This window comes from Phragmites australis, chromosome 12 (genome assembly GCF_958298935.1).
Source record: "Phragmites australis chromosome 12, lpPhrAust1.1, whole genome shotgun sequence".
NCBI lineage: Eukaryota > Viridiplantae > Streptophyta > Magnoliopsida > Poales > Poaceae > Phragmites > Phragmites australis.
In genome coordinates, this window is record NC_084932.1 from 28,339,990 (window position 1) to 28,396,154 (window position 56,165).

The 56,165-nt window shown below is 44.4% G+C and overlaps 1 protein-coding gene and 1 pseudogene across 1 annotated transcript; both read left to right on the forward strand.

Annotated features, from left to right (window-relative positions):
* Positions 1–24,303: 24,303 nt before the first annotated feature.
* LOC133886169 (probable glucan endo-1,3-beta-glucosidase A6) lies at positions 24,304–26,827 on the forward strand (annotated as a pseudogene).
* A 14,369-nt stretch (positions 26,828–41,196) lies between these two features.
* Positions 41,197–42,772, forward strand: LOC133887071 (agmatine coumaroyltransferase-2-like). Its single transcript, XM_062326981.1, has one exon. It carries the CDS (start codon positions 41,334–41,336, stop codon positions 42,663–42,665), a length of 1,332 nt encoding a protein of 443 aa, XP_062182965.1. The 5' UTR covers positions 41,197–41,333; the 3' UTR covers positions 42,666–42,772.
* Positions 42,773–56,165: the final 13,393 nt, after the last annotated feature.

The following is a 56,165-nucleotide window of genomic DNA, read 5'->3' on the forward strand; positions in this document are numbered from 1 at the left end:
ATCCACAAAATAGAGGATGAAAAATGACCGAAATTTCAACGAAATTTCACGAATTTCGGTCTTTTCGCCGATGAATGAAAAATTTTGTTTACGAATTTCGGTCTTTTCACCGATGAACGAAAAAAATGTAAAACAAAATTAAAATCCCTGGTTTGCATGCCCAATCTAACGTAGAGCAACAATTTCACAACTTATTGAACTACAGAATCATCGATGGACCGATCCATCACATGCTGTCACATGGGGTTGCAAGTTGCATACCTTGGATAAAAGGCGACACCTTAATTATCTTCACGTCTTCTTGCAAGTTGTATTTTGTTAATAAATCAGTCCATCGTCTAAAGATCCGCACAAAATTTATCTAGGCTGGTAACGCTAGTATTGAAAATCATAGGAGTTAGATGCTTGTGCAGTGTGTTTCTAAAGAAACTGAAGATGCAGCGATTGAGAAAGAGAGGTATTCGGACGTCTCCAGGATTTTACCACGAGGTTTTGGCTCATGTTTGAAATCCTCCAAGAGCGGAGAAAATAGTAAAGTTTGCATATATGTTTCTAGGATAATTCTATCGCACAAAATGCAGCATAGAAAAACTATATGGGATTCCTATGCTTCTCGCGAATCAATGGATCTGCACTGACACGACTACTTTCTTAATCAGGTACAGGTAACGGTATATTTTTTTTAACAACACAATTATTATGTCTCGAAAAACACACTTAGGTCTAATTAATTAGGTTAATTACACAACTGCCGCTTATACAAAGTGATTTGGTTTGCTACCAGCCAGCTGTACCCAAAATTGACTTTGTTTTGCACGTCATGTACTAAACTAACTGAACAGCAGTATAATTTCTACTTAAAGAAAAGATGGAACAATTGCATCCGGCAAATAATTTATGTTGGCATGATCAGCTAAATCCCTCTCAAACAGTTGCAACCTGGCCCTCGTCAATGAAAGGAGCCAAATCCTAACAAATTAAATCTAGCTGTAGAATTAAGTAACTTAATCACAGCTGGTCGAGAATTTAAATTGATCACATTTGCAGTAGCTGTTGAATGAATGAATCTGCACAATCTTAATCAGCTACAGACAATTGATTGGCTGGCAGATGTCAGGTCTGGAAGCCTGGTTCGAGGTCCTAACAAATGAACTAATTTTGGCGTGGACTTGACCAACTCAAATACGTTCGCTGAAAAATCAACGGGGAACTACTTGTGCTTCAAATAATTGGAGAAATAACTCAGTGCCTTGGGCGGGCAAGAAACCGGCATGAGGAATCGCACGCCGTGCTCAGCTAATCGAGGGGCGCTGGATGTTAGGAACAAGCACGAGATACAGAATCGATTCTCTATCTCCTGCTGATCGGAGCGAAGCACTTGAACGCCAGTTTGTGATTGGAGCGATGAGCTAAGGACGACTGTACATACGGCTGCAATTTCAGGAAAGCGTAATCACCCACTGAAAGCTCACGCTCCTTCAACCATGAACTCAGATCAGATACTTGACAGGGAGTAGCTCCATCGACACCCAAATGGTGAGGAGAGTGACCATATAACACCTCGAAAGGGGACTTGTTCAGAGTAGAATGGAAACTCGTATCGTACCAGTACTCAGCTTGAGAGATCCTTGACTCTATTTACTGGGACAAGCGTTGATGAAACACCTCAAATAAGTTTCGACACACTGATTAAGGCGTTCGGTTTGGCCATCCGTCTGCAGATGGTAGGCGGAGCTCATGCAAAGGATAGCAAGGAACTAAAATAGCTATGGGGGGTTACAATTGCCCGTTGCTTTGACATCTCTGACTAGCCAGCCTAGATCTCTGTTCTGAATTTGCAGCTTTGTCTCCACCTACGGGGGTACATTGGATATATGGGTTTTGCAGCAATTAGTTGGGCATTTAGTTAGCGGCTGAAATAGTCTCCTACAATGCATTGTTTCATTTTGTTGTTTCATAAGCAACACGTACAAGAGAGTAAATATGTTAAAAAAAGTGCTCAGATGGTTTCATCTATATGAAACCCTTTTTTTCTCTCTCTTCGTACTTCTTTGCCACATTACCAAAAATACTGACATGACGCTCTATTTAATGAGAATAAAACTCCCATTAAAAATAGTCTAATTAGACATCGATTCCTTAATATGAGAGTCGTGCCGATGCAATTTGCCCTGTAATTTTCATCGACCTACTCTGGATGGTCAAGTCCAGTATTCTACAGAAACAGAGGGAAAATTAGCTGCCGTTGGTCCTCACATGTTGGCTGTGCAGATGTGCAAACAAGCGTCTAAACAATGCGACAAGCTTCACATACTTAGATCACGGCTAACGGTTTCTTTTTGGGACGAAAATCCTATTGTGAAGGGATTTTTGTTCTCTTTAGCATTTCAACGGTTTCCCTTCACGATTCCCGTCACGAAGAGATTCTCAAAATCATTCCTTTTATAACGGGATTCTCTTTCCTTTCCCTTTGCGATTTCTCTCGAATGTAAGTTGTTGGACATGAGAGAAAATAAAGTTAATGGGAATAAAGAAGGGAATCAGGAATGAAACGAAATGAAAGAAATATTATTAGAGATGAACTTAGCGCTCGAGCGGGAGGAGATAGATGGATAGGACTGGCAGAGCACCCTAGGGCAGCTAGGCCCATAGCAACTCCACTTCCAGCTGTCCATTAATTTGGGTGTTTCTCATCGTCTTGCTCGTGTTTCCTAGGACGAGCAAACCCCGCAGTCATGGCTACGACCATAACAGGTCATTTTCCAGCTATCCATTAATTTTGATGTTACCGTCGTGTTTCTCGTGTTCCACAATAGTGGTTCCATATGGCTGGCTAACGATGGATTGGCTAGGAGTATTAATTTGGATGTTCCCCAAGCGTGTTGCTCGTGTTTAACTACAGGACAAGGAGAAATCCAATTAGCACAATTTCGCGAGCTTAACTATTGAGGATCGAGACCGGTATGCATGTACATGAACCAGACTTGTCAGCTGGCTAGCTTTTTCACATGATCGATCTAACTTGGAGCAATAATTTCATAAAACTACAATATTAACATCTAACTACCCAGAGAAGTATTCTATTACGATACTGTCAAAACAAATCTACCAAGGGCCTGTGTGCAAATGCAGCTGGAAGCTATGACGACCAAGAAAAGACCAAAAACGCTATAATGGCAGCGACCACCGAACACCAACCATATCTATTGGTGGTACTACTTGTGTCCAATTTCCATGCCTGTCAACTTCTCGCAAGATGAAATTAAACCCTCAACCAACCTAATGATCCGTCATCAGCAGCTCAATCAACTTCAGTGATTTTTTTCAGCCCCTTTTACTAAGTCCCTCCGGTCCAAAATAAATTATTTTTTATTTATTAAATTTGTATTCTTAAAAATAACACGGATAGATTTGTTTCGAAAAATACTTTTATAAAAATATTTTTTGCTATGTTTTATTAATATATTATAAAAAGTTAGTATTTAAAGTTGTATTTTAAGGATCGTGTTAATATTTAAAATAAAATTTATTTTAGATTGGAGGGAGTAGTTTAGGGACGGCAATTAAGAGAGTGACTATTAAATATTCATGTGCTTTTTCAGTGCTTTTACCAGTATATGCATGCATGTATGAAATATTCATGACTGTGCAGTGCACCATCTTGTCTCATTGCTACCGTTTCGGTTTCCAGCCAGAGTGAAAGCGACAGGTGCTTAATTAAGTAAACGGATGGAATTGACGTTTGTCTGGAGTGCCAATCGTTGTGTTAGGCTTGACGGTTGCTTAGCGTACGTCGGTTTGAGACTTGCATGAGCATGTACAGATAGATGTGCTTAACAATTCGAGAGACACAGAAAAAGCACTGCAGCCAAGAAAACAAAAAGGCTAATGTTCATAGCGTATCATGGGGAGAACATGAAGGGAGAAGGAAGAGACAAGGGAAATATTTGTAAGATGCAAAATACTAATATACAGCGGGTAAGTATGTGTCATACATAGTTGAGTTGTGCGATATACATATAAAAAGCTGTTACTTTGTTTTATTGGTTTAATCAGTTTGTGTTAATATAATCTTGTATAGCTCCTGTGAATTTGTTTTGCTTACACTCCGAGCTTGTGCAGTTGACTGAGGTTCTTGAGCTCTTTCAGAGTTGCCTTCCCTTCTGCAACGCTGACGTCGATGCATGACACCCAGAGTACATGTGTAAGGCCGTCAGATTCTCAATCTTTCTAGGCACAATGTACAAACTACGTACAATCTGAGAAACCAATGTACAAACTACGTACAATGTATATACGCAACTGACCATCTCATCATGTCCATACATATATCAATTCACGTCTTTTTTAAATAATGTATGGCCAGTCTTTTCAAACTTTGACTATTAGTAGGAGATTACCCAAACTATTTACACACAACTGCATTCTGATAGATTGAGTGAGCACAATAAGCCAATAACCACATTTTTCTCTAATGAAAATATATTCGATCTCTGCATCAACAGAACGTCCAGACGTCCAAAATGCACACAGCCAAAACCAATAATAATATACTTGTCATTAAGAACCCTTTCATTTTTCTTGGAAGCTTGAACTGAAGTAGATTGTGTGCTCTTCGTTAAAGCTAACATGAGACGGGTGTATAGCCCAAACTTCCTGACAATTTAGCATACTAGATTCACTCCGCCTCAACAGATTATTAGTAATCGGTAATAACCATCATTAGTGACGGGTATAGCACATATCACTCTTATCACGTCACTAATTATGATCTATTAGTGATGGGTTCGAACCCATCACTAATTATGGTTATTAGTGACGGATCACAGTTGAGACTCGTCACTAAGGTGCTTCTCCTATGATCTGACTAGGCTTGTTGTCATCATTAGTGACAGATAAATTTACAACCGTCAATGATGATCGGGTCATCAGTGACGGTTGCATTTACTACCCATTATTGATATATAGGTCATCAGTGACTCTTGTATTTACTATCCATTACCGATGGTCCGATCATTAGTGATGGGTGCAGTTATTACTCATCACTGACAGATTGTTCATCAGTGACGGGTACATTTATCACTCATCACTGATGGCTCCATCATCAGTGACGGGTTCATTTACCATCCGTCACTAATGACCGAGTGCCGGTGATGGGTAGTAACTGCAGCTGGTCATTGGGACTCGATCATTAGTGACGGGTGTTAAATAAATTTGTCACTGTAACTATTTCATTAGTGACGGAAGGTAACTACACCTGTCACTAATGAGTTATAACCCGTCACTATTGTACTCCTCCCCCTATGGATTTTACCATTTTTCTGGCTGCATCTTAAAGCAATGTTATTATTTGGCAGCCGTCTTCTCCTGCAAACAAGGTAATACACATACAGATATCTACATCGAGATCACTCATAACATTCATGCCATAATCACCATGCATTTCAAGATATCCACATTGTAGGGACCAAAGTCACGAGATATCCACATATACATAATCAACACGAACAACAATGCAAGTCCATATCAAAAATGGAAGTGCACATTACATAAGTTAAAAGGACAACCACAAATTACACAAATCAGAGTGTAGCTTCCCTACAATGAAACTCGCCTTTCAAAGAGACGACTTCTTTCATTATGAACAAGGTGATCCGTCCTCGAATGATGAAGAGTGCAGACTCTTCGATGTTGCCATCCGATATGCTGAATTCCTGCTAAATGAAAATAGTAATAGAAAACATATGCAATTAGCTTGAGTAAAATTATTTTATCATCAGATATTAGTAATAAATGAAAGTAGTTATGAAAAGACTATACGTAATTATCTTACATCTGGTGATTTCATATCTTTTAATGCTATGGCTAGTAGCATGTGATGCGCAACGTAGAAGCCGCATGCATTGTCAGGTGGTTGTTGGTGGCATTGGAGAGAAAAGAAATCATCAGTTCAAAAGAAAAAGATGTAGTAGTAGAGTATATGCAAATATGTCTGCTAGCACTTACCGTGAAGACGTTCTTATGTGTCAGTGTGCGGGGCTCATTCGGATCATACATTGGATCACATCACATATACGTGTCAAAAGCCCTACATGCAAAGAGGGATTCATTAGTCAACATTTGAAAAAAGTTTGAAAAGTTCAATATGTAACCTAAGTCATGAAGAACTTACTTACCGAGGATTTGTTGACCAAAGTATAGTCACGTTGTCCTCATTCGCCGTTAGATTCTACTACTGGTCTTGATGAATCGAGGTACCAAACCAAGTGCCACTTGGGGGCAATGACCAGTAAGATCTAATGGTCACCCGTGTTGTAGGCGGCCATCAGGTAGTCCTTCTTCAAAAATTGGCTCACATTGCCTTAGCCACATATCCCACAACAGATTCCCTATCTTGTTCCATCACAGGAATCGTCATAATTTGGGATCAAGGAATCCGACGGGCTCCTTCTTCCTCATTTCTTGCACCAAGTGTCTATAGATAAGAAGTTAGTTAGATTGGAGAATTAATAGTAATAATTAATAAACGTCTAGTTTAAAGGACTTACAATGTCTAGCATCGTGATAACCCCACGTCCAGGCCATCGAGATTGAAGAGGTCGTATAAGTCGTTGAAGCCCACACTGAAGTAGTCATCCCCATTCAAGAAGTGACGATTTTGGTACTTGACGACAATGGAACTCTTCTTCGCTCTACAACCTTGCATGTAGTAATTATGCAACTCGACATAAGGTTGTCCCACCCTCCGTATGGATCTACCTTCAGCAAGGGCTTTCCCATCTGAAATTTTGAGTTAGCCTTAGTCTAAGCTGCTCCTATCACGCGCTTCTCATCGCTTGCGTCCTTACCAGAGGACTTAAACTTCTTCGGTAGCTGCTTCTTGGACCCTAGCTTGGTCTTCTTCTTCTTCTCTAGGTTGCCCTCAGGTTCCATAGCTGGAGATGGCAGAGTGGGCAAAGGCGACAAAGCTAGTTCATCTCGAGGCTGAGGTTGGGGTAGGGAACTCGGTGCACTTGAACGTCTAGGCGGATCACTCCTAGATGGTTGCACCAAGATGCCCCCCCTCTTCCATTGGATCCTTTGAAGAAGGGCTTCACCCAGTTTTCGGATCTCATCATTGGGGGAGGGGGACGGGCAAATCTGTGTCTACGGTATTGGTATGTAAAAAATCAACGAAGACCACGACATAACCAGGATATATCGGGACCGTATGTAACACCTGGACATCTGGATGCACCTGACCCTTTGCAACCTCAATTAGGTAGTCACCAGGTCTTATGAGCAGTGAGCATGACGTGGGCCCATCGAGAAGGCCTATAGTATCCGACTCCGTGGATGGAGAGGAGACATGTTGTTCAACCTCCCTGTAGGCTTGACTACTCCTGCATCCAGCAATGAGGCTATCACTCGTTGGTGCACTAGGAATTATGACTCCTTGTGATGCAAACCTTTGCATGAGATCTTGGTAAATGCCCTTCATGATTGATTGGGTCAATGCTTGCACATCGATTGGACCCAACCTCTTCCTCTTCTTATATATTCCGATGTGTTTGGGGAAGCCTAACTTCTAGCCCTCAAAACTGGACACGCCTCGCACGCGACCTGGGTGCTCAAGGTTTCCCAGCACAGTGGAGAGCTTGTCATGTTCCCTGACCCTGGGGAATGAATCTTCGATGGATTGGGCTGCTATTTCTTTCACCTTTTCAGCGACTGCCTTGGTTTTGCTGGATTTGAAGGTGATTTCTCCAATATCCGACAGCTTACCCCTCGCTCACAAATACGACTACGATCGTCCTGGGAATTGCAACCAAGGTTTCTCACGTCCTTCGTTGGCTAACTTTTCATCCTTCTCCATCCATTTGTCCCTTTTCCCCACGTACCCGACTGTGCCCAGGTTGTGATTCTGCTTGTTCTTTGCTCGAAGCTCCTTCTTTGCAGAACTCTACGTTTGGAACACTTCTGAGCTCTTCATCCCCTCAAAAGCTTCCCAATCCTCCCTTTTAATATATGGGTACATGATGAAGGGCTCCAACCCTTTTGCCACATACTCGTTCACAAGCTTACTCTTGTGGCTTCTTCAAAGTTTGGCAATCATTTTCATAGCAGCCTTGCAACCCTTTCGCCTTCATGTTCTCCGGGAACTCTAGAAATGTATTGATGCCATCATTGAACAAGGCGTTCTTTTGAGCCACAGTAAAGTCATCAAACTTCGGAAGGGTCAATGGAACCCTCTCCCGAGCATTAAGGCCTGCAAGCTTTAGCAACATCTGCATGGCCTCTTCTCTGTAGGTACGCCATCATCATCGATTTTCATGATGGTAATCTTGTCTGTCAGCCACTTTGCTTGTGCTCTTGGCCTTCGTACTGTTGCTCCACTAGGTCCTGGTTGCGCAGACGTCTGACTGGGAGCTTGTCGTTCGTTAGAGGATCCCGATGAGGACTCGTTGGCAAACATCTAATAGATACAAATATGCATATACAATTGTATAAGTATTAGTAACTATATTCACTTTTATATGAATTTATGAAAATATGATGTATTTCTTATCTAAATCGTATAAGTATTAGTAACTATATTCACTTTTTTATGAATTTATGAAAATATGATGTATTTCTTATCTAAATCAAAGGATCCTAGCTAATTTCTACATAGGCAAAGATATGTCATAATCCCATTCAAGGATATGTGGTCCGAATAGTTTTTCATGCTCCTGTACGGTTCTAGAGAAAAAATTCAGCAGTACCTCCCCGCTGTTCTCCAAATACACGTCTTGGCAAAGAGCCGAGAGAGTGTGTATTCGGAGAACAACAGACAGATGTCACCGAAATTCTCTCTAAAACCATACAAGAGCACAGAAACCTACTACTTGGGCCACATATCCCCGAATTGTCCAAAATACATGGACAATTCAAGAGTATCTTCTTATAAATATGATGAGTTGCCAAATCATATTTATAATCAAACACTCCTGAACGGGAGATGATGTAATAGGTTACACAACCTAAATGTATTTTTGGGATTTTCTTACAAATTTAGTTTTAATTTCCTAAATGTCATCTTCAAAGCAAAAAATGGATAATAACATGTGTATTGAAGCAAAAGCATTCTAATAACATGAGCTTGCATAACTGAACGTAACTGGTAAAGAGCAGCATAAGAGAATCTGAAATAACAGTCACAAAGAAGGAACAAAAACTGTAAGCTTTGTATAATAGAAATCACAAGGAGAAATAAACTATATCAAGACAGCATCACATACTCTTAATCTTAGGCTAATAAAAAAAAGATGTCATAGGAACAAGAATGATCCAATACAATTTAGAAATATCAGTAGACATTATGGTCCATAAGATCATGTATAAACTAGCAGCATAAGAAGTTAAGAACATAATATGCTTAAGCATCAACCATATTCACCTCACCCCAGTATACAAGAACTGACACTCAGATTGCTAAACAGTGTTAACTTCCTAGCCTCCAATCTAACAATGAACACTAAAAATCAATGAAGCTAGAGTGCTCAAGCAAGCAAGTAAGCACGTATGTGTGGCCTCACACAAATAATTGGTTGCAGTAAGTGAGTCAGGAGGCCTACCTCGACGGATGAGGACGATGATAGCATAGAGCACGATGGCGCGGGCTCCTCGGCGTCGGGGTGCTCGTCAGGGAGGAAGCGGCGGGCTCCTCGGCGTCGGGGTGATGGTCCTCGGTGATGGCGGCGTGGGCTCCTCGGCGTCGGGTAGTCAGGGACGAGGGCACAGGGGAAGACGGCATCGAGGAGGGGATGGGGACGACAGGGAGAAGGCGGTGGCGTTGGGGATGGCCAGGAGAAGGAAGCGAGGAGGAGGGGGCGGTGGGCACGGCGGTAGCATCGGGGACGGCCAGGAGAAGGAGGCGAGGAAGCTTAGGCATTGGGACTTAGGCAAAATCGGAGGCTAGGGTTCCCGCGCCTGTTATATATAAATAGATCATTAGTGATGGGTCATATATATGACCCGTCACTAATAATTAGGTCATCAATGATAGGTGCATTTACCAACTGTCACTAATGATCGGATTATAGTGACCGGTGCATTTACCACCCCGTCACTGGGACTTGGTCATTAGTGACGGGTGGTAAATGCACCTGTCACTAATTATATCTTTAGTGACGCATTACGTTCTCACCCGTCACTAATCTGCTCATCCCACTAAGGGATTTACTAGTATACTTGCTGCATCCTTAAGCAAAGTCAGGATTTGGTAGCAAGCTAATCCGATGATGAGAAAAATGAACTCACCGAATGATTGGTGTAGTACTCAATTAGCTTTCTTTAATTTAGGATAAGTAAGATCATCATCAGTTCTTGTATACAAAAGAAGGTCCGGATTACAAAAAAAAAAAACCCATTCGGACTGCAAAAGGCTGCTAAATCCAAATTGCTAAATTCAGATTACCATCCATAAACCTAGGTAAGTAATGAACTATGCTTCATCAGTGTCGTCGTCGGAGTCGCCATCGGCGCTGGTCATCTCCTCTTCCTCCTCCTCGTCGTCGTCGTCGGTGTCGGAGTCGCCGCCCATCTCCTCCTCCGCCGCCAAGAGCTGTGCGATGGCCTTGTCACTAATGATGGCCTCAGTTGTTCCCTCCGCTTCACTGATGAGTTCCTCCTCATGGACAACGCGAGCGATCGCCTCATCATTGGCAATCACTTTCTCCTTCTCTTCCTCCACCTCCACTTCCACCATCAAGAGGTCCCAATCGATGTAGCCGTCGTCGGGGGCTGGCGCTGAGGACGACGATGCCAGGTCCTTGTCATTGGTGGCCATAGCTAACGATGGATTAGAGGAGCAGGGATGATGATGCCTTCAAGGAGGAAGCTTAGGCATCGAGGAGGAAGCTTAGGATGTGTAAATCGAAGGCTAGGGTTCCTAAGCCCGTTATATATAAAAGGATCATTAGTGACGGGTGCATTTACCACCCCATCACTGGGGCTCAGTCGTTAGTGATGGGTGGTAAATTCACCTGTCACTAATGTGCTCATCCCTCTAAGGGATTTACCTGTATATTGGTTGTATCCTGAAGCAAAGTCAGGATTTGGCAGTCGTCTTCTGCTGCAAACATATCACACCAGGAAACATGTATATGCACCATTTGAGGTTACATTGATTCATGTATCCCTTCGTTATTGTCAGAACGTGGGTATGGAGTCTTAACTGAATATTACAATATACAAATTTGAGGTTACATCGAAATGCAGACTTAACTGAATATTCAAATATTACAAAATTGAGGTTACATTGATTTATGTATCATTTGGCCTGTACTCGCCGTTTCCTTGCTTTCTTGACATGGATCCTTTCGTTATGGTCGGAATGTAGGTATGGAGTCTTCTCATTCTATGCAACCTGTGGCATGATTGCAGTAGCAAAAGGGGGGATTTCATCAAATTGATTGTACTCGACCTCATCAACCACGTTTTCAACTCCGACGATCCGTCTTTTCCCGGTGAGAACCACATGAAGTTTCTTATTTTCCGTGTCAGTCACATAAAACACCTAGGCAACTTATTTAGCGAGTACGAAACATTCATCCTTAATTCCGACAAGTTTGAGATTAACGCTAGTGAATCCGTACTTAACTTTCGTAACGCCCTTTGTTCCATGTACCCAACGGCATTAAAGCAGGGGTACCTTGAATCCCAAGTAATCCGGTTTCTAGATCTTCTCTATCTGACCGTAGTATGTGCTCATGTGCATGTTGTTATCGTAAGCATCTATACGGACACCGCTATTTTGATGTGTGCTTTTTTGATCTTGGGCAACCGTGTAAAATGTGTAACCATTTATATCGTATCCTTGATATGTTGTAATTGTGTATATAGGGTATGCTGCTAATTTCCTAATCAAATCACTTGTAGGAGTACTCGATTGATTGATTCGATCTCGGAACCAAGTGCTGAACCTTTGCATATGTTGCTTCGCAAGCCAAGCTTCGGTCCGTCCTTGATTCTCTTGAAGAAGCAACTGCTTGTGCTCGTCGATATATGGGGACACTTCACTCATTTGTTGCAATACGAGGAAATGAGCTTGGTCGTATGCCTTTGGCTCAGGAGTAATTGCATGTTTGCCCAGAATGCTTTGCCCTACGAGCCTTCCCTTGTGGCGAGAATGAGGCACACCAATTGGGTTATTTGGGTCTGTATAATTAACGCACCACTCCACTACCTTCTCTATAGAGTAACCCTGCGTGATGCAACCCTCAGGCAAAGCTCGATTCCTTGTGTATGACTTGAGAACGCCTATGAATCGCTCATATGGATACATTTGATGCAGGAACACGGGGCCAAGAAAATAAATCTCCTTCACAAGGTGAGCTGTGAGATAGACCATGATATTGAAAAAGGATTGTATGAAATACATCTCGAGAAGACATAGAGTCTCAAAGTGTCTTTTTTCTACCTCAACTAGCGCTTTCGAATAGAGTACCTTCTGACCAATTGCATTGAAAAAAAAAGCGCAGGCTCATGATAGCCTCTCGAACACTAATTGGCAACATGTTTCTAATTCAACCTCAATCATCTGCGTCAACATCACATGACAGTCATGAGTTTTCATGCCACCAACCATTTTCAGCTCTTTCACCAAAACAAGTCTTCTAATATTGGATGAGTAACCTAAGGGAACTTTCACACCGTGCAATAACTCACAAATTTCTTTTTTCTCCTTCTTGGATAGGGTGATGCAAGATAGGGGTAGAAATTTCCCTTTATTCGCATCCTTGGCATGAAGCTCCGGTCTTAAGCCCATTTCTTCAAGATCAGCTCGTGCGTTTTCATGATCCTTTGTTTTTCCCTTCATGTTGAGCATTGTACCGATGAGACTGTTGCAGATATTTTTCTTTACGTGCATGAGATCAATAGAGTGACGAATGTCTAAGTATTTCCAATAATCAAGCTCCCAGAGAATTGATTTCTTATTCCACATTCCATTTTCATCACTCGTGGAGGAATGTTTTTGCTTGACAAGGATAACATTGATATTTTTAACCTTATCATAGACATCTTGCCCGCTGAAATAGCTTGCATGTGACGCTTTCTTCCTTGTGCCATCAAACTGAGACTTCATTTTTCGGTACGGGTGGTTCCTTAGAAGGAAACATTGATGCTGCATGTACAATGTTTTCTTTGACTCGTTCAACTATGTACTCTCAGTGTCATCTAAGCATTGAGGGCAAACTTCAACTTTTCTTTTACTCTGCCCTGACAAGTAACGAAGTGCTGACAGATCATTGATGGTGACGAACAACATGGCATGTAGTGTCACGTCCCAAATTCTTAATCACGCAATTAAGCATAATCATGTTTTTTAAGCATTATGTTTAATTTTGTGTAATTATAATTCGGAATACTAATGTAATTTGTTGAAATCATTTGGATGAGGGAAAGAAATCCAGGAGAGAAAAGGATTGAATTCGCAGCGAAAATGGACCCTTTTCACTTACCTGTGGGCCCCACATGTGGCCCCACCCTCCAACCACTCAAGTGGACAGCCCCCACCTGCACTCTCTCGTGCTCTCTCTCCCCGTGCAGCAGCTCTCCCTCTCCCTCTCCCACCTGCTCCCCTCACTCTCACGTGCTCTCTCTCCCCGTGCAGCAGCTCTCCCTCTCCCTCTCCCTCTCTCTCTTAAGCACTCTCTCCATTTCTTCTCAAATCCGAGCTCTAGAGAAGGATTGAAGGTATCCATGTGGTACCATTGCATTCTAGAGCTCATAAGCTACTCATCCATCCAATTCATTTTCGTTTTCTCGAAAGATTCGAGCCGAATTTGATGTCTTTTAGTGTTCATGGATGAAGCACAAGAAACACCAGAGTTCTTCGATTTCCCTCCATTTCCTCCACTTTCAGGCGGTCACCTAGCTCCACAAGCATCTTGAGTAAGTCTCTTAGGCTCCCCATGGCAAGAATTCGTGGTTTGGTTGGTCAATTTTAAGTTTTAGCAAAGTTCATGAGTTTTTAAGGTTTTGGACCAAAATGAGGATTTAGATGAGATTTGATTTAGGAATTGAGTTGCTAGGTGGTTAGTTGAGTTCTAGACTCTCTAAACTCTCCTAAACATATCCCTCTTTGAAGTGGAAAAGATCGTAAATCGATTTGACAAAGTTTCCCCTCAAATAGGAGCAGTTCTGGAAAGTCCAGAACCTCCGAAAAATTGTCCAGAGGTTTCGCAGTCCGGAACCTCCGCAAAATAGTGCGGATAGTCCGTATAAATTCATCAGGCGCGTTGAGGCTTGTAAAATTCATAATTAATTCATCCGAACTCCAAACGACATGAGACTAGTTGCGTTAACTTCGCATGAGTGTGAGCTATGTGTTAAAAATGATGGAACTCCAGAAAATATTTTTGAGAATTAGTGAGTTAATTAAATGTGTTTTGGCTTGTTTAGGTCACGGTTAGTTGTTGCCATGTCCTAAAATTATGAAACCACTTTTGTTAGCCTTGTATTAACATGATCTACACATTAAAAATACTATGAGCCATGAGATGAGTGTTTGAATTCCGTTGGTTAATAAAATACGCGCTGAGGTTTAATGAGTCATTGAAATGGTTTCAATCTTTAACATTGCATAATTAATTGAATCTAAACCCCTTATATAGTGTATGACCATGTTTAGGTAAAGTGTGTCTAGTGTTCAAGTTGAATCGATCAACGAATCAGCGAAAACACATTTCTTGTCAATGTCCGGAGTATCCGGAGAATTCTCCAGATAGTCCGGAGTTTGCCTAAGTTGCGCAAATGTCCGGATGTTCCGCATAATTTTGCGGATAGTTCGCATGTGTCCGGAGGTTCCGCACTTTCGGCAAATTTTCAAGTTGTTTTGAGTGCCAATTTTGTTCTAGCTCGCATGTTTTCACTTTTGCATGTTTTGCGCATCTTATGGCATGCATTGTTGCATTTCATCCGTACTCATGGCATTGCACGCGTTATTCTTTTTAGAGAACACCAATCCGATGATCCCGGAGGCTGAATTCGATCCCGACGCGCCCCACCTTTCTGATTCAGGGTAGCAAGGCAAGCAACTAAGCATATTGATCCCTCTTGTGTAATTGGATAAGTCTAAAATTGATGAAATGTGCTTATGTATGTATGCATGTTTAGTGAGTCAGTGTCAGGTACCAATGGGTAGAACCTATGCCGATTGCATTATTCTACTTTGAATACTTGTGTATTTACATTCCTTGTAGCCTTGAGGTGTTGTCATTGTCTAGGTATGAGTTCGACTTATATGCTTAGCCATGCTTAGGTCATTCGGTAGAAATCGAACGACGGCGCATCCCGTTGTTCGCAAGCATAGGACCTCCTTATGGTTACATACACTTGTTGAGGTTGAGATGGTTGTATGAGTGGTGAGAATGAGACGAGATGTGGGCGGTGCTAGGGAGGTGTTTTGTCCTGCCCGGATGTGGAGTTCCCCTGGGTAGGTCGGTAGAGGAAATCCGGACACCGTAGGCCGCTTGCATCGTTTAAGACCGATCGTCGGGGTAGTTGGCTTTAGCACTTAACTTACACACCACATGCCGATCTAATGGTAAGGCGAGCCGAATACCTTCGCAGTTATGGCTCTGTGGGGCCTGAATATCGACGGTGTGAGCGGGCGGGCTTGTAAGTGGTACTAGTTTGCTCCGGGAGTAGTTCTAGTACCGCCGCGCCGAGCGATGCATGCCGCACACGGTTGGGGCTGGTTGGGAAAGGTTGACACGGGTACCCCCCCTGTGTGCACTTTAGCGGGTGGCACAAGCCGTATGGTCCTTGAGTCGTGTGGCTCCAGGAGTATCCCCTGCAGGGTGTATAAACAGTTCGAATTGCCGTGCTCTCAGTTATGAGCATGCTATTATTTCATTTGCACCCTGCCATAGAGTTTCGAGTATGGTTTGTGATTTGGTATGTGGGAGATGGTGATGTGGGCACTTGTTACTTATTGATATACATGTTGTTACAGTTACACTTGTTCAGTTGTTAGATGCAGGATAGTTTTCATATGTTTTGGTAAAGTTTCAGTCGCTCACACATATGTCTAGGATGTTTAATGCATATGTTTTACTTAACCTGTGATTTATCCTTGCTAATGATCAATGCATAATCCTTGGAGTCGAGCTATGTATATGTGCTCTATATAGTTTAAGTCTTGCGAGTACCTTCGTACTCATGCATGCGCTTTCAGGTACTCCTGTCGTTGAGGAAGATGTGGTGTTTGGCTACTTCGTGCCCGCCGATGCAGGTGGTGGGCAAGAGTAGTGCATCCTACTCTGGGTGGTCGTGCTTTTGTTATGGAGCCTAAGGGTATATGGCTTCATCCCCCTTTTGTTGTATAGATTTTAGTCTTTCGCTGCTTAGTTCTTTTGCTAGTTAGGAGTTGAGCAGGTTTTAGTCTTCTCCTAGCTCTATTTTGCTGTAAATTGTGATAACTTGTTGCATGCTTAAGAACTTGTAATATAATGTTAATTACTCGCTCTTTCTTAAGCTTTATTTTGATGTACATGTTGGAAAGGCATGTGTTTCGATCTTGGACACAAAACACGTGTCGGGACTACCGGGATGATATTTTGGTTAATCATCGAGGTTGTGATTATGAATAATGATCCCCCTGGTGATTAATTAGAATATTATTTGGACGGTTTCTCACATGTAGAGTGAAGTATTCTCGCTTGTATTGATCCCAAACCTCAACACCTTTAGACCAAAGTGCTTTAAGATCATCCACCAAAGGTATGAGGTACACATCGATGTTGTTGCCAGGTTGCTTCGGACCTGGAATTAAGGTCGACAACATAATGTATTTTCGGGTTTTACAAAACTAAGGTGTAAGGTTGCAGATAGATAGTACAACAGGCTAGGTGCTATGTGAGATACTCATGTTACCGAATGGATTCATGCCATCTGTGCTTATAGCAAACCTAATATTTTTTAATTCTTCAACGAACCAACCAAATGTGCAATCAATGGTTCGCCACTTAGCTGAATCAACGGGGTGTCGTATCATTGTGTTGTTCTTATAACCCTCCTTGTGCCACCGTATCAATTGGAACTCCTTTTCGTTCCTGAACAAATGCTTCAAATGGGGAATTACATGGAAATACCACATCACCTTCCTAGGATGCCCTTTTCTCTTGCTACCTTCCTCCATGTCGCCACCGTCATTTCTACGCTTGTATCAATGGGTTTCACAAACAGGATATTGATCAAGATCTGCATATTCTTCACGAAACAGGACACAATCCTCCTTACATGCATGTATTTTTCTATTTCCAATCCCAAATGAAAAATTATCTTTTGCACATCGTAGACGATCTTGGGCACCTTGTTCCCCTCTGGTAGCATATCCCTTAGCAAATGACCAATGCTTTGAAACTCCTATCAGACCAACGATGGGTTACCTTCAATTGCATAAGCGTAAGTACCGCAAACAACAGCGTGTATTTCTCCGTGCAACCATGATAAAATGGTGTCTTCGAGTCTCACACTAGTTTCTAGAATTTGGCAAACTCACCATCACTATACTCATTGTGCCCCTCAGCATCGCACACCATTTGGTCCACATTCTCCATGAAATCCATGTAGTCATCATTGAATCCTAATATGTTTGCGTCCCTAAGATAATCATCTATATCACCGGCTGGCGGAAGTCCTTGATCCATACTACCGTCTGGGAGGACTTGATCCATTTCCCCTTCGTTAAGGCCTTCCACGCCATGTTTGTTCCAAATGTGATATCTCTCTTTGAATCTATGCCTTAAAAAGTGATCGTACATGTTGTCAGGTTTTGAGAACTTCTTCTTATTCTTGCAATCATAGTATGGACACCACATTGCCGTTTACCCCTACCTTTCATATCCGCCATCGCGGCACTCATGAAAGAATTCACTCCGCTCATGTACTCATTATAAGTACAGCAATCAAGGTAGATTCAACTTCGGTCCACCATCTACAAATTGAAAAAATATTCACTGTTAATAGAAACGATAGAGTATCTAGAATAAGTATAAAAATTATAACTCAATTTAACTAAATTAAGGGTGTGCGTGTGTTCTAGTGAGATTCAAGCCAACAATTAACATCTAAATATGATACATGTTATCTATGGTGAAGAATCCTAGCTAATTTCTACATAGGAAAAGTTAGGTCCTAATTCCATTCGAGGATATGTGGCCCGAATAGGTTTTCATGCTATTGTACGGTTCTAGAGAAAATTTCGGCAGCACCTCTCTGTTGTTCTCCAAATACACGCCTCGACAACAAGCCGAGAGGGTGTGTATCCAGAGAACAATAGGGAGACGCCACCGAAATTCTCTCTAGAACCATATAAGAGCACAGAAATCTACTACTCGAGTCATATATCCTAGAACTATTCAAAGCGTGGATAATTCGGGAGCATTTTCTTATAAATATGATGAGTTGCCAAGTCATATTTATAATTAAACACTCTCGAATGGGAGATGATGTAATAGCTTACGCAACCTAAATGCATTTTTGGGATTTTCTTACAAATTTAGTTTTAATTTCTTAAATGTCATCATGAAAGAAAAAATGGATAACGATATGTGTATTGAAGCAAAAACATTCTAATAACATGATCTTGTATAAGAGAATTGTAGCAAGAAAACAATGAATATCACTTCTGAAGTTTAAATAATGAAATTGAAAATATAACTAAATCACAGGTTATGCAAGAATCTAGCAAATAGGAGCAAGAGCAGGAGGAAAGAGGGCTGCAAACCTTCAAATGCCAAGGCGGACAATCCACATGTATCAATATTTGGGAGAAAGAGGAAAATTGTTGATTCCAACTCAAACTCTAGATTCCATCATTCATATATGAGTAAGAAGAGGAGGAGAGGGGGGAGGAAAACCTTCAAAGGACAAGGGACAAACCCAACTTCAAATCACCAAGATTAATTTGATTGGTCTTCAACAGAATCGTCAAAAAAAAATCGCACTTTGCCGAGCAACTAGCGGACAGACACTGTCTGGTCATGCTGCTCGGCGCAGAAAATAATAGTGAACATCACTCATTAGTGACGGGTGAAAACTACTGCCTGTCACTAATGAGTAAGCCATTAGTGACGGGTGACAACTAAGACCCGTTACTAATGATTAAGCCATTAGTGACAGGTTATAAGGACACATTAGTAATGGGTGTATTTACCACCCGTCACTAATGTGCCTATGCCCCGAAGGGATTTACATGTTTCCTGACTGCATCCTGAAGTAATGTCAAGATTTGGTAGCCGTCTTCACATTCAAGAACACTGATATACATCCAGAAACTTCAATTTATCACAAGTCAGTCGTACAATATAGTTATACATACATTACATACTTATCCAAATACCCATACATCATTACACTTGAGCATTTGCCTGAGCACGTAACCTGAGATAATTTCAATAGTTGAAATGTACAATATTGTATCCTAGTACTTCATCGATATAAATTAGCGCATGAATTAGTGCACTCTCTTTCGCTTCAAATGGACAGTAAACATGTCTTATTAGTTGATTCATTTCCTCTTAAATGAAACCTTATATTAGCCTAGAAGTTATCTTCAGCAGTGAGGTCCACTCCGGGGCCATAATAGCTTAACCCAAGCTGCTCCATGGCTTGAGCTAAGATAGCATGAAAGCTAATTGCCGAAAATATATCACCAAAAATATCCTACAAGCAAAGGAAATGAAATTATGAAAATAATACACGGCAACAGTCATGTATATTAAAACAATCGGATTACATATTATTGTACCATATCATATTCATTGAACTGAGCAAGCCTCTCACTGATTGAAGCCAAATCCTCTTCGCCCTCCTCGAGCGCTTTTATTCGAAAATAGTTATAGTCAGGCAAAAAGGACTCGTGCTTCTGCGCTTTCAGACACCCTTCCACGGCAATTTTTTGGGCATGCAACGCAATCGGTGATGCATTGCCATATGCCCTATTAGTGATATCCACAATACTTTCTCCCCTTGCATATATGTTAAAAGAGATAGATGGCTTCACAAAATTCCTTCCATCTACAATGAATTGCACCGAAGGTACAGTACCACCTATCGGATGGATTACCTCTTCGAGCCATAGGATCGGTTTCAACACCTACATGATATGATGATATGAATTGAGACTAATGTACTATAAACTCAATTAAAATATTGTGTCCTAATGAAAGTAGCAAGACCACATCCAGATCACAGCTTAGAGGATGCTATGATTATTAGAAAAACAATGAGGGAGAAAAAGAAAAGAGGTTACTATGCTCAAGCTCGATCCTGGCCGGTGTGGGGTCGTCACCGTGGATGTCGCTGGTGGGGGAACGCCTAGAGGGTAGTGGACGCCTGGTGCGTGAGCCAATGGAGGAGTCATCGGGATCCATGCAAGGCTGCCACAGCCGCTACCTTGATCCATCGCCCTAACCCTAGCTGGTAGAGGAGGGCCGCGGCATCAGGCTACAGTGGAGGGGGCAGGATGGCAGCAGCGTCGGGCGGCGTGGTGCGAATGGCGGTGGCGTTGGGAGGAGGAGGGGAGGGGCTCACACAGCGGATGAGAGGAGGGGCGCAGACATGAGCGGAGGAGTGGGTGAGAGTGGTCGAGCTGTCTAACCCCAACGGATTAGTGACGGGTGATAAGGACATATTAGTGATGGATTACAAGTACACCTGTCACTAATGACTCGTATTAGTAACGGGTGAAAACTACGACCTGTCACTAATGACTTTCACATTAGTGATGGGTCTAGTTTCAAGCCATCTGTGCTAATACCCCCAGACAATTGGAATTTCCAAAAGAGATCGACTTTCAAAATAGAGGCATCCAAAAAGAGAGTACTCCAATAGATCGCATTCAACAGAACTGAACTGAACTTCAATCCCATTCAACAGATTGCATTTAACAAACTAGAGTACTTATCAAATTAAATAGAGTACTTAACCCTAACTATACAACAAAATAACCCTAGCTACTTCCAACTTCTCGCCACGCGCGCGCAAAATACTTCTTGTTGTGGCATCGCAAAAGAACATCCCAAAAGAAACATCCTACACCCTAACTAACGTACTGTTGTTGTCGCTGTCATCGTCGCCGGCCGCACCTACGTCGTCAACGTCTAGAAGTCGTCATCGGGGTCGTTGTCATTGCCGTTGTCATCGTCATCGTCGTTGAAGTCTTCCCACGCATCCCACCCATCGTCGTCATCCTCCTTTAGCTCCTCCTCCTCCTCCTCCTAGTCATCATCGTCGTCCTCCTCGTCATCATCGTCCTCCGCCTCATCCTCATCTGTCGCCTGTTCCTCCTCCTCCTCTGCCCTCTCCTCCGAGCACTGCCACTTCGGAGTTGGCTCGTCGATAAAGAGGTCCCAATCAAGATCGAAGGAGGCCTCCGATCCTTCGCCGGAGCTGGCAGACTGCGCCCTTTTGTCATCCGATGAAGCTACCGCTGCCTCGTCATTAGACGGAGGCGACGTGAGAGGGGTGGTCAGACATAGTGGTGGTGTCGGAGCGTCTATGGCTAGGGTTAGAGTGACAGTGAGAGTGAAGTGGTTGAGGGCGCGCGAGAGTGAGTAGTGAGCCATTAATTATAGTGATTGATGTCCTTAGCACGTTAGTGATGGGTGACAACTTCGAATCATCACTAATGAATTTGACATTAGTGACGGGCTTTTAAGTGACCCGTCACTAATATATTTAGCGGCGGGTCGTTTCCTAGCCGTCATGACCCTTAATTAGTGACGGATCTTTATCAGGTTCTAATCTGATCCATATATTAGTGACGAGTTATCACTGAATCCGTCACTAATAATACATTAGTGATGGTTTATAAGCATCCGTCACTAATATACTATCTCCTTTGACGGTATCTTAAGGAGTGATTTTTTAATTAGGAGTCTAACGACAAGAACCGATACTCCAACCCTCTCCGTACCTAGTAGGTTCGCTTGTGGTTGTACCAACATGAGTATGTAAAACTAAATGGTAGTTGATCAATTATCTCTTTAGACCGTGGTATGCCTAAAACGATACGTAAGTGTACATATACATGTACAGAGAAAGTGTACCATCATAAGATGACGATGGAACTAGAAATATGAAGGGACGTTTCATTTCATGCATGTGCACGTGTACGAACACCGACCGATGTATTCTATTACGATACTGTCAAAAGAAATCTACCAAGGGCCTGTGTGCAAATTCAGCTGGCAATAATGGCAGCGACTGCCAAACACCAACCATATCTATTGGTGATACCACTCGCGTCCAATTTCCACGCCTGTCAACTTCTCGCAAGATGAAATTAAGGTCCTGTTTCTTTCTACTTAAGATTATAATAAATTAGTTTATTTGTGTAAAGTGGAAACAAACAAACAGATTATTTGTTCAAATTATTATAAGCTGAAGTCTAGATTATAATAATCTCATAAGCTGTGGAGGAGAAGCTTATTTCAGCTTATTTCAGCTTATTTCGACTTTTTACTATACTACCCATTAAATTTAGAGAAAATTACTCACCAATACCATTCCTCTCACCTCACACCCGAATCCCCCGCTCCCTATTGAGAGTATTGCAGACTTTTGCCAACAATCCAGACTCTAATAATTCAAGTTGCCAAACAGCTCATAGTTTATTTTCCTCCAACTTATCATAATCTAGCTTATTATAATCCGCCATCTATAAGTTGCTTATTATAATTTTAAGTGGAAACAAAAAGGGCCTAAAGCCTCAACCAAACTAATGATCCGTATGTATTAAATATTCATGACTGTGCAGTGCACCATCTTGTCTCATTGCTACCGTTTCGGTTTCCAGCCAGAGTGAAAGCGACAGGTGCTTAATTAAGTATTCCCATCGGTTCAAAATAAATATCATTTTAGTTATATAGTACACTGTTTTAAATTCTTAGCTATAAATTATTTTTATGTAATAAGTTTGGATATTGAAAATGATGTAGGTATATTTGTCTAAAAGGTATTTTTATAATAATATCTTTTTGTTATATTTTATTATTATATTATAACAAAAAATAGTAGATAAAATTATATTTAAGGGACCATATCGATGTCCAAAATAACACTTATTTTAAACCAGAGTCTCTACTACAGAATAAATCATAGGTAGCATCCTATCAATATCGGTTGTGCAAAAATCGCAACTGAAGATGTATCAGTGCCGGTTCTTAATCTCTCGCGCGTGAAAAATAAGTGAGCCGTAAAAAACGGAAATTGAAAAGGACTATCGGTGCCGATTTGTAGCTGAAATTGGCACTGATAGTCCGTTTTAGTGCCAGGTCGTGCCACGAACCGGCACTGATATGGACGGACCCAAAATATCTCTTTAATCGCGTTATGGTTGTGACTGTCCATGTCCATTTACTCCTTATCTCTTCGGCTCTAACTTCGTATACTCCATCCACTCCTTATCTCTTCGGCTCGTCCCTCTCCACTTTATCTCTTCCTCTCTCCCTCCCTCACTCTTTGTTGCTCCTCCTCTGACTGCTTGGATCCGTCCGTGCTCACAGGATCCACGGAGAAGGCAGTTGGATTCACGCCGTGCTACTCCTCCAATCCGCGTCGTGCTCGTCCACTCTGGCGAGTTCGTCCACGGCGCAGGCATCCACCACGACGAGCTCATCCACGACGCGGGCGTCCACCATGGCAAGCTCGTCCACAGCGCGGAGGATCTGTACAACATGTGTTTTTATGCGGTCGTGGAGGTAGCTTTGCTTTCTTGGTAGCTAGGTAGCGGAGGATCTATACAATATGTATTTTTATAGCTAGAGGTAGCTTTGCTTTCTTGTAGCTAGGTAGCCGAGTTGCAGCCAAGAAGATTGGGAGGAGTGGTGGGTATGGAGGAGTTGTAGCTAGGTAGCTTTGCTTTTTTTATTGCATTTTTATGCGCGTGTATGCGTGGTTCTTTGCGTTGTTGTATTGAATTTGATTGTGAGATGTGTTGTACGGACGAAAGCCGATTCCCATGTTGTTGTATTGAATTTGATTGTGAAATGTGTTATATGGATGAGATGTGTTTGATTTGAGCATGCTGCAGCGGCGGCGGCGGCACCGCCGAGACATGAGCGTTAATCGAGCCGGCTCGTTTATTTTTTTTTTCTCCCGTACTCTCAAACCGGGTCGTTTATTTTTTTCTGTAACTTTTTCAGTACCGGTTCGAGCCTCCAATCGGCAATGAAAAGAGTTTTTAGTGTCGATTTTAAATTCAACACTGATAGTCATTAATTATTAGTATTAAATAATCCGTATCGGTTCAAAAATCGATGGTGGTTTTGAACCGGTACTGGAATCTAACGGTTGTCTGGAGGGCCAATCGTTGTGTTAGGCTTGACGGTTGCCGGCGCCGAGCGGTCGCCTCTCGCGGTGCGAGATCTTGTGCCAAGGCCGGATTTTGACGCAAGATCCGCGCTCATCGCCGCCGCCGCCCGGAACAACCTCTCGCCCCACTCGCTCGCCCCGCGGAGGGAGCCTCGCCGCCACTCGCCGGCCCGACGCATCTGTTTTCTGCTCCCCTCCTCGCCCCGATGCACGTACACGAGTGCGCACTTTGACGAGGCCGGCAGCGGCGGAGGCTGCGGAGCCGGGCTTTTCGAGAGATCCTCCGCCGCGCCTTACGAGGGATCCACCAACACCCCGCCGGTTTCCAGTGTGATGGCCGTGGAGGCTCTGCTCCCATCGCTCAGCATCTGGCATCCGTGGTGTGCAGCCTCGTGTAGATGCGTGCCCGTACTTCGCGTGGGTGGCCAACCGCAAGACAATCTCGCTCGACTACGCGCTCCTCCAGGGCGGTGCGAGCTCCCACTTCGTGGACCCGGGCACGGGGCTCACCTACACCAACCTGCTCAACCAAATGCCTGATGCGGTCGTCGCCGCCATGGCCAAGCTCGGGTGCGGCGACGTGAAGCTGCCCGTCTCGGAGACTGGGTGGCCGAACGGCGGCGACGTGGACGAGGCCGGCGCCAACGTGCGCAATGCCGCGACGTTCAACCGCAACCTCGCCGCACGGATGTCCAAGAACCCCGGCACGCCGGCGCGGCCGGGGGCCAAGATGCCGGTGTTCCTCTTTGCGTTCTACTACGAGGACCAGAAGCCCGGGCTGGGCACCGCCCACCGAGCGCCACTGGGGGCTCTACTATTCGAACGAGACGAAGGTCTACAACGTCGACCTCATTGGCAAACGGCTGGCGCGATCGAACCCACCGCTGCCGTCCGCGGGCGACCAGGACGGCACGCCGACGTGGTGCGTGCTGGCCGGCGGCGGCAAGGCGGCGAACGAGACGGCGGTGGCGGCCGCGGTGGAGTACACGTGCCAGCAGGGGAGCGGGATGTGCAGCGCCATCCAGCCCGGCGGCGCGCGTGCTACGAGCTGGACACGATTGACGCGCACGCGAGCTACGCGCTCAACTCCTACTGGCAGCAGTTCAGGAAGGCCGGGGGTACCTGCTACTTCAATGGCCTTTCAGAGACGACCACCAAAGATCCAAGTGAGTACTAAAATGTTACTATGAAAATGAATTCACATTTTGAGTACTAATATGTTACTATGAAGAAGATTGTATTAAATGTATTTTAGCATTACAATTTGCTGCCTGAAGCTATCATGATGATACAAATGTGGATTTCTAACGTAGATAGCCAACAGCCTCATATAGGTTTGGTCAAAATTTCCAAAGCTGAATTTTTGTCAGTTTCCTTTGTCTCGGCTAAATATTTTCTCGTTGAAACGTGCTGAAGCTGCAGTCTGAAAATGTATACATAGACATGATCTCAAAGGACATGCCTCCAAATGCTTCTTCACAATGGATTCGTGACATTTTTCAGTGCTCTGAATGGCTGACGGTCTCTGATTTTCTCAGACAATCTGCTTTATTTATTTGGACAAAGAGCAGTAGCTGTACAATTGTTCATGCCAAATACAGATACCTATGATATGATTTTCTCTGAAATTTCTGTTAGCGTTTCACTTCTCAGAACATCATGTCATAAACACTGCACCTATCATATGGCATTGCTTGATCTTGCCACAGACATGCAGCTCCCTTTTGTATTCAGCCTCACTGATCCAAAATGTCTTCGGCGTTGTTGTGTTTTGCAGGCCATGGATCATGCAAGGCCCCAGCTCTGTGGACTAGCTGCGACTGCGAAGCAGGAACACAGAGTACGGCCACATTGGATTAGTGAGGAAGGCCATCGCCATGGATGCCCTAAGAATTATCATTATTTTCCGTTCTCTGTAGCAACTAAGAAGCAAAGCATCATTGTGATTTGTTGTCGCACTTCGCCCTTCACCCAACGATGCGGACACCGAAGGTTGGTGCGTTTCTTGGCTCCCAGAAAGCCCCCCTCGCTTAGATGTACTAATTCTGTTTTGCTTCACTGATTTGAACTGCAGATTTGACATGATTGGTGTGCAACAAGACCACACGCTTGCTGTGTAGAGCCAGCTGATGTGAGGATTGACCTCTGCCTGAGCCATATGAGCGTGGGCTGCTTCGCAAGTAATTTGTCTTTACATAAGCACTCACTAAGTTCACTTGGAGTAATAATGGCATCGGATTCATTGGCTGATGCAGTAATGGGTGGGAATCAGATATTCACTTTGCATTCCCCGAAACCTGCAGCGCAGCAGTGAGTAACGGGTGGTTAGTTTGGCATTCTTGGATACATATGTATCAAAATTCAGATTAACTCTTTCAAAAGTTCCAGACTTGATTTCCTTTCTCATTATCTTTATCAGTATGTCCAAATGCTTTATAATTTGTGCATGATGTGTCAAAATGAAATTTTGTTTTGTCCATATAGGCCCACTGATGCAAGAACGATTGAATTATTCTGTGTGATTTACATGTTTTCTTTCTCTTTGGATCTGAACAATTGATCATCAGTCAGAAAGACTATATATCGTTTTAGGAGTGCATCGGTATTTGTTTTCTGAATCACGGTAATTCTAACCTTACTTTGCATAATCTCACACCGCATGATATTGTGTGAGGGAGTAACAAAAGACCAAATTGATCATGTGGTCTGAATGATATTGTAATACAGTTATAGAAAGGGTCACATTAGAGTGTGAAGCACATTTATAATTATTTTCATAGTAAAATTCTTTTATAGTACAAACTTCGAAGCCATAATAGACCATTTTGTTGAATTACATACATGTAAATAACATAGTTTCATGCTGCAGATTATGGGGCCATTGATGCACTAGGCTGCAAAATGTGCATCTTCCTTGCAAGAAGAGATATTGTTCATATATATCTTAGGAACTTGATTTTCCACATGGCTTCCTTTCATATACTATATTTTTTTCACATTTCCTAGGCTTTAGGCAACTGAAATCATGCCTCTTTACAGTCGTCGGTTGCCAGGGAGCTTTTCTTTATGTGAACTACTATTGAAATATTGTTGAAGCAGCTAAATTTTACCATCAAAGTGATCCAGATAGATTAAATGCATTTTTCTCCATAAAGAATTTTACCATCTGAAGGTGATCCAGATAGATTAAATGCAGATTTCTCCATAAAGCTATTTCCTTAAGGCATAACCCTAATATTATGGCTTAAACTGTAATGCTTGGTAAACGAATCTGATATCTACCTGTAATGTTATAGCGCAACCCTAATGTTGTATTTGAGAACTGTTACAACGCACGAATATTATTCTCTATACTCAAATATGAAGCTCCATAACTATTTTGTTTGTATTCATCCAAAATATATAATATATTTCTGTGTTGCAACGCACGGACGTTCAACTAGTTAGATCAACAAAACCACATGAAAATTCACAGAACCAACCCAAGAGGACATTTTGCTTTTCGAAACAAGTGGCGGTGTACTCAAGATGACCATATTTAGTTTCCCCTGCTTCCTCTTTGCGCGAACAAGCTCTTCCTCCAACAAATTTTCAGCTTCATTTCATATATCAATCGGCCTGTCTAAAATCATACAATACTGTGTAATTAATTGAGAACAATATTTTTCTTCTCAAGGTGTTTACTCAAGCTAGGTGTTTGCACAAGCAAGCTCTCTTCCTCCAACAAATTTCCAGCTTCAATGATGCATCTATCGATCTGTCTATCTCCTATATATTTCCTCGAAAATCCTGATTTGAGGACGTGCGCTAGCAGCCCAAATCACGCACGACTTGGGCTGTCCGTGGCTCAGCCCAGTGTGCAAGGGATGGCAGCCCAGGAGCATGGAACAAGGCCGGCCTCGCACGCGACGTGTGGTGTAGCCCAGCGGAGCGCGGGAGGTTGGCTCGGTAATTTTTCTCGGGTAATTTTTTCTCCTGGTAAATTTTTTAAAAACTTTTTCTCGATAATTTTCTTAAAAAATTTTAGCCAACTTTTTTCTTGATAAATTTTTTAAGCTATTTTTTTTCTTTTTTTTCATCAGGTGTCAGTCGAGGGTACATGTCCACTCGAGCGAGTTAATCAACACGAAAAGACATAGTGTAGATGATAAGGAGAGCGACGAGCAGCGAGTAATATTCTACGACAATATCAGATGGGCTTTTATCCGTTCAACTCATTACTTTGATCCGTCAGTGTTCAGTTTCGTTCGACACTCGAGAACACTGTGATCGATCATATTAAGTGATTTCTGGTACCCTTCGAGGAGGCAGTGGCTTCGAACAGAGGATTCGTGAGAGCTGCTGGCGCGCGGAGTGTCTCCTGCTTCCTCTTTGCGCGAACAAGCTCTTCCTCCAACAAATTTTCAGCTTCATTTCATACATCAATCGGCTTGTCTAAAATCATATAATACTGTGTAATTAGTTGAGAAGAATATTTTGCTTCTCAAGGTGTTAACTCAAGCTACTAAATTCTCAAGGTGTTTGCACAAGCAAGCTCTGTTCCTCCAACAAATTTCCAGCTTCAATGATGCATCAATCGATCTATCATATACGTATTTCCTGCTTGTGGCATGGGCGTTGGCTGGCGGTGGTCTAGGACGTGGCGTACTGGAGCTGGAATCTGGCTCGGTGTGGGTAGCAAGGTGCCACTCTTTCAACAGACGATAAATTTAAAAAACAAGTTTGAATTGCACAAAAATACTTATATTATGCTATTTGTAATACAAATCTATAATTATTGTGTCTAGTTTTACCAAGCTATAAGTAGTGTACCATTTGTAACACAAAACAACATATATTATGTCATTTATAACATAAAACTACAACTATTGATGTACCCCTATTAGTTTGATTGTAACACAAAACTACAACCAAATGGCACAATATATGTAGTTTTGAACAATTTACTTAAAAAATAAAGATATCGTCTTTCCAACGAGCGATAGGTTAAAAAATAAAAAAATTATGTTCTATTGTTCTCAAAATTCAAAACACCAACCAAATAGTTATGAAAAATTCTGAAAAAAAAAGTATGTTGTAGAGGATGCTATAGTCTATATCTAAAAAAAAATTCAACTCAACAATTACTTTTACAATGAGAAATAAAAAGGACTGTACAAAAAAAAATTATCCTTTTTTTCTCATTGTATAATGAAATTTATCTTTTTTTTATCTCTCATTGTACGGTGGTTTCCATATGCTTAGGACTTCTTTTCCAAATATAACCGTATAATCTAAAAATCTAGGGAAGCCTAGAGGATCTGTATAGGGTAGTGTTACGCTACCCATCGTCATGTTGTGTTAGAATTTTATCTAGATTTAACTGCAGTGTAACCCTTTTATCTAGGTTTTCATTTGAGTATCTAGTTTCAATAATCAGCAAAAAATAAAAAATAAAAATCTTCCTGGCCAACCCACCTTCTCCCATCCCTCTCTCTATCCCCTGGGTCAGCCTGTTATGTTTCTCCCTTTAATTGGCCTACATAAAAGACAGAGAACAGCATTGCATATACAATATGTTAATCATTATTCAGTTGTTAAGCAAGATATATATTATTTCACTATATTATTACTAATTTTATCTTTTTTATCTAGTTTAGAAATGCTGGGCACTCCCACGAGTGAACCAAGATGAATCGGGCTTGATAAGTTACGAATGTCAAAATATTTGTGGACCAGATTTAGGCACCTAGATGGTTTCAAATGAAAATATTATCAACTACAAAATTGTAGATCTTGTCGAGAACTATAGTTTCATATAAAAATTGTCTCCATCCAACTCTGTATGAAAAAATTATAAATTTTAAAGAAGATCTACAAGCCATTAACACTCCTGATTCATGTCAAGAACTACCATTGATAATGGATTATCACAGACGGTTTCTTTCGGATGGACTACTAATGTCGATTTTTGACATAAACCGATAATGATATGTTATTATTATCATTTTTAAGTAACCAACAATGATAAAGGGTCGCAAATTGATGTTTTTAGTAGTGGAAGCTCCATGAGTAAGGCATCAACCGAAGAAGCAGCCGAAAGTCATCTTATGCCATCATCAATCAACAGCGAGAATTTGGAATCCTTGTCACTGCAGATCGAGAAGGAGAACAATGTTGTTTGTTTGGATGACATCGTTCCCTTCCTTTCAACGTACCAGGGCCAGCCCTGAGCTAGGACAAACATCCGAACAAACATGCTTTGAAGCTGGATGAATCAGGGTTGCGCAGGTTCCGAAACATCTGAAGGAGCCACTAAATGAGGCATGCCGAGCTCCAGATGGCGATTTGTGCATGGCGTCGTTCAGGCGTTTGCAGGACCCTACATGACCTTCTCGACTTTTTCCCTTCTTTTCTTCTTTTTACTCTCTGCTACTCTTCCTAGTCTCATGCTTTTAATTCCGCTCGGAATAGTTGGTCTGTTTGCAAGTATGATTGCTCTCATGTTGTGTGTAAACGTGTATCCTAGGATTAATTGGACAAGCACATTGCTATGGTATTTCTCATACCATCTTTCAGTTTAGGGGAATTTGTAGCCTGCACTGCACACCTGAAAAGCAAAATGTCCCGCTGATCCGACCGGCCTCCATGGTCCTCACCGGTTGGTTATAAATGTCGCATGGAGAAAACAACTGCTACTGAACTAGATAGCCTGCGGACGGGTTTGTAGCTTAGTGACAAAATTTTATGGGTGAAAGGAGTCAACGAGAGTTTTACTCCCATTCCGCACCAGATCTCCAAAGTAGATCGTATCGTGGGGAGACGCTTGTTAAAAAAAACTAAACAGTCTAACCCACGGCATAAAAAAAAGATAAACACCACAAATAATATGTGTCACTATGAATTATTTCGCCACGAACAAGCTGAGGGACTTTGTTTTACAGATCATGTAGTAATGAATTGGAGACCGGTTGACTGCTAAATGGGAACAACAAAATTGTGCTAGCCATTGCACAGTCTACAGCTTAACCAAAGCGAGGACGCACATCTGAATTCGCAAGTCTGTTTGCTATGAGTTAACTGGAAACATAGAATTCATATGAAAACAACGATGTTTCTTGTGGTTAATTAGCAAAAGGGCATGCTCATAAATGAGTAGCCTATCTAGCAAAGGCTGTGATTAGCAAGGAACTAAGTAAACGAGTACATACAAATGGGAAGCCTGACACTATTGATCATTTATTCTTTCTGCGTCCTGTGGGCTGCGGCTGCCTACATGTGGGCTATATTTGGCCGTTGCCGTGGGAGGAGACCTCTGTCGACTGAGTTAGCTGGTAGTGCGCGAGTTGTGTTTAGGCTTCGCCGTCTGTTCAGCTGTGTCTTTTTGAGTTTGGCGTCGTCTGTCGATCGGAGTTCGTATTGTCATCTTGGATTCTTTGTGCCGGTTTTTTTAATGAAATCATGCACCCGTTTAGGGTTTCAGACCCAATTTTTTTCTAAAAACTGATCTACTCTAACTTTTTTTTTATAATATATCCTAAAAACTAAGGTCAGCTCTAGCTCGCCGGGTTCTTTCAAAAAATATTTGGCCGTTGCTCTGACATCGATCTCCGAGTAGCCTAGATCTCTTCTGAGTTAATTTGCACTTTGCAGCTTTATCTCTCCACCTACTTGGGGAGGAATCGTTACATTGGCTAGGTTTCACTGCAATTATTTGGGCATTTTGGACCGCTCAATCCAAATCCTCCTGCGCTAGATCAATTTCTTAATTTTGGAGGTGTACACGTCAGTTTTTATCAACCTACACTGAATGATCCAGTGCAATATTTTACAGAAACAAAGGAACGATTATATCCCATTGCTCTTCATATGTTGCTGTGCATTGCAATAACGTTGCTATTACAGGTACGTCTGGTTTTCAACTTTTTTTCATGCAACAGCTCATAGCCATCTTCAACCTCCCACCCTCTCTTCCGGGCTCACTCCTAACACCGGCTCGCTCCCTCGCCTCCCTCCCTCCTCCACTCATCTCTGACGACACTCCCTCCGCTGGATCTATCGGTACCGCCATACTAACCTGACTCTGTTGGGCCATCTCCTCTCGCCCTTGCCCCGATACTGCCCATCGGTCATCATTCGCTGCCTGCAACCAGCAGTGTCCATGCCGCCTCACCGCTCTGCCCCCGCTCCTGTCTCCTTCGCTTTTGATCGACTAAAGAGGCATTGACTACACCGAGCACTGAAGGTCCCACAAGGAAGCTCGTCGCCACCGCCATCGGGATACCAGGGTGAAACAATGTGAGGAATCTGACCACCTGATCTCGTTTATGCAGTTAGGATTAATAGGCCTAGATATCTCTTCGCTTGGAAAATCTCAACCCTTCGATGTAGATCTGATGCTGGGAATTTAATGTGCTTTCTGCTCAGTCAGCATAGCCACATAGGCAGGTCATGTCAACACCAAATCCAACATGGCAGTGTGACATCATATGCTTATGCTTACGTGGATTACACAGTCAGGAAAATGTTTTCGTTTTATTTTAAAATGCAACTGATATCATACTCGATAGGGCTGACACAATAATGAAAGATTTCTAGTAGAAAAATAATTTGGAAAATCCTTTATAAACAGTAAACAATTTATGTAATGTTTTCTTTGGTAAAGAAAATAGTTATAATTCTATTTAAATATTTTCGTTAGTAAAAATAAATGTGATAATTTTGAGAAATTAGTAGTCTATATGTTAATAATATATCTAATGTTTTTCTTTATAGTGTTTTCTTTAGTGGAATAATTCCAATAAATATATTTTCTAGAATAAAAATAATTATAAAAAAAGAATAATATCTGAGAATAGTTCTAATAATGTTTAATTATGTTATTTAATTTTGTTTATTGTTTTTAATTCAAATAAATGCTAATAAATACTAGGTAAATCCTTGAACATCCCAAAAATATCATAGATTGCTCTAAAAATTCTAGAATTTCCTAATCACATAATTTCATCTACAGTTAATCTCTCTGTCCTTTTTTAATTTTTTGTAAGCCATAACTTATTAACAGTAGCTCTGATTTGACCCGTTCTTTCGTTAGAATGTCAAGAAAAATGTGATTTGTGTGTGATGATGTTTGTTGTGTATTTTTTGTTCTTTTTGGATCTTAGTGTTTATGTGTTACATTTTTGTTTATGTTCAAAAGTATACGCTAACGTTCCAGAAGAACAGGAAGGATTTCAAGATCAAGACTTCGCTGAAGACCTAACTTAGTATTGTGAAGGCAAGTTGTGTTTTCTTGAACATATTAATCCAACTTTTTTAAATTTTTTGTTTTACAAACATGCATGCTAATAATTTGATGGGAATCCCAAGAGTTAGGTTATACCCTAGTTTTCCTTATCATCCTTGTCGCCATGGTTGTGGTTTTTGTTATGGAAGGGTAGGTGATGCTTAGCCTTGCTTTGGGATGGATGATCATGATAATGACTCAATGAATATGATAATGGTCATATGCAACAATGATAAAATATGATGACATAATTTTTGTGGTAACATGTTATAGGAATTTGAGCAATGGTTTGAAGAGGCTGGTACAGGATGCACGGTTGGATTTGTCGTAGTCTTGCTCAAATCTAAAGACCGGTTTGTGAAGCTACCATTCTGAGTTAACAGTACAACCACAAGTCTGGAATGGGATGGGTCTAACCAATTAATTTGCATACTATTAGTATTGTGTAGACCATTCGGTTGTGTGGAATGAAAGGGTGTACTTCCAAGGTTTTATTGGGGCAAGAGGGGGCTTCTGTTGTTGGGGTATATTCACACGACAGTAAAACCATAGCGGGGATACACATGCTGAGTGGGGCATTATAAAGGCCTTGTAGTGATTTTCTGGCCGCACACCTCGGAAGTGTGTAAGAGTCTAGCTAATGTGGGCATAATTGAGATCATGACTTATGGGTAAAGTGTACAACCTCTGTAGAGTGTAAAACTGAATATTCGGCTATGCTCGTGGTCAAGAGCGATGAGAAACCCTCACATGATTAGAACTTGATGATATGGTCGGTATGGTCAATTGTGGTGGTGAGAACCATGGTTGAAGTATCAGTCAATCATGATGGTGGGAATCATGGTTGAGGTGGTTTGTTAATTGGTCAACCTTGGTGGTGAGAGCTATGGTTGAGGTGTTTGGTTTGGTCAACCTTGGTGATGAGAACCTTGATTGAGGTGGTCAGTTGGTCATTAAGTCAGAATGGTTGGAATCTTGAGGTTATATGTTATTTACTTTTGTCCACTTAATTATTTATTCACTTTCCAACTACTTTTAAAAATAAATGTTGTTTTTTCTTAAAAAAAAGTCATATGAGCCTTATCTTGTTAAAGCCTTCGTATCCATATTATTTCCTCACAACTTAAAGAGTACGACATGTGCTCATACTTGCTATAATCAAACACACTCAGTTGGAAAAGATTCAAAGACTTCATGAAAGAAGATGAATTCTAGGGAAGTGTTCTTCGTCAATTGCTTGTGGAGTTATTAGTGAAGAAGAAGACTATGCTTAGGATCATTTGCAGAGTTTTATTTGGTTCTTCGATCTTTAAAGGTCTCTCTTGTAAGACCATTTATCGAATAAGGTATGGATATTGTAATGATTATCATCAATGAAATTACTATATGTTGAGATTGATCCCTACGCTTAACACATAGATAAGATTGGTCAGTTTCTTAGACCGGTCTCGATAGTTTCCTCTACCACATCGCAATGAGTCATCGCAACCCCATCCTACAAATGCTCTTGAACTTGTCATCCTCCTCATCCTATGAACATCCTAGACTATACCAACACTATTGTTTAGAGGATCCTACATACGACCCAACTATCTTTCGGTGAAAGTTTGCAATTAGTCCATATATTTTGTTCATGATTCTGGTTGATCCTCATGTCTTATTCTATTTTTCCACACATGTTTGGAATGGCTCATTCTCAGTTTTTGCGCATAGTGCATGCTGTAGAAGACCATAATAGCTATTTTATGCAGAAAAGAAATAATGCTAGAATTATTGGGTTATCTCCTTTACAAAAGATTACCACAGTATTTCAAATGCTAACTTATGGAGTACCAGTTGATGCGACAATTAATTATATTCGGATTAGAGAAAGTACCACTATAGAGAATCTTAAAAAGTTTGTGAAAGCTATTGTTAAAGTCTTCGGAGATGAGTACCTGAGATCTCGAAATGATTATGATACTACTAGATTACTTGCAATTAGAGAACAATGAGGTTTTCCCAAAATGCTAGGGAGTATAAATTGCATGCATTAGAAATGGTAAAATTGTCCTATAACATAGCAAGGCATGTATAGGCTATGTGCACGAGCTCACAATCATTCTAAAAGCAGTAGTTTCACAAGACCTTTGGATGGAGTCTCTCTTGAGGACTGATTTTTGGAGATTTAAGATGGAGGGTGGGATAGAGGCTCTCCTGGAGACAGGTTGATTGCTAAATGTATGGATAGGAACAACATAATTGTGCTAGCCATTGCACAATCTACAGCTTAACCAAAGCGAGGACGCACATCTGAATTTGCATGTCGGTTTGCTATGAGTTAACTGGAAACACAGAGCTCATATGAAAAAAAACGATGTTTCTTGTGGCTAATTAGCAAGGAACTAAACTACATACAAATGGGAAGCCTGGATTTCTTCTGAGTTTGCACTTTGAAGCTTTGTTTCTCCATCTACCTGGGGAGGAATCGTTCGTTACATTGGCTATAGCTAGGTTTCGCTGCAGTTATTTGGGCATTTTGGACCACTCGATTTGGGCATTTTGCGCTACATTGATTTCTTAATTTTGGAGGCGTAGACGTCAGTTTTCATCAACCTACATTGGATGTGATAGAATATGCTATTGTTAGTTTGGAATGATTAGATTGTATCTATTCCTAACCAACCGAGTATCACGTATATATGTAAATCTATCTGCAACTGATTCTGTTTTGAAGTATATAAAGAAACGATGCCACACCACGTCTGGTGATTGAGCATCTTCTCCCCAAACCAATCTACTTCATTATTGTTTACATGGTATCAGCTTTGTTCGATCCTTCAGCAATGTCTTCCGCTGCTCTTTCTGGCGGCTCCACCACCGGCGCGCTCGTTTCCACGGCGACACCCTCCCTCGTCTCCTTGTCGTCCTCTCCGTTTCACTTCGGTCACCTCATCACCATCAAACTCACATCTGAGAACTACCTCTTCTGGCGCGCACAGGTTGTCCCTCTCCTGCGTAGCAATCTTCTCATGGGCTATGTTGATGGCACCAATCATTGTCCTGCTGCCACAATTCTTGTCACGCCTGACGGCGGTTCTCCCACTCCCACTCCTAATCCGCACCATGGCGCCTGGATTCAACAGGATCAAGAAATCCTATCCGCCGTTCTTTCTTCCATGACGGTGGAGGTCCTTGGCATGGTCCTATTTGCCTCAACTTCCAGGGAGGCTTGGACTACACTTGAGAGCAGTTTTGCGTCTCAATCTACTGCTCGGTCTATGCAGATCCGGACTCAGCTTGGTGAGTTGCGGAAGCGCGACTCTTCGGCCGCCGTCTTCTTCAACCAGGTCAAGGCCCTCTCAGACACTCTTACGTCCATTGGGCAACCACTTCGGCCGGAGGAATTTACCTCCTACCTGCTGAATGGCCTCGATGAGGAGTATGACTCCCTTGTCGAGATGGTGCTGGGGCGCGATACTCCTATGCCCCTGCGTGATCTCTACGCTCGGCTCCTATCAATTGAGCAGCGTCTTGAGGGTCGCCGTGCTCTTGACATTGGCAATGTTCACTTGGCCAATGCAGTCAAGTTTGGTGGCAAATACCGCTCCAACACTGCTTCTCCGGCGCCCTATCGCTCCAACAAGTCTGCTCCGGCTAAGTCCAACTTCAATTCGAAGCCGCCTACATCTGGCGGGGCTGGTGCTCCGGCTGGGCGCCACACTGGCACTCGCCCCATCTGCCAGCTTTGTGATGAGGCGGGGCATGTGGCGTCGCGGTGCTTCAAACGCTTCGACAAGAACTTCCTCGGCGTTGGCAATGATGGGCGCTACACACAACGTCAACTTGCCATGGCTAATGTGGTATATCAGGCACCGCAAGGCCAGACATCTTCCTACCCTGTTGATGCAAGCTGGTACATGGATACAGGGGCCTCCGATCACCTCACTTCGGAGCTTGACAAGATGCATATGAAGGAACAATACAAGGGACAGGAGCAAGTTCACGCTGCCAACGGTTCAGGTATGCGCATTCTTCATGTTGGTCAAGCCCTTTTACCCACTCCTTCGTTCAAACCACTTCATCTCACAAATGTCCTTCATGTTCCTGAAGTCACCAAAAATCTGTTATCCGTTCATAAGCTCACCAAAGATAATAATGTTCTTGTTGAGTTCCATCCTAACACTCTTTTTGTGAAGGATCTGGATTCTCGGATCACACTCCTTAGAGGTTGTTGTCGTGGTGACCTGTACTCTCTTGATGTGCCGCTTATCAAACAAGTTTTCAGCACTCTTAAGGCGTCCTCTACCCAGTGGCATGCTCGTCTAGGTCACCCCGCGCCACAAGTCGTCCAACATGTTTTGCGTTGCAATGAACTTCCATCCGTGTTTAATAAATTAGATGCGGTTTGTGATGCTTGTCAACAAGGCAAAAGTCATCAACTGCCTTTTCCTATTTCCAATCGTGTAACTCATGCTCCTCTTGAGCTTGTTTTTTCGGATGTATGGGGCCCTGCCCAAACTTCTGTTAGTGGTCATAATTACTATGTCAGCTTCATTGATGCTTATAGTCGTTTTACTTGGCTTTATTTTCTCAAACGCAAGCGTGATGTCTTTGATGTTTTTCTCAAATTTCAAACTCATGTTGAACGCCTTCTCAAACACAAAATTTTGTGTGTCCAATCTGATTGGGGCGGTGAGTATGTTAAGCTGGACGCCTTCTTTCAGAACCTTGGTATTCTCCACCGTGTCTCGTGTCCACACACACATCAACAAAATGGTACTGCTGAACGTAAACATCGCCATATAGTTGAGACCGGCCTCACCTTGCTAGCACATGCTTCGGTCCCCTTTCCTTATTGGAATGATGCTTTTTCTACGGCTTGCTTTCTCATTAATCGCTTGCCTTCTCGTGTTATTGCTATGCAAACTCCTCTTGAGCGTCTGTTAGGTGAGGTACCAGATTACACCTTTTTTAAGGTATTTGGTTGTGCTTGCTGGCCACATCTCCGCCCTTACAATTCCCATAAGCTTCAATTCCGGTCGAAAAAGTGTGTCTTTTTAGGTTATAGCTCCCTACACAAAGGCTACAAATGTCTTCATGTTCCCACCAATCGTGTCTATATTAGCCGCGATGTTATCTTTTATGAGAATGTTTCTTCCTCCGATTCCTCTCCATCTTTTCATAATTCCCCTTTTTCCCTTGACCAATTTGAAGATCGTGCATATGCTCCGTTATTGCTTGCTAACCATGGTGCAGGTATTGGCCGCTGTGCCCGACTTGAGCTTCTTCCGGATGCCACGTCAGCAAGGGCGCCTGTCTTGCATGATCACGTTGATCCTCTGCATGGCACTGTTCACGGTGCGCACGTCGATCATGCAGGAGCGGCTGTACCTGCTTCTGCTGAGCCGCCCGACGCGTCCTCGCCTGGAGCCAATCCCGCTGAGCCGGCTTCTCCACCTTGTACGACTTCCCCTCCACCTGACGACGTGGCTGCTTCTCCGCCTCACGCTTCATCACTTACCGCTGAGCCAGCTTCTGCTGGGGATTCTCAGCGGCCGATTACTCGGCGCATGCGTGGGATTTCTGTGCCCAAAGTCCGCACGGATGGCACCATTGCATGGCTTGCTGCCTGCCTGGCACAGACAACCTCCGATCCGACGTCTGAGCCGCGTCACTTCCGTGCTGCTCTGTCTGTCCCTCATTGGCGCATGGCTATGGAGCAAGAGTATGATGCTTTAATCCGTAATAACACCTGGCAGATTGTCCCTCCTCGTCCGGGTGTGAATATCATTGACTCCAAATGGGTATTCAAAGTCAAACGTCATGCAGATGGCTCTATTGAGCGATACAAGGCTCGCCTTGTTGCTAAGGGCTTCAAACAACGTTATGGTCTGGATTATGAAGATACCTTTAGTCCGGTTGTGAAGCCTATTACCATTCGTTTGCTTCTCTCATTGGCAGTTAATCGTGGCTGGTATCTTCGGCAGTTGGATGTTCAAAATGCCTTTCTTAATGGCGTGTTAGAAGAGGAGGTTTATATGCGCCAACCCCCTGGATTTGAAGACCTTGCCCGGCCACAGCATCTCTGTCGACTTGTTAAAGCGCTTTATGGTCTAAAGCAGGCTCCTCGGGCTTGGCATGCTCGTCTTGCATCTGTTCTTGCTACTCATGGTTTTCAATCCTCCTCAGCTGATTCATCCCTGTTCATGTGCTGTCGGCCAGAAGTGACCACCTATCTTCTTGTTTATGTGGACGACATTATTGTCATTAGTTCCTCTTCCACTGCTATTGATCGATTGATTCTTGGTCTTCGTGATCAGTTTGCTGTCAAAGACCTGGGAGTTTTGCACTATTTTCTTGGTATTGAGGTAGCGAAGTATCAGACAGGGCTCAGTCTTACTCAACGCAAATATGCTCTTGATCTTCTCCGTCGTGCTGGTATGCTCAAGTGTAAGCCGGCTCTTACTCCAATGGCGTCTGCTGAAAAGTTGTCTAGTGCTGATGGTGTTCCTCTTAGTTCGGATGATGCCACTACTTATCGTAGTATTGTTGGTGGTCTACAGTACTATACGCTGACTCGCCCGGATCTGTCGTTTGCTGTTAACAAGGTTTGCCAATACCTTCATTCTCCTCGAGATGTCCACTGGTCTGCTGTTAAGCATATCCTTCGCTATGTTCAGTACACTCTTGGCCATGGCCTCCGTATTTTGCCGTCAGTCTCTAGCTCTTTGTCGGTCTATTCTGATGCTGATTGGGCTGGGAACGTTGATGACAGGCGATCAACCGGGGGACATGCCATCTTTTATGGTTCAAACTTAATCGCCTGGAGTGCCAAGAAGCAAGCCACTGTTTCTCGCTCGAGTACAGAGTCCGAATATAAAGCTATTGCTAATGCCACGGCAGAACTTATATGGGTTGAAGCTTTGATGCAAGAGCTTGGTATTCGGCAAAACTCACCTCCTACACTATGGTGCGATAATATTGGTGCTACATTCTTATCGTCTAATCCAGTCTTTCATGCCCGTACAAAACATATTGAAGTTGACTATCACTTTGTTCGAGAACGTGTTGCTCAGAAGTTACTTCACATCAGATTTATCTCTTCCAAGGATCAGCTTGCGGATATCTTCACCAAACCATTGTCACTTCCTTTGTTCCAGGAGTGTAAGCGCAACCTCAACATGCTGTCGATCGTTGAGATTGAGGGAGGCTGATAGAATATGCTATTGTTAGTTTGGAATGATTAGATTGTATCTATTCCTAACCAACCGAGTATCACGTATATATGTAAATCTATCTGCAACTGATTCTGTTTTGAAGTATATAAAGAAACGATGCCACACCACGTCTGGTGATTGAGCATCTTCTCCCCAAACCAATCTACTTCATTATTGTTTACAGGATGATCCTGTGCAATATTTTACAGAAACAAATTAAGGGAAGATTAGCTCCGGCCCATTGCTCCTCATATATACTTGGCAGTAAGAGACAGTTTGTCTCTTAATTAGAGATTTATGTCACATCAAGATATATTAATACGGTACAACTTAAAGCTGTTCTATGACCACGTAGAGGTAGCTAGCGTACGTATTATACGGATGGATTATCTCTTAAGTCATCTCTAAGCTAATAGAGATTAAGAGACAGCCTAAGAGATGGCAGTATTGTGACATTTATCTTTAGAGTTCTTTAAGGAGACATTATCCAGTCTGTTACCAGCATCCAAGAACTTCTCCACATGAAGATCACCGTGCAGTCGTCGAAGCCCGTCAAGCCCACCTACGTTAGCAGCCGCGGCGGCGGCGTTCCGTCTGCGGTGGCGGAAGCCGTCCTGCTCACCGTGTTCGACAAGGTCAACTACAACCAGTACATCTCCGGTATAAACTTCTTCCGCCCGCCGGTCCCACCCAACGCCGTGCTTGAGGCGGGGCTCGCCAGGGCGCTGGCCGAGTACCGCGAGTGGGCCGGGCGGCTCGGCGTGGACGCCAACGACAGCCGTGTGATCCTACTCAACAACGCGGGCGCACGATTCGTCGAGGCAACGGCAGACGTCACGCTCGACTCCGTCATGCCGCCGGAGGCGTCGCCGGAGGTGCTGAGCCTGCACCCGGACGGCACTGGCGCCGAGGAGCTGATGCTGGTCCAGGTCACGAGGTTCGCATGCGGCTCCGTCGCCGTCGGCCACACCATGCATCACATCGTGGCCGACGGACGTGCTGCCAGCAACTTCCTGCTCGCGTGGGGCCAGGCCGCCCGCCGCGCCTCCTTCGACCCCGTCCCGGTGCACGATCGGGCATCCCTCTTCGTGCCCCGGTGCCCGCCACGGGTCGAGTTCGACCACCGGGGCGTCGAGTTCAAGCCTCGCGGGGAGAAGAAGGGCAGAGGTAACGACGTCGACGACGAAGTGGTGGTTCACAGGGTGCACTTCAACCAAGAGTTTCTCTCCGAGCTGAAGTTACTGGCGTCGGCGGGGGCGGCGCGGCCGATCAGCACGTTGCAGTGTGTGGCGGCGCACCTGTGGCAGTGCATCACAAAGGCGCGTGGGCTCGACGGCCGCGAGGTTACCAGGCTGCGCGTCGCTGTGGACGGGAGAGCGCGGATGAGCACCCCGCGAGTGCCAGCGGGGTACACCGGAAACGTTGTCCTCTGGGCATGCCCGACCACTACCGCGCAGGAGCTGACGGCCACGCCACTGCGGCACGCAGTAGAGCTCATCAGCCGGGAGGTGAGCCGGATCGATGACGCCTACTTCAGGTCGTTCATCGACTTCGCGAACTCCATCGCGGTGGAGGAGGAGGACCTAGTGCCGACGGCAGACGCGGCGGAGACAGTGCTGAGCCCGGACGTCGAGGTGGACAGCCTACTGCATGTCCCGTTCTACGACCTGGACTTCGGCGGCGGCCCGCCGTTCTTCTTCATGCCCAGCTACCTGCCGGTCGAGGGCTCCGTCTTCGTCGTGCGGTCTTTCTCCGGTGCCAGGGGAGTGGACGCCTACGTGCCTCTCTTCAGCCGCGCCGTGGACACCTTCAAGAACTGCTGCTACTCCCTCGCAGTGGACGCACGGCTTTAGGTAGTCTATCTGGTGCTGGCTAGCCCTCTTACATGCATCCACGCTGCCGATCGTTCGAATTGTTGCCTTGGTAGTGTACGACGGTATTTTACCATGTATATTTACGATCCCCATATACATATGCGTATATATATATATATATATATATATATATATATATATATATATATATATATATATATATATATATATATATATATATATATATATGTAAAAGAAGAAGCAGACGGGCATATTTCTTTTCAGCTGAGCTCGCCCGGGCTCCCTCTCCATCCGCACCAGGCCGGCTTGGCCCACCCCCCTCCTTATCTCTTGCGCTGCAGCCCTAGCGGAGGGGCGCCGGCCTCCTGTACATCTTCTCCTCCCCTTCTTCTCTTTCCACGCCGCCGCAGCTTCCCTTGGGCGCCGTCTCCTCGTGCTCGCCGGCTTGGCTGCGCCCGTGCCCGAGCCACGCCCTCTCCGTTCACCTCTCTCTATCCCTTGGGCCAACGCGCCCTAATGCGTGCCTCGATCGCGTCGCTCCCGAGCCGCACTCGCCTTCTCCAGTGTGCATCTCCTTTATCTCTTCCCTCGTGCTTATCCTTTCCCCAACCCTATCTCATCCCCAACTGAATTGATCCGAAGCCCTCCGCGTGGGAGCCCCCCCCCCCCCCCGCTGCTGCTATATAGGTTGGGAGGGGGTGCCCGTGGAGGAGGGAGGCTGGATCGGCGAAAGAGAGAGAGAAGAGAGATAGAGAGCCCTTGCTGAAGCCAATGAGATATCATTCTCCAAGGAAGATAAGATGGTCGAAACCGATAATCATAATCGACCACTGTACATTGAAGGAAACATTGGGAGCGCACATCTTCGCCATGTGCTCATAGACCCTGGCTCGGCAGTCAACCTTCTACCTATTCGCAGTTTGACCCGAGCCAAGTATACTATGGATGATCTCGAGCCTACTAGTGTGGTCATATGTGGCTACGATAGCAATGGGAGCAAGGCATTGGGTTCCATCACCATGAAGCTGCAGATGTCCACTTTCAGCTTTAAGGTGAAATTCTTTGTGATTAAGTTCATGACGTTCTACTCGGCGCTGTTGGGTAGACTGTGGATTCACAAATACCAGGTCATCCTGTCTACATTACACCAGTGCTTCAAGTTTATGGATAACAAGGGAGAGCAACACCAGATCATCGGTAATCTTTTCTCGTATACTATGCAAGAGGTGCACCATGCAGATGCCAAGTACTTCTTCCCAGGCACCAGTGGAGAAGAACGTTTGGGTCGCTCTAACCTAGTGGTAGATGTTGTGATTACACCTGACCCGATGTCCTCCAGTTCTGAGATGGAGTTCCTCGTCACACCATGCTCCAGGCAACGAGGCTCTTTCCCTCGTGTTCGTGGCAGTAGTGACCGAGGAAGGCCTCGATCACATGCTCTTGCGTCTCGACAACAACAAGGATTGGGGGCAATCAAAGAAAACAGTTCATGCGTGTTTTGGAGTTGGAACTCTGCGTCGCCTCCCTCCACGACGCCCCTAATTGCAGGGAACTTGGAGGATTCTTCATCGACGTCATCAACAACTACAACCATGACGAGCGCATGAGGGCCCAACAGGCGCCCCTACAGGCAACACGCAAACACTCCAGGTGCCTAACAAAGTGGCTGGCTCTACACCCTCTGAGCATAAAGAGGGAAGGGTGAAGAAGATAGTTGCCAAGATAGAGAAGATCCTGAAGCGGATAAAGAGGAGATTATCGGGACTTTGAGGGTTGCACCAAACATGGTCCCCTTACTCGAGAAGTCCAGAATCAAGGTACAAAGGAACCAACGATTGCCATCTCCACCCAACGTGTGTGAGGAATGGTGGAGCCAGTCAGAATAACTCGTAAAGAAGGGTCGTCTCCCTCGTACTAGGTATGGACTCGGCTACCATCCCTTCACCTCGTGTGAGAGTGATGAAGAGGATGAGGATGATTCCTAATTCATCACATGTTATGCTATTTGTGCAGGTGACGACTGGGGGCATGAGTATGATGACGAAATGTCATCCGATGAAGAGGACTTGATTGAGATATATGAAGTCCCTCATCAGCCCTGTTCGTTCTGTGCTGCTGCGAACGCACGACATGGCTTGAGAGATGAGCAATACCTCTTGGCCAAGATTCATGAAGCAGTGCCAATTCGTCATGGAGAAATCCTCAATGTCGTCCCAGCTCCTTATCAATTGGAGGATGGCGGGTAGCAAACTATAGACGAGCTTGTAGAGGTTAATCTTGGGAGTGAGGATGATCCTCACCCCACTTTTGTAAGTGCTACGCTCTCTCTTGAAGAGCGTAAAGATTATAGACAATTTCTAATACAATATCGAGATTATTTTGCATGGTTGTATAAAGAAATGCCGGGTCTTGATCCACGTGTTGCTACTCATAAGCTAGCGGTTGACCTGCAGTTCCGTCCCATTAAGCAGCATCCTCAACGCTTCTGATCGAAGTTACAAGATGACATCATAGCCGAAGTTGATAAGTTGATTAAAGCAGGGTTCATCAAAGAGGTGCAATATCCTCGATGGCTCGCTAATATCGTTCCGGTGATGAAGAAGAGGGGGCAAGTCCGGGTCTGTGTGGATTTTTGTGACTTGAATCATACTTGCTCGAAGGATGATTTCCCTATTCCGATCACCAAATTGGTGATTGACGCTACTATAGGTTTTTGAGCCCTCTCTTTCATGGACGGGTTCTCAGGCTACAATTAGATCAAGATGGATCCACATGATGCCATTGACACGACATTCAGGACCCCGAAGGGCAACTTTTACTACACAGTAATGCCCTTTGATTTGAAAAATGCAGGTGCCACATACCAATGCACCATGACGGTCATTTTTGATGACATCATCCACCAGTCCGTAGAATACTACATCGATGACTTGGTGGTCAAAACCCGAGAGCGTGAGAGTCATCAAGAAGATTTGTGCATCGTATTTGAGAGACTATGCAAGTACCGGCTCAAGATGAACCCGCTCAAGTGTGCCTTCGCCATCCAATCCGGCATTTTCCTAGGCTTCATTATGCGCTACCGAGGTTTTGAGATCGAGCCGAAGAAGATAAAGACGATCCTTAAGATGCCTCCGCCAGAAAATTTAAAAGAGCTTAAGTCTTTTCAAGGAAAACTAGCGTACGTCAAACGCTTTATTTCCAATTTGTCTGGGCAAATTCAGCCCCTCTCCAAGCTCATGAAGAAAGGCACGCCGTTTATTTGGGATGAGCAATGTCAAAACACATTCGACAATATTAAGCATTACTTGCTCCATCTACATGTGTTGATGGCCCCCATCAAAGGGTAGCCCCCCATTTTGTACATCGCAGCACAACACGCTTCCGTCGGTGCCCTTCTTGGGCAGATTGATGATGAAGGAAAGGAAGTCGCATGCTACTATCTCAGCAGGACCATGGTGGGAGCTGAATGCAACTACTCCCCCATTGAAAAGCTTTATTTAGCATTAATCTTTGGGCTCAAGAAGCTACGACACTACTTGCTAGCACATGAGGTCCATCTCATTGCACGAGCGGACCCTGTGAAGTATGTCCTTAGCCAACCCGCTCTCATATGTAGGGTCAGAAAATGGGTGTTGTTGATGATGGAGTACGACATCACGTACATTCCTCAGAAAGTCGTTAAAGGGCAAGCTTTAGCAGACTTCCTAGCAGTGCATCCCGTTCCGGATGATTCACCCTTAGTCACAAAATTGCCCAATGAGGAAGTGTTCACCGTCCATGTGGAGGCTCCATGGGAACTCTATTTCGATGGTGCTTCACGTACGGAGTCTGACCTTGATGGGACTCCTCGTAGAAGAGCCAGTGCGGGGATAGTGTTTGAGAGCCCCAAAGGAGAAACACTATACCATTCCTTTTCCTTGCTCAAGGAGGAATGCTCCAACAATGAAGTCGAGTACGAGGCCCTCATCTTCGGCTGCTTCTCGCACTCTCTATGGAGATATGCATGCTTTATGCATACGGAGACTCGCAACTCATCGTGAGGCAAGTTAATGGGATCTATGAAGTGCGCAAGCCCGAGTTGGTACCATATTGGAAAGCCACTCGCAAGCTCATGGAGAAATTTGAATTCATACATATTGGGCATATCCCTCGAAGTAGGAACGCTTCAACGGACGCTCTTGCAAAGCTAGTTGTAACCCTCGTGTTACCCGATGGGCCGGCAGAAGTGAAAGTTCAAGAGAGATGGCTTCTACCAACCGTACTCGAGCTCGTTCTTGAAGACCACGAAGTGAATGTCGTGGTAACTACTAAAGTTGATGAACAGGATTGGCGTAAGCCTTTCTTGGATTATTTCAAGCACAGTGGTCTGCCAAGCGACCCTGTCGTAACACGCCAATTACAAAGGTGGCTCATACATATACAAAGCAGGAGTCCTATACCGACGATCTTATGGGTATAAGATGCCGCTTCGATGCCTGTCCCGAAGCGAGGCTGATAAAGCTCTAAAAGAAGTACACGCAGGAATTTGCGGTGGTCATCAAGGCGGGCCAAAGATGTACCATAGCCTAAAACTGTCAGGAGGATATTGGCCAGGTATGATGACTGACTGTATTCAAGTGGCACGATCCTGCTATGACTGCCAGATACACGGGGACTTCAAGCATCGTCCTCCAGTTCTATTACACCCCACTATACCCTCTTGACCCTTTGATGCCTGGGGTATTGACATAATTGGCAAAATCGAGCCACCCTCTTCTAAGGGGCAACAATTCATTCTCGTCGCTACTGATTACTTCTCTAGGTGGGCGGAAGCAGTTCCTTTGAGGGAGGTAAAATCTGACAATATCATCAACATCCTTGAACATAGCATCATCTATCATTTCGGGGTGCCTCACTGCATCACCTCCGACAATGGGTTGTCTTTCAAATCAAGCAAGATTTATAAGTTCACTGAAAAGTACAAAAATTCAGTCCACAGGGTACTACCCTCAGGCCAACGGATTGGCTAAAGCATTCAATAAGACCCTTGTGGACATTTTAAAAAAGACAGACACAAAACACAAGAGGGACTGGTATGACCGTCACTTTGAAGCATTATGGGCGTATCGAGTTACTGTTCGTACCCCCACATAGTCAACGCCCTATTCTCTTATCTTCGGCATAGAAGCTGTTTTACCACTTGAGCTAGAGCTCCCCGCGCTTCAGATTGCCGTGCATAATGAAATCACACAAGATGAGCGGTCTCGCCTGCGGCTCGAAGAATTGGATGCCCTTGAAGAAGGGTGCCTCAACACCCTCCAAACTCTTCAATTCTATCGACAGAACATGATCCGAGCATATGACAAGCTTGTCAAACCTCGTGTATTCAGGAAGGGCGAGCTAGTACTTGTTTTGAGGCACCCGATCATTCTCACCGGCAAAAGCAAGGGTAAATTTTAGCTGAAGTGGGAGGGGCCCTACGTTGTAGAATAGGTCTATAACGCAGGTGCCTATCAGCTCATTAATCAGGACGACGTTCATCCAATGCCCCCTATTAATGGCCGCTTTCTCAAAAATTATTTCGCTTAAAAGTCGTCCTCTGTTCCCCTTGGATCAACATTGAAAAGGGAGAACTTCGGGGATTGTTTCATGTTTTCATAAATAAAGAGTGTCGATCCACCCAACATTAATCAGGGCTTTTCTAACCATCACCGAGCTACGATCTCAGGGTATGGCCCCTTGCAGGATTCACCTCTGGAGATGTATGAAGTGATGTGGCAGTTGTAAGCTGTGATAATGAACACATGCTGCACATGAGACACATGTTCCTCTGTCTACGCTTGGACATCGAGGCTGACTCATTCTGCCTCCGAAGCAACCAGCCGTTGTTAATCCTGTACTCTTCCACCTCATCACAAATTCACTCGAGGACTTCGGGATCAACATTGAAAAGGGAGAACTTCGGGGATTGTTTCATGTTTTCATAAATAAAGAGTGTCGATCCACCCAACATTAATCAGGGCTTTTCTAACCATTGCCGAGCTGCGATCTCAGGGTATGGCCCCTTGCAGGATTCACCTCTGGAGATGTATGAAGTGATGTGGCAGTTGTAAGCTGTGATAATGAACACATGCTGCACATGAGACACATGTTCCTCTGTCTACGCTTGGACATCGAGGCTGACTCATTCTGCCTCCGAAGCGACCAGCCGTTGTTAATCCTGTACTCTTCCACCTCATCACAAATTCACTCGAGGACGACTATAGAAAAAAAGAGCAAGAGAGGAATACCTTCCTAACATAAGTTGTGGGTATGTGTGCAGCTTCTTGCCACCTCGGCGTGATATAAATAAGGGCCTTATTATATCAAAAGTTGCCCGCGAGATTTAGTACCACAGAGCGTGGATGGTAGGATCTCAAAGGTATTCGCAATCCCAAGATCAAGTCCAAGCTCAAGCAAGTTCAATGACCCAAAGAAGGTCAACCAAGTTCAAAACACCCAATCGAAGGTGTCATCCAGTCAAAGTCCTCCCAAATTTAAGGGAGAAGAATCATTAAAGTACAAGAAAGTCACCATCAATGGGTGGCATGAAGACTGCGAATGCCGGCGAGTGACCATCGTTCATCACCCTCACAGAAAATGGAAGCAACAATGCCACAGTTTGCTTCCTACCCATCTTTGATCCATACCACACACAGATATAGCCTCCAGGGAGTACAGGATTGTCAGCGTGCTCTAGCCAAGGAAGCAGTTTTGGGGAGTTCCCATCGTTTTCGGAAGACTTTCAGAGATGTGTTCTTCACACATACACTCAAGCACCATACAATTAAATGCAACTATCATGACTCTTCGTTGTTTTCGGAGGAAAGAGTTTCTTATGGCTGTATCTTGGGGTCAGCTCATAGTTCGGTGACACGAGAAAAGCCCATATTTCAAATGCATCAAACAGGGCTATTAGTATGCATTTCCCCTTTTATTATCAATTAACCCTTTTCTCATAGCTATTGCAGCTTGATGAAGTAGAGAAATACACTATATTTGTGTTTACGCATCTGTGAAGTCCTCACCTTCACTGGCTGGCACCTCCCAAGGTCGCAGTAGAGTCTTTTACCCTTCCTCGCCTTCACTGGCTGGCACCTCCCAAGGTAGCAGTGGAATCGAGGATCCCCTTGGAAGTGGCACCGAGCTTCATCACAACTGGGGATTATCGGGAGCAGTGAAGCGTGCCAGTGCGGTCCACATGGAACTGTGACACCCTTCAACCCTATTGGCTGGCGTCGTGGCTGCTATATGGTCATAATAGAGTTGATAAAATCTCTCAAGAGGTCCCTCACTGGCTGGCACCTCCCAAGGTCGCAGTGGAGTCCTTTGTCTTTTATGACAACGCTGGCTGGCACCTCCCAAGGTCGCAGCGGAGGCAAACCCTTTTCAACGATACTGTGCAGGTGCCTCCCAAGGCTGCAGTAGAGTTGATATGCTTCTTTTGAGGAGTGGTACGTCTGAACACCACAAGTCAAAAATGATCATCGCTGGCTGGATCTACAAAGCTGACGCAGCGAAAGGCTCCGGGGTGATAGTCGGCAGCTGTTCATGTGCACCAAGTCAAGCCCCGCTCTTTTCCTTGCGCGGGCTCCACTTGGTGGGGGGGCATTTGTACGATGGTATTTTTCCATGTATATTCGCGATCCCCCATATACATATGCATACAAAAAAAGAAGAAAACAAAAGAAAAAAAAGAAGCATACGAGCCTATTTCTTTTCGGTCGAGCCAGCCCAGGCTCCCACTCCATCCGCACCAGGCCAGCCTGGCCCACCCCCTCCTCCTTATCTCTTGCGCTGCAGCCCTAGGAGAGGGGCGCCGACCCCCTGTGCATCTTCTCCTCCCTTCCCTCTCTTTCCACGCTGCCACCGCTTCCCTCGGGCGCCGTCTCCTCGCGCTCGCTGGCTCGGCTATGCACGCTCGCTGGCTCGGCTATGCCCGCGCCCAAGCCGCTCCCCTCTCACCTCTCTCTGCCCCCTGGGCCAGCGTGCCCGAACGCGTGCCTCGGCTGCGCCGCACCCGAGCTACGCCACTGCCGCTACCGAGCTGCGCCACCGCCGCTCCCGAGCCGCGCTCGCCTTCTCTGGTGTGCATCTCCCATATCTCTTCCCTCGTGCTTATCCTTTCCCCAACTCTATCTCATCCCCAATCGAATTGATCTGAAGCCCTCCGCGTGGGATCCCCCTCGACCGCTGTTATATAGGTTGGGAGGGGGTGCCCGTGGAGGGGGGAGGCCTGATCAGCGAAACAGAGAGAGAAGAGAGATAGAAAGAGAGAGAAGAGAGATAGAAAGAGATAGAGAGAGAGAGAGGAGAGCTTTTCCCCTTCAATCCACTACTTGCCGTCGATTTTTTTTTGCCGTCGCTAGAGCACCGTGGTCGTCGTCGCCCTTGCCAGTTGGTCTCTGCAGTGATCTATTACTTCCCCCTCCCCTTCCATCTATGCTCTAGGTGTGCCGGTCGGCGCCTCGGCATCGCGTTTGTGCCCAGAGGTGTTTAGCCGGCGTTCATGTCGCGTCCGTGTATTTTTTTTATTGATCGGTGCCTTCATGCCTGCATGATGAGCAGATGGAGGTGCTTCGTGCTCTTTCTGGTATTGTGGTGTTCGTAATTGAACCAGGTGAGTTGTCCTTTGAGCTGTGGTGGTGCCTGGCCGGCCATGTGCCGCGTCTGTGGAGTTTTTTTGTGGTGAGCGGCTGCTGTTCTTGATTTGTGATCAGGCCAGCCATGGGCCCAGTCCATGGAGATGCATTGTGATTGCGGTGAGCGATGTGGAGGCATGCTGGACGTTAGTGCTTCATAATTCGGATCCGGCCGGCGCTTGGCGCCATGACCATGGAGGTAGGCATGCTGTCATGCATGTGGATCAATACAGATGTGTTGTTGCCCTATATTCTGTTTGCCGTGGTGTCCATGTGGCCGGCTGGGAGTTAGAGGGCCGCCTGCGAATCGGCAGGGAGTTTAAGTGCCGTCGGGTGCATGTGCTGTTATCAGGGAAGGCTGATGCATTTGTGTATCATTCCCTTGTATGGTTGGTTCATGAGTATATGTGGTTGATGGCTGTGATGCCATTGAGGCTTTGATCCATGTGTGGTAGGGTTCGGCCGGTAGGTTGTGGCCGATTTCTGCTGCTGATGAGTTCGCTTTCTAGTTATTTTAGGTACTGATGATATGGCCAGCTTGTTTTGCTGTGTTGTTGTGGTTCAGGCTGTCGCTGGTTATGTTTATAGCCCAAACCTATTGTCGGCGCCTGTTGCTTGTTATTCAGAATGCGTATGGCAAGTTTTGTCATTGGTTTTGACCGGTTGTGGCCCTGGTGCCTGGGTCCCCTTTTGCCTTTGTGGTCTTTTATCTCCTGTTCTGGTGTCCTGATGCTGTGGTAATGGCCTTGTTGTTTGTTTCTTCTCTCTCGGTTATGTTACGTAGAAAAATGATAGCTTTGTTGGCCATGGTTGGCTCTTCTTCTCTGAGCCACGACTGTAGATGTGGGTGCTTTCCCCCTGGTGCTGACCCCTTTTTCTGTGATCTGATGTTGGTAGTGCTACTAGCATGCGGCATGGTTTTGAGACATCCCCTTTTGCCGATTAGGTTGTAAGCTTGATCATCTCTTTTGGGCTTGAAGTTCTGAAGCCCTCCCTGAGACAATGTTGGTTGATCCATGGTCTTTTTGCCGCTGTTGTGGCCTTTTGTTTTAGCCCTGCTATTGAGGATTCGGTAGCGTGATCAGTTTATCTGAGGCCTTTTTGCCGCTGCTTTGGTTGATGGTTCAACGATGATGATATTAGGTGGCCAATGGGGATTAATGAGCTTGTTGAGTTTGGAATTGTGTCGTGGCCGATGACGTGCAGTGAGGCCCGACAATGTGATGTCTTTAGAGCTCTGCGTCTTTGCGGCTTGTTACCCTTTTGCTTGTGTGGCGTTACCCCCTTTATGGGGTTAGCCTTTGTGGTTCGGTTGCTGTGGGATGAGGTTAGAGGTCGCAGGTAGGAGTTTAGAAGCACTGCAGTTCGCCAGGCTCCTGTTAGGTTGTAGTTAGCAAACTGCTAGGTATCTAAACTCTCTCTCTCCCTTTATTCTCATGTAGTACCTAAGGCTACGGCCGATGATGAGGGACTGCAGTTTCTGAGGCCTGTGTGGCCGATGAGGGTCCAGGATACATAGACAGTCCATAAAACTCATGCTAGACTGTTTGTCCCGTCTCTTCTACTGTTTTGTTTTCTGACGCTTACTTTGTTTGGTCTGTGATGTATGTGACTACAGCCTTGCAAACTCAGAGGCGATCTAACAACGACCAGTGATGCAGCTTAATCGGAGGTTGTCCGGGAGGTCGGACGTAATTAACAGGTGGCTTCACGAGGCCCCAGGAACCAGGACACAGTCGCTTGAAGAATAGTCAATAGTGTGTGCGTATGTATATGTGTGGAGTGAATTGTAAATATTAAACTGTACTTTATGATTTCAATAATGAATGAATAAAGTTACGTGTTTCATTTACATTTTGCCTCATACTTCTCTTCTGTATACTTTGAGTATACTGGCACGCCCGCAATATATGTACAGTTATACAATATACAACAATTTGAATTTGAATCCGCACACTTCGAATCCGCGAAACAAGTAGTGTACTAGTGTTCCCTTCTCCACACTCTCGAACAGCTTTAGAAACCGCACTCCATTGCGCAATTAGATGAGAAAGAGCGTGAATCAGATGACAGTGGCCGATGAGGTTTAGGTTTTAGGGAGAAGGTTTTTGGGGCTATTGATGTGCTTTCCGGGTTTAGAGGGATGCCCGAGCAACTAGGCTAGCCCGGTGGAGGAGGCCGGTACAGGGTTGGGGCGACGAGGTGGCGGGAGCTTCACCGCCTGCAGGCGATGGATGACGGTGCCGATGAATCCGACGACAGGAGCGCCGTTAGAGATGGATGCAGGAGGGCGGGGGCGAGCACACGAACTCGATTGAGGGGTGGTGGATCGCGAGTGTAAGGGAGTCATCGGGAGGTTGAAGACGGTTGTGAGAAGCATGCCTTATTTTTATTAAATGTCTCACCCTTAATTTCAGTCGATGGTTGTTGTAGCAGCACTGATGCGGCAGGTTAGGATTATGGGGGTTAGGGTTCAGGTTTGTGGTGGCCTAGGGCTTATAGAGAAGGTCGTGGATGGTGGTCGGACCGGCGGTTTGCGCTGGTGTGGCGATGAGGCAGCAGTGGCGTCGTCAGATCCGCGAGCAGCAAGGGAGATTAAGCTCTGGCCCAGAACAGTCATGTTGACGGTGTTGAGGAAAATGAGAACTTTAATGTTTTCGTGGGCTTCTTCTGTTTTGGACCTGCTGGCCTTTCATCTCTTTGTGGCTCGGGCCCATTTCTTGACGGGTTCAAGAATGAGGCAGGTGCTAGGGTTGAGCAGGGAGTTTCATTTCGGATGGAGAATATGCAGGGAGCTGGCGGCTGGGCGGTGGCGGCGCAACCGTCTCCGGATCCTTCGAGCTTGTGAGGCTGGAGGGCGCCGTCTTCGTGCCTACTTCAAGGTCAGCCTCCCCTCGGTGGAATACAGAACGGAGAAGGGTATTCTCCACTGGTTTTCCTCACTAATCTCTCTGATTTGGCTTGATTTCCTGATCTGGAACCGTGAGCTCTTCTCTCTGGAGTCTATGCTTCGGTGTTTGGGGGGATTGAGCAAAGGAGCATCTGCTCTAGGTGTTGGTCGGTGCTGCAAAGCCGAGGCTCGCCCGCACTGCGGTGGCTGTGCGGTTGAGGTCTTGTATCTCCGTCATCCTTACTCCGGCGGCAACGGCGGGTGGTTGGATTTCTGGGACAGCGGCACTTAAGCCGTGCCTTGCCTCTCTGATTGATCTGTTTGAGTGCATAGCACTGTGAGTATACCAAATCTCCTCTCTCTTTCTCTGTTAAATTGGACAGTTCAGATGTGCATGCTTTGTTGCTCGATGATGATAAATGTATGTAGAGATAGAGCAAATTTCTGAGTACTATAGCTGTGATATGAGATAAATCTAGTTCTGTGATTCAAGGCCTTTACCTGTAGGTTATTTTGAGTGGCTGACACTCTGTTCCTGTACCTCGAGTTATCTGTTGGCTTTGTATTCAAGTGCACATCATATCTGTGTGATCCCTGTATGTGTGCTATTATGCTCTCAGTTCTGTTAATTCTCTCTAGCAATTGATATTTGAGAAGCTAGCAGTGTAGTACTACCGTCTTTTGAAAGCTGGTTCATGCCTTTCTATTGTGCGGCAGTAGTCTGCTAGCTTTGAGAAGTACTGAGAACTCCTTTTGATCTGTACAGTCCTTTTCAGTATGATGATCTAGGTATTTGAGAACTAGATTAGACTCTATCTGCTATTTGGACACTCAGGAATTTTGCTCTATTCATGATGTTTATTATAGAACAATTCGGGAGCAGAACTTTAAAAGTTCTGGGGCCAATTATTGCTTCATTTCTGAGAGCACTTTTATACCTATTTCACATCTACTGTTCAATTTATGTCTTACTCATAATATATGTTATTTTAGTTTTGCTGTCATGTTTCACTAAGATCATGTGTATTATTGTTGCTCTGTCATACTCTTATATACTTATTTATGGAATTTTGGGCTCCATACTCTTCTTATCGCATAATATACAATAGACGGCAGGCGGCAACGGCGGATCCGGCGATGGCAGCTAGTGGCCCAGTGCCAGAGATGGAACGGGAAGGAGGGTAGTGCGGGGGAGTGAATTGACGAGAGATGAAACAGAACAGCGAGTAGCAGAAAGAACGCGACGCTCACGCGAGGTGCAAGAAACGCTCTAGCCGTTCGATGCCCATCATGCTGAAACTTCAACCGATCGACTGAAACTTTGGGGGTTTTCAGGTGATTAATTGCACAAGAGTCACGCCCTTATTTTTATGCCTAATGTTGGGACAAACAATGTACACTTCAACCTTTAAACAAAAAAAAACAACATTTTGATAGGAGCACAATAATATTGATTGGTACAAATGTCGTCATGAGGATATCTAGTATATGATTACTTAAAAGAACAGCACAGTTCAGACGTCTCAGAAGGAACAGAAACAAAATTAGGAGCAGTTTATCACACACGTACGCTACTGCTTTAAGCAACGTAGTTTCATCCAAGTTGACTTTGGATCGTTCAGCATTTCATAAACTGATAGGACATGAGTAATAGTATACTGTATCTAGGACTAATATAAGAATGGGAAATCAATCTTGGCCGACGGAGCCCTTGAATTAATCAGGAATCGGCACTAGTTTAATCAGCTGGAGACCGATTGATTGGATGCTAGATCGATGTCAGCTGGGGTTTGCTAGAATCAACTAGAAAACCTAATCTCCCGCTCGCTTAAAAAAAATCTAATAAGACGGGTTATTCCTCAAATCATGGGTCCTTTTGGCGTTTACCAGTATGATGACTGGCTGCATAATTTTCCAAAGAAGCATAAGGTGCTTGTGATTGTTGGGTGTGCGTCCATTTTGTTTTTC

Excerpts from the sequence above, each read along its gene's own strand:
- LOC133887071 (XM_062326981.1), top strand. The coding sequence starts at position 41,334 with ATGAAGATCACCGTGCAGTCGTCGAAGCCCGTCAAGCCCACCTACGTT.